The 60,948-nt window shown below is 40.7% G+C and overlaps 2 protein-coding genes across 2 annotated transcripts; one reads left to right on the top strand and one right to left on the bottom strand.

Annotated features, from left to right (window-relative positions):
- Nucleotides 1–11,332: 11,332 nt before the first annotated feature.
- psmd11a (proteasome 26S subunit, non-ATPase 11a) lies at nucleotides 11,333–20,614 on the bottom strand. Its single transcript, XM_017722613.2, has 13 exons — nucleotides 20,474–20,614; nucleotides 19,546–19,647; nucleotides 18,730–18,926; nucleotides 15,123–15,180; nucleotides 14,798–14,992; nucleotides 14,562–14,706; nucleotides 14,173–14,233; nucleotides 13,955–14,017; nucleotides 13,639–13,764; nucleotides 13,335–13,370; nucleotides 13,105–13,156; nucleotides 12,365–12,510; nucleotides 11,333–12,015 (listed from the first exon to the last, which is right to left on the bottom strand). The coding sequence occupies exons 1-12, from the start codon at nucleotides 20,559–20,561 to the stop codon at nucleotides 12,368–12,370; spliced, it is 1,266 nt and encodes a 421-aa protein (XP_017578102.1). The 5' UTR covers nucleotides 20,562–20,614; the 3' UTR covers nucleotides 11,333–12,015; nucleotides 12,365–12,367.
- A 2,938-nt stretch (nucleotides 20,615–23,552) lies between these two features.
- Nucleotides 23,553–30,040, top strand: cdk5r1a (cyclin-dependent kinase 5, regulatory subunit 1a (p35)). Its single transcript, XM_017722614.2, has 2 exons — nucleotides 23,553–24,042; nucleotides 27,826–30,040. Exon 2 carries the CDS (start codon nucleotides 27,892–27,894, stop codon nucleotides 28,816–28,818), a length of 927 nt encoding a protein of 308 aa, XP_017578103.1. The 5' UTR covers nucleotides 23,553–24,042; nucleotides 27,826–27,891; the 3' UTR covers nucleotides 28,819–30,040.
- The last annotated feature ends 30,908 nt before the right edge of the window (nucleotides 30,041–60,948 follow it).

Below are 60,948 nucleotides of genomic sequence, written 5' to 3'. Positions count from 1 at the left end.
TGTAATCTCATTTTGTTTCATTTTGTGAATGTGCCTTCTGCAGGCAGCAGATGAAGCCCTCATCCAAGGATCCATTGAGGAGACCACACTGGGAATATATGTCTTTAAACAAAGAGATGCCAGTCAGGAATTGGATATCGGCATCGTCCTTGAGGGTCAGGTGGTGTTGCAGGAGTTGGATAATGTTGCATTAGCTACTGCCATGTTGTTTGGCCTAATGTATGCCCTGAACCTAAGCTATCCTCCTGAACTCAAGTACACCACATTCGAAGTACTTCAGAAGGTGGTCATGGAGCTGGAAGGCACAACACTTTCCAAGAAAGCCCAGGCCCTTAAAAACAGACTTTATCAGTGAACTGTCATGGTTTGGGGAGAATTACTGAATAGAGGGTAGTTTGGCCACAGCACTACCCCTTCTACCTTTTCCGCTTCTTTCAGTTTTATATTTTTGTGACATTCATATTCCCTTTTTTCACTTAAAGATGTCTTTTTTGTACATACTATACTGGTAGAAGGCAAACTGTTGTAATTGTTTCAGAGCAGTTGCACACAAAACTCCATGTTTTTTGTTAGAATAATTGTCTTGATGGTATTGTTTTCCTGGACTACACATCGTTCTAAATGGAGATTTTCCACTGGAAAAAAAAATGTAGTCCAGGACTAGGATTAATCCCTATCTGGGAAACCAGACGATGGTGTTCTTTTCAGTTCTTTTCAGAGTTTTACTTCTTTGCTTGATCACATTTGATCAATTGCACTTCTTGCTTCTTTGTAACAGCCATTTCTAGAAGACATTTGCTGTCCAGTGATATGATAAGCACATAAGAACTGTTTGCACTACATAACTTTTAAGTATTGTGTAAAATGCTCTGTTGAGGGTAGGCTTGTGTCATAAGGCATTTGCTTTACAGACCTACAATATTGCTTTAGTTTTCAGTTGTTATGCATAGCAGTTTACTATGCACATTCCTCATAATTTTCTTGCCATTATCAAGTGCTTCTCCATGCTTCATGTGTTTATGCACACCAAGGATTTTTTGGCTGATGTTTTTTCTCCTTGGAAATGTTTGAGGAACTCAAAGCCAAAATGTTTTCAAGTCCTTGCAGGAGTGCAGTTTAGAGTATATTATCAAAATACAGATATTGATACCAAATACAGGCAGCATTGTTACCAAATACAGATATTTTGAGATGGGTGAAGTGTGTGTGTGTGTGTGTTTATTGCCACATTGGATTTATAAAAAAAACAGTAAATGTTGCAGGTAAAAGGTTAAGCAGGATCAAGTAGAGGGATGTGCAAAAATTGCTTAAGTAACAGAAGTTGACTTACAAAAATAATTTGTAAATTTAATAAACGTTTAAAATGGATAAACAATGTATGCCAAATTTTTAAAACTCAATAGTGTCAGCTTTACCTGAGATTATTTTGATATAACACCTTGTGTGTACTTCACAAGTCATGTTGCTTTAAATAAGTTTTAAAAAGTCATGTTGGTCTAACAAGTGATAACTGAATATACTTTACATTAAGGAAAAGCTTTAAATAAGCATAAAAAAGGCATGTTGGTTTAACAGGTAATAATTGATTATTCTTTACATAGATTTAAAAAAAGCTTAAAATAGATATAAAAGTCATGTTCATATAACATAATTGAATGTTCTTTACATGAAAGAAAAGCTTTAACTGAACATAAAAAGGTCATGTTTAACAAATACAAATTTAGTGTGTAGAACAAGATTATATAACTTTAATATGTGCAACTGATGTACATATTTTTTTCATGTAAATCCAACAGACTTTTTTTTCAGTGTGGAGTACCTCAAACTGCATGGTTGTTTTTTGGGACTTGATTTAAGGTGCATCAAAAATGTAAGTGTTCTTTTTTTCAACGCTCATGATCAGAGGGAATCGGCCGAATTTAGCTCTGCATGCGTTCGCTGGTGTTTTTCTTTGGGCATTTTAAATCATTGTGCAAAATTCTGCATGCAGGACTTTAGTGGGATACTTGTCCATTCTAGTGTAGTCACAATGACTGAGTGGACCCCAGACTTCACTACCATATAGCGCAATGGGTAGGACTATCAAAGATTTTTGTCCAGATTCTACAGTGCATCACAAAAGTGAGTACACCCCTCACATTTCTGCAGATATTTAAGTATATCTTTTCTTGGGACAACACTGACAAAATGATACTTTGACACAATGAAAAGTAGTCTGTGTGCAGCTTATGTAACAATGTAAATTTATTCTTCTGTGTACTCACTTTTGTTGCCGGTGGTTTAGACATTAATGGCTGTTTATTGAGTTATTTTGAGGGAAGAATAAATTTACACTGTTATATAAGCTGCACACAAACTACTTTTCTTTGTTACTCCCTACACCGTTTTGGAGAATTTTGTAATATAAAACATCTTGCCAAATAGAATCAAATGCTTTTTTAAAAATCTATAAAACATGCAAAAACGTTTCTCTTATTCTGTTGGTGAATATGTTGGTTGATTAGGGTGTGTAGGGTGTAAATGTGGTCAGTAGTGTGATGACTTGGTAGAAAGCCAATTTGTCCTTTACTCAAGACATTGTGTTTAGTAAGGAATGCCTGTATTCGGAGAATTAATAATACAGCAGAAAACCTTCCCCGGGTTACTGCTCACACAGATGCCTCGGTAGTTATTAGGGTCCAGTTTGTTTCCACTCTTGTAGATTGGGGAAATAAGCCCCCAGCACCAAATCTCAGGAAAACAGCCAGACTGGAGAACAATGTTGAACAACCAGAGCAGGGCCTGCAGCATCTCTGTCCTGATACTGTCAGGTCTGCAGTCTTTTCTAGGTTTAAGCTTTTTGATTTGGTGATTTCATTCTTCTAGTGACATCTGGTAATGAAGTGGGTCTTGAGTGTTTTTAATTTGTCTTTAATGTTCTGTTGTTGTGCAGCACGGTGGTGCGGTGGGTAGCACTGTTACCTCACAGCAAGAAGGGTCTGGGTTTGATTCCCTGGCCAGGGGACCAGGGTCCTTTCTGTGTGGAGTTAGCATGTTCTCCCCATGCCTGCATGGGTTTCCTGTGGGTTCTCCGGTTTTCTCCCACAGTCCAAAGATGTGCAGTCAGGCAAAATGGACATGCTAAATTGCCCCTAGGTGTGAGTGTGTGTGTAAATGTGTATGTCTGTCTGTCTATCCTGCCTTCCACCCAATGACCGCTGGGATAGGCTCCCTTCCCCCATTGAGTGTGTTGTTTAATTGGAATGTGTTACAGGACTCATCATTCACTGTTTTGTGCTGACTGATTCCTTTTAGATAAATATTGATCTGACAATATTTGCTCTGTGGTCTGAAAGTGAATGCACTAATAGTGGAGGGGTTCCTGCCAGTGAGTGCATAGTTGACTACACTAGCTCCAAGAGTTGAGCAATATGTGAATCTACCTAAAGTGTCCCCTCTGTTCCTACCGTTAAGAATATACGGACCTGAGGATCGACAGAGGTGCACTAGTTCCCTGCTGTTTCTGTTCAGGACGTGATCAGGACTATTTCTTTGAGTAGTGGTGGTGTTTTTTTGAATGGGGGTTTGTTTGAATTTGTATTTATTGCTGATAGAATAACGTCACTCTCTGCTCCTGTTCTCGCATTTAGATCTCCGATGAGCATGACACTGCCCTGGGCCTGGAAATGTCTCATGATGAAGATCCTCAAAGAAATTGTCCTCATAGTATGGAGATTCCATAAGGGGGTATACGCCCTCGTACAACTCGTTTTCACAGTCAATAATGTGTTTATTTCATTTTAGCCATTTTAGGATCATAATAACAATAATAATCATTAGAAAAGTAATAACATTTAGAGTTAGTTTATCCAATGATTCTGCAGATAAGTTGGAGTAATTGTCTCACCTCTTCAAAGGCTGGACGATCTGTTTGTTTCCAATTGGATACCATCTGAGCATATGAGGGCTGTTGGCAGGGTTGTTGGGAAGCCTGTGTCGCTCAGTGTGTGGCATCACTTGGCAGGGGTTTGCTGTAAGGGTTGATCAGGGTTCTGCTGAGTGCAGTGTTGCTGGGCGTGGTTCTGCTGGGTGCAGTGATGCTGGCCGTGGTTCTGCTGGTTGCAGTGTTGCTGTGCTGGGCTCTACTATTTGTTGAGTTGTTCTGTGAGGTTCTGCTGGGTGTTGCAGTGTTTGGTGGAGTTCTCCTCCATCTGTCTCTCTTAAGTTGCACTTTGTTCTTTGGATGGTAGTCTGTGTGACTGTTTACATGCAAGTGCTGCTGGTATTCTGGTTGTCCCCTGACTGGATTAGGTGCTAGGAACCAAGGGTTAAGCATAGCTGCTCCCAGGTCATATGCTAACATCCAAGCATTGTTATTATCTACATAAACATGGTCATATAGGTGCTCAGTTGTTAGTGTTGGATGATGGCCAATTTTAATGTCAGTCATCTTGGCACATTCTGTAGTGATATCATTCATTTCCTTGATCATTTCATAGGGAGCATCTCTTCGTGGAGATGGTGGAGGTGGTGATGTTAGGATTTGGAAACTCCTGTTGAGCTTTCAGAGCTGTCTGTATTACTGCTGTTGTGAGACTTTTCCCACGTGAATACAGGTAATTTGTTCCTGTGTGTATAATGATGTTATTTATTTATTGTACCCAACTGTGTAGGATGGAGCAGTTCATGTGCTGCTTGTGTTGTGGGGAACCAGAATTTTCCTACTCTGTGTGTTGGAAACATCTGTCGATGTTTTCTAAATTTTCCATTGGAGTCAATGAGTAAAGCTGTTTTGGGAGGCTATACAGGTCAACCTGGCATGTGACATGTACGGTGCACAACAGGAGGACATAGAGGGGCTGAAAAGGAATGATCCTGTTCTTGTATGTAGAGGGCTCATTATGTGGAGCGCTGGAGGGGTGGAGCTCTGGCTCACTCCGTAGAGTGCGGTGGGTCGAAGCTCTGGTTCACTCCGTAGAGTGCTTGAGGGGCAGAGTTCTGGCTCATCTCATCAAATCGTCTTTAAGAGTCTTGTTTTCTCTTTGAAGTGAATTCATATCTCTTTCAATTTGTCTGACTTTATCCTGAGTCTCTTTCTTGTGCTGAGTTAGTATTTAATTGTTTAATAATGTCGTTTTCAGCAAGTTTGTTTTCTTTCATTTCCATTATCTTGACCTCTAGTAGGGACAGGCAATCCTAAATACGTTTGACTGTTGCAGGTGTTCTGGGTGAGACTGTGCTGGTACCGGTTGGGTCTGTTACATTCTGTTGTAGTGGGTGGACTGGGTTTATTCTTTACCACAAGTGACTTTAGTCTTTGAAAGTCCTGTTCAAATTTTTCAAGATTTGTTTCTGATCCTTGAATCAGGATTGTTCCAGTTTTGTAAATATTTATGTCAAATTTACAAAGAGCTGCTTCATCATTATATTACTTCACATTTTAAAGTGCTTATTGTCAGCATGGAGAGTTGAATGCCAAACATCTGGATGTTCAGTGTAAAACAGTATGTCAGCTTTAATTTCTCTCCCATTTATTATGGTGAAATCTGCTTTCGGTGTCTCTGGGTGGTCTCTTAATATTATTGCCTTGTATTTCTTCTTTTTGCTCTCACTGTTGGCATCTTCCGGGTATCTGATAGCTAAGGCTCTGTCTACTGAGCTGCCCCAGCAGTGTGTCCGGTGTGTCCATTTCTAACTGACAAAGATTCTCTGCGGCTCACAAAGGTTCTATCTGAGCTAAGTGGCGACTAGCAGTGCTGAAAATGTTTAAAAAGCTTCTGTAAAGGAGTTACAAAGGAAACATACCCCTTTATCAGTCAGTATGGTTTGATGTTTTCCTCTGTTTGTGCTCTGTCTCCTAGATTTGGCCCAGGTCTTTTCCTATTTTTCCCCTGTTGAGCAGTTTTCTGTTGTTTTGTTTAAATGTGCTGTCTGAGAGGCAGGCCCAGGCCCAGGTTGATAGCTGGATCTTGTAAGATCAGTTTCTTACTTTTCTGCTGGTCTGTAGGTCCTCAAAATTAGTCTAAATATTTCTTGTATGTTTAGGCAGAGTTTAGACTATTGTCAGCCGTTGTACATATCCAATCAACAAAAACTTTTAAAGTTTTAGGAGCTCATAATCCTTGCTGCTGACAATTTATAACTCACTTTAATCACACTCACTCACCGACACAGCGGCAGCACACTGTAATTACACCCACTCACTGACACAGCGCCCTCAGCGGCAATACACTGTAATCACACCCTCTCACTCACACAGCACCCTGTATTACACCCACTCACTCACACAGCGCCCTCAGCGGCAGAGTACTGTAATCACACCCCTTTGTTCTGATTCAACTGACCTTATTCTGATTGTACATAGGACAAAACTCTCATTCCTGCGCATCTTTTGATTGTGTTCTACTGAAAATAATTTCAGGCATATTATGTTTTATTTCGTTAAATGGTAGGGGGGGCTAAAAACAATGTGAAGCAAAAAGCTGTTTTTCTTTTTTATAAGGAGCAAAAAGCCACTTGTGTTTTTCTACAAGAAGCTCATTCTGTTGAAGATGATGTGAATTTTTGGAAATTATAGTGGGGCGATTCCATTTTTGTCAGCCATGGAATGTCACACTCAGGTGGTATGATTCTGTTTAACGGATTTCCTCGTAAAATTATAAGTCATACTACTGACCCAAATGGGCATTGGTTGATTTTGATAACACAAATAAATGATGAAAACTTTATCCTAGTGTGTGTGCATATAGTGGCTATAATGAAAGGGGCAAAAACAGGACATTGATTTCTGACTTGTAAACGTATTACAGACAGTAAGCATGCTTATTCAACTGATAAAATTATAGGAGGTGATTTTAATTTGGTGCCCGATTTTTGGTTAGACAGAAATCCACCTAGGGTCCAATATCATAAATAAGATGACCTGATTGTTCGGTTGATGAATAGTGCAAATTTGATTGAAAACTGGAGGGTTAAAAATCCTTGGACTTCACAATTTTCCTGGTTTAGTTCCTCTGGGAATGGTCTAAGTTCTAGAATTGACTACTGGCTCATTTCTAATTCCTTGATAAATTTTATTAGTAAGTGTGATATCTCTGCTTCACGTTTAACCGATCATTGTGTTATTTCTATATCCCTTCTGTTTTCAAGGCCAGATCCTGGTCTTACTCATATTTGGAAATTCAACAATACTCTTTTGGAGAATTCTGCTTTCTGTAATGATTTTAGACAACTGGTAGTGGAAATCAATGCCTTAGAAATGTCATCTGTAAGCAAATCGGAATGGTTTCAATTTAAGATAAGAGAACTGACAATTCATACGAGTGAAAAATTGTCTAAATTTAGAAAACAAAAACAACTTAATATTATTAATAATATTAATGTTCTTTGTGAAAAGACTGATTTGTCACCTGAGGAACTCGTTGAATTAAATAAATTACAGAGTGAGTTAGATGACTTATATTTAGAAAAAGCCAGGGGTGCTTTTGTACATTCTCAAGCTCGCTGGATTGAAGAAGGCGAGAAAAATACTTCTTATTTTTTTAATCTTGAAAAACATAGGCAATTAAAGAAGAAGATTACTAAACTGACTATAAATGGATCGGTTTGTGACGACGAAAGTCAAATTGATAGAGCAATACATGACTTTTATTGCAACTTGTACAAATCTAATTATTCTGAAACAAATTGCTTTCTTTTTTTAAAAGATACAAAGGAATTTAAAGTCATTGATGATTTTAAATAATTTCTGGAAAAACAATTTAAGATTGAGGAGTTAGATAAGGCTATTTTGAAAATGTCTTCAGGGAAGTCGCCTGGCTTGGATGGGCTAACAACCGAATTTTATAGGTTTTGGAAAGATATTAGATGCTGTACAAAGCTTTCTTAGAATGTATCTCCACAGATAATCTCTCTAACACAATGAAACAAGGGATAATTACTTTAATTCCAAAACCTAATAAAGATATAAATTTTTTTGGATAACTCGAGAAGCATCACTTTGCTATGCACTGATTATAAAATTTTAGCTCATGTCTTTGCTGACCGACTGTATAGAGGACTGAAAGATATAATTGATGAAAGTCAATCAGCCTTTTGTTATGGGGAGAAACATTCATAATCATATTAGATTGGTATTTGATATGTTAGATTATTGTGACTATATTGAAAATGATAGCCTGATTTTGTTCCTTGATATTTTACAAGAACATGCTTGAACATGCCTTTTTGTTAGATGTTTTAAAGTTTTTGGGTTTTGGGGATCATTTTTGTGGATTATTTAAGATGTTTTATAGTGATATCTATAGCTCGATTTCTTTAAATCTGGGACTTCTAGATTTAAGATCCAGCGAGGCATTCGTCAGGCATTTCCCCAAAATTGTTTATCTTGACTACTCAATTATTAGTCCTTCAAATCAATAGTAGTCCCGAGTTGCAAAGAATTAACATTTTTGATCGAGAATACAAGATTCGCCAGTTTGCTGATGATTTGCTGATGCATTGTTTTTGAAAAATTATTTAATGGACTTTCGTTATTCTCCAAGGCCTCGGGTTTAGGACTTAACATTAAAAAATGTGAGGTTCTTCCCATTCATAATTGTACACATAAAAACATTTTATCAATCAGGGTTCAAAATGAGGTTAAATATTTAGGAATATTAGGATGAAGAATGGAAAGGCAGTTGGTCCAGATGACATAGCTGTGGAGGTATGGAGACGTTTAGGATAGAAGGCAGTGGACTTTTTAAATAGGTTGTTTAACAAAATCCTGGAGAGTGAGAGGATGCCTGATGAGTGGAGAAGCAGTGTACTGTCCCCATTTTTAAGAACAAGGGTGATGTGCAGAGCTGCAGTAACTACAGAGGTATAAAGTTGATGAGCCACACCATGAAGGTATGGGAAAGAGTTGTTGAAGCAAGGCTAAGGTGAGAGGTTCAGATCAGTCAGCAGCAGTTTGGTTTCATGCCCAGAAAGAGTACCACAGATGCAATTTTTGCATTGAGAGTGTTGGTAGAGAAGTACAGAGAAGGTCAGAAGGAGCTAGATTGTGTCTTTGTGGATCTAGAGAAGGCATATGATCGGGTGCCAAGAGAGGAACTGTGGTACTGTATGAGGAAGTCAGGTGTAGCTGAAAAGTATGTTAGGGTGGTGCAGGACATGTATGAGGATAATGAAACAGTGGTGAGGTGTGCAGTTGGAGTGACAAATGGTTTCAAGGTGAAGGTAGGGTTACATTAGGGATCAGCTTTGAGCCCCTTCTTGTTTGCAATGGTGATGGAGAGGTTGACAGATGAGGTCAGGCAGGAGGCTCCATGGACCATGATGTTTGCAGATGACATTGTAATCTGTGGTGAGAGTAGAGAGCAGGTGGAAGAGAATCTGGAGAGGTGGAGGTTTGCACTGGAGAGGAGAGGAATGAAGATCAGTAGAGACAAGACGGAATACATGTGTGTGAATGAGAGGGAGGCAGGTGGAAAGGTGAAGATGCAAGGAGTATAGGTTGTAAAGGTGGATGACTTCAAATATCTTGGGTCAACCATCCAGAGCAATGGACAGTGTAGAAAAGAGGTGAAGAAGAGGGTGCAGGCAGGATGGAGTGGGTGGAGACAGAGTCAGGGCTGATGTGTGACAGAAGGATAGCAGCAACAGTGAAAGGGAAGGTTTACAAGGCAGTAGTGTGTCCTGCTATGAGGTATGGTTTGTAGAGTGTGGCTCTGTCTAAAAGACAGGAGGCTGAGCTGGAGGTGGCGGAGATGAAGATGCTGAGATTTTCATTGGGAGTGACAAGGATGGACAAGATTAGAAATGAGCAGATCAGAGGGACAGTGAAGGTGGAGCAGTTTGGAGATAAAGCCAGAGAGGCCAGGTTGAGATGTGTTGAGGAGGAATAGTGGATATATTGGGCAAAGAATGTTGGAGATGGAGCTGCTGGGTAGAAGAAGAGGTAGACCTCAGAGGTTTATGGATGTAGTGAAGGTGGACATGGAGATGGTTGGTGTGAAAGTAGAGGAAGAAGAAGAAGAAGCCCAGCATCTAATGAGCGTAGAGTCTGAACCTCGAGAACCGAAACTGGGAATACCTGATCTACAACAGCGGTCCTGTATCCTATACAGTACTACAGTGGTCTGTTCTCTTCACTGGGGGTCCACAACCTGTACAGTTTAATGACTGATCTAATCAAAAGTCAGTTTATTTTAGTCCATCACATGTCACTTTCTGTGAATTGCACAGATTTTATAAAATACACACTCACAGTCACAGGGTTCAGTTGACTTTGGAAAGCACAGAATCTCTTGGCATCATTCTCCAGTATCTTCCTAAGTTTGTTCTTAAGTGTGTTGCTGAGAAAGATCCTGAGAAAAAGTCTACATCAAATTCATGACATGTTGTTAAAGCACAGAAGTTGTTCTCACCTTTGTATTCTTGAGTGTTTGAAGATTCTGTTCTTACCCAAGAACAAACCCCACATAAGAACACTTTGGTGAGTCAGTCTTTATCAAAACTGTGCAAGTGAGCTTAAGAAGAAATTTCAGGTGGTCAGGTGTGCTGGTCAGAGCAGGTGAATTGAGCCGACAGTTGCCAGCAGAATTACAGCCAAACTTCAAACAGCTCAACACAAAACAAACGCTGTGGAACATCCTCTTTGACTATGCGACATCAGCTCTTCTACAGGCTCCACACAGCGATGACCAACCATGTGACACTATCATAGTGAGGGGGAGGACTTGCTCTGTAGTTAAGACCAATCATAGTGAGGAGGAGGACTCAGGCTGTGGTTAGGACAATGATGGTAAGGGGACAGGCCAAACGACAACAACGACCAACACATTAAGCCAGCAGATACTTAAAATTAAAATGATGTTCTGAAGAATAGAAGCCTGACTGTGATGCATCTCAACCACAGCCTGGGACCACCACCCTCACTGTGATGGCTCCTAACCAGACTGGGTCCCCCCTCGCTGTGATGGGTCCTCATGGTGAAACTGAACCTGAACAAAGCCTCTAGCAGAGCCGAGATGAACAAGTATTTATGACGGCACATTCAACAAAAGTCTGATGTTATTTACTTCTCTGATTGTTTAAAGCATCAGCTTTAGGAGTTGTGATTAGTGAGCAGTACAAACAACACTGTACACTCAAACCATCACGCCGTTTTGGCCAAAACATTGTTTGAAGTTTACTGCCGGCTTAATAAACACAGCTGCAGAGAACACTAAATACACACAATGAACACTTACAGTGCAACACACTCACGCCTGTTTTTACCATCGAGACCAAAAAGATTCAATTAACAAGTCTAAACTAGTATATAAGCCTTAAATAATCATGTTTATCAACAGGCACACACTCCGTGCAGTGTTCTCTTCGTGACTTTATTTTGTTCTTAGCGTTATAAAAAAGGCATGACAGCATGGCAGGCGCTTGGCAACGTTATTTACAAGTTGGGGTGTTGGGGGTTGGGGGGGGGGTAGGAAATCAGACTCTTGGGGCAGTTCAGGTGTTTCCCTACACTCTTCTGCCCCGCCAAAACAGAACGTCCAGAATGCCGCCTTTCAGAAAGGGGCCGATGGGCTCAAATGGGTCCTGCAAACATGTGGTTGGGCAATTGTGGTAGGGAGTCGGGGGGTGGGGTGGCAGGGGACTGTGGTCCACGGCCAAAAAGATCGGCCCTAAGGTTGGCAATAGTGTTGATCGTCCATGTGTCAGCGAGAGATCTATGAATATATACATTTCATTTAGAATCATAATGCATGTGAATGTTTTATTGTTGCAATATTCCCTGATGGCCCATTGGGGGCAGTCAAGATACAAACAATTGTGAGCAGAAAAATAAAAGGGGAAAAGAGGAGAATTGATCCTGTAGGAGCTGAAATTTGTCCGCCAGAGGGAACGTTCAAAATGTCCGGGTGAAAAGCAGCCGCTCCAGCAGGTCTCCGCGGGGTTTGGGTCCGCTTAGTCCGTCTCAGCCTCGTCCCCCCCCCCCCCCGAGGGACCCCACGCTGGCCCTGCCACCAGCAGCTGGAACCAACCTTCAACCTGAGAAGCACGTCAGAGAAGAAATCAGGTCAGTCTGTGACCAACACACAGGCTCTTCAGTGTGTCATTTCTCTCAACCACTAGAGGCAGTGTGGGTGACTAAACAACCCCCTCTGCTTCAGACAATGATGCTCAAAATGGTCCTCACACCCCCCAAGAGGGTGCAGCGTGGGCCGTCTCAAGGCCCTGAGGTCCAGTTTGAGAACTGCTGAGTGAAGCAGAGATGATGGCGGTGATTTACTGAGGAGATCAGTTTTGTTTACAGTGCAGATTTAATGAATAATAAACAGTCAGGTTTGTTTTCCACTCTCACACTACTGACAGTCTCAGCAAACGGAGCTGCTCATACCTCTTATGTGAGTTTTTTGGCTTTGTTGTAGAGCGAGTCCACGACTCTGCTCATGTTCTGAATGGTCTCCAGAGCCGCTTCATAAGTTTTATCTACAGGTGGCTCATCGAATACGATAAGAACTCCTTCCCCCTGGTCAAGAATCCCTGAAGGATGAGAATGAATCATATAATGAAGATTATTCGCCTGATTCTGATCAGTGCCGTTAGTTTTTCTTGTGTTATTTAATGCAAATGTACAACTACTGCTACTGCAAACAGCCATTTCAGTGATTAACAGCACCGGTCACAACACCACCACCTGTTTTTGTTTTGTTCTGTTTTTAAATCACTTTAGTCTGGATGTGAAGTCTGTATATAGTTCATTTTTAAATGTCCAATATCTGACTGTAAAACTCCAGTTAACACTCAAACTGAGACGCTATTCGGGCTCATTACTAAGAAACTGACAATTAACTTAATCAGGTTCTCATTTCAGTCCAATATGAAAATTAAACTTAAACCAGTGACAATAACTCACACTAATCTGGACAAACTACAGGCAGATACTGACCTCAAAACTCATTTAAATCTCATTTTAAAAGGTGCTTTGTTAAATAAACATCACACTGACTATTTATAAACTCATTCGTGTCATTTAAATCTAAATGTGTGAATATGAACTTTATATGAGTTTTTGAAGTGATTAATCCTTACATGTTCTATAAAGACTCAGAATCAGACACATCAAAATAAATTTACCATGGAATTTTTTATCTAGAATCATCTGTGACAGTTTCCTCTCAACATCTCCCTGAAAAAGAGGAGACACCAATATTAAACGACAGCACAAACAATCAAGACTCCACCAATCACAGCTAGAGTGACTCAACGATCAAGCTGAACTGAATCCAGGAAGAAATGACTTTTTACTAGAACTTCTTTGTTATGAAAACATCCTGATTAGCCTTCATTAGATTCCTGCTGCTCACCTTTGAGAGTTTTATGAGGCCGGAAATGTGTTCGATCTGTGGGGGCGGGGAAAAAACGTGAGGAATTTCACAGTATTTACAGTATTGGACAGTATTTAACACAACAGACCAAAAATGAACAGTCAGAAACAGAACAGTCAAGAATAAACAAACACTCAGAAATGTCCAGTCAAGAATGAACAGTCGGGATCATGTGTTCAGGGAACGAGCAGTCGGTATCGTCTGTTCGGGGAAGCAGCAGTCAAGCATGCCCAGTTTGGGGAAGAAGCAGCTGGAACATCCAGTTTGACGTTGGAAAGCTGACCTGCACTCTGGAGAAGGGCTCAATGACCCGGATGAGGTTCTGCTCCAGCAGGTTGTCATACAGTTTGGTCAAATGCGTGCTGATGATGGGGTCGTCCCTCAGCTCTGCCCTGTAATCCGTCAGGGCCTGAAAAACATGGACAGTTTCACTGGAGTTCATTTACTGAACAAAAACTGGGAAGAACAAGAGCTTAAAACCAAATGAACACTCAGAATCCCTCTCACCTCTCTGTGATTAAAGGCATTAATAGTAATTAAACTCAAATCTCACAATGAAAAGGCAATCTGATGATGACAGAATCTGTGTGACTGCTCACCTTCTCAAAGTCTGCGAGTGACCGGTTCTTACTGGCCTGGGCTACACATTTCAGCGCATCTGTCTGAAACAGAATCAAACAAGAACAGAGAACTTCACTGATTGCAGACACTTCACTGAGCACAGCAGCAGCAAAGTAAACAGACTGTGGCTGGACGGACCCGGACTAACTGACCCAGGTTCACCTGGAACGACTCAGTTTAGTTCGAGTTAACTCACCTGTCTGCCTGCGTATCTGAGGGCGAGTTTCCCGCTGATCAGAGCCTGTACATCCTCTGGCCTACAGAGCCGACAAGAGTTCAACACATTACATCTTTCATTACTTCAGTTCATCACTGCTGTTCTGTTTCTGCCAGTTCTGAGCTGTTGTGGAAGACTTCGTTTAGCAATCAGGGAAATCGGTCACTAATTTTACAGACAGCAACAGTGACTGTGTAAAAGTGATGACTGTGTAAAACTACAATTCTTTAATGCTGAGATTAGATGACATGGGTTCTATGATCATCTAATCTAACAGAAATATCATGTACTCTGAATCCTGTGTTCCAATCTTCAGAGATTGAAACATCAGGCCTGTCAGTCAAATGCTGAGCATAGGTTAAACTTACGCGTTCAGCATAATTTTACACAGCAGCATGTACTTCAGGGCCGTGATTGCGCGTGGGCTGTCGATGGAGTCGTTTCCTTCAAATGCTTCGTAAAAGTACGAATACGCCGTCTTCCAGTCCTTCTCCTCTGCAGCGTGTATGATCCCTGAGAGCAGTTACAGACAGGACAGTGTTACAGAATGACCATCACCACCGCTACGTCACTGACTGACCTCAGCATAGCGCAACTGACTAACCAGACTGCATGTCCAGCGCTGCCTGTAATTTGGGGGGGCAGTAGATGGCGTTGGCAGTGGTCCGGGCGGAGGTGAGCGCGGCGCGAGCTTTAGGCAGATTACTGAGAGCGTGATACGTCTTACTTTCCAACAGCTGAACCTCCACCAGCAGAGCTTTATCATCCAACTTCTTTAGCTCCTGAAGCAGCTGAGACCCTAGAGAGAGAGAGAGAGAGAGAGAAAAAGAAAGAAAGAGCGCTTCAGCTTTTATGTTGATGTTTGTTATTTTTATAATTTCTGTATATAATGTTTTTATTTTTATTGTGGTTTGTGGTGCTGCTCTCACCGAGCTGAAGGGCCTCCTGATAGCGCTTAGTGTCAAAATACAGTGAAACCAGACGAGCCTGAAATACACACACACACACACACACACACACACACACACTTATAGTTTACCATAAGTGATAAGTGATATGTTGTAAAACATTACTATTATTATTAAGTAATAATAATAATAATAATAATAATAATAATAATAATTATTATTATTATTATATCAGAATCACTATTTTGCCAAGTGTGTTACATATAGAAGGAATCAGTTTTGGTGAGTCACATGTATGAAGTTAACACACTGACCTAACATAAAAAAAGCATTTAACTAAGAGACGAATTACATAAAATAAATAATAATTATAACAATAAAAACACTGTGAAAGGACCTCAGGAGATGAGCAGATGGGATGTGTACATATCTTTAAATGTCCAGGTCAGGTTCTATAAGACATACTATAAAAACTATTATATACAGAATACTAAAGACTGACAAGAACATTCATAAAAATCTCTTGTAAAGTGGTGCAAATTATCCTAATAAGCCTGACGAGTCCAGTACCGAATCCAGTACTTTACCAAAGTAAAGAGAGCTGGTTTAAATCTGCTGCTGATTTCTGCTGTATCGCCTTTAGATCAGTAACATTTGCCGAGTCCGAGTTTGGAGAGCCAGAGTCCTGAGAGCTGCTGAGTTTATCACTGAATCAGAAACGAGTGGAATGCTTCACTGCTGGACATGCCGTGTTTCCCTGAGAGCTCATAGTGCAGCTCAGATCAATATGAGCTTATTACTCATCTGCTTAATCAGAGTAACGACAGAGGATGACTGGTGTGCGACTTATTTCCCTACTTGTGCACTTTCTTATTCAAAAGTGTAGTTTGTGACAATCTGAACTTTAAATATGTATTTGTCTGGGTTACAATACCATCACTAACTTGTTTCAGTGCTGTTCACTGGCGATGTATCCAAACCGGTTTTCATTACATTTTTTTAATACTCGCCAGATCGGCTAACATAATGAACTGAAGTTACATCATTAAACTGATTCTAATAAAGTGCATTAGCTCTGCTTCATTAGTGATCTCTGATTGAGCAGCACTGCAGTGGAGGTTTAGTTCCCAGTCAGAAAAGCTCTGTACAGCTGTCTCTCCAGCAACAGCAGAAATTACATCTGAGGAGCTCACGCTTCCAGTTTTCCATCTTGTTGAAGTCTTTTGATTGGCTGGTTGACCTGAGATCTTGTTCTTCGGTGACTCTCACTGTACGTTTGAATAGACCATCATGTTCAGACAAAGCTACGATTTATATAAACTCACACTGTACAAAACGCTCCATCTGACTGACCTGCTACAGGAAACGCAGCCTAGATGCTCTGTCTACAGACCATTATCAAAGCTGATTCACTCAGAATAACCGAGTACTGAGCAACACGCTGAGACACTGAGCAATGAAGCTAAAGCAGGCGCTGATGTTCATGGCAGGACAGTTCAGTCTCTCTACAGCCTGACCTACAGAAAAATTACCATATTAACCTTTATACCTCAATATTCTATTCAAACAGAGTAAAGTCTAATATACAGACTCTGGTAGGACATGTCAACTTTTCTCCTCTGTTTTGTTAGCCTGTGTGTCTCCACCCATTTTGGGGAAGCGGTTGTGATTGTGTGTTTATAAACAGTCTATAATCTCTCAGTGTATCCTGGTGGGAATCCGCCGAGTCGGGATGTTTACAGTGATCGATGGCTTTGTGTCCAACTGTGATGGAGTCAGTAACTCTTCCCTGTGAGGGCAGCAGAGTTCTGTGCAGGCCTGATTATTAATGCCTGCACCTGCCCGGTTTAGGCTGCTTTTGCAGTCCTTGTCAATCCCACTAGTGTTTGCTGTAATTCACTCCACATGTCTGTGCAAACCTCAGGACCCAGTGGAGCCTCTAGTCCCATCACACCTCCACACACCCAGCAGCACAAATAAACGCTTCAGTATTGCAAAATAAAAGGAATTCGACAAGTTAGCTCCTGCCGCTCAAGCATTCTAACTGTGCTGTTCTTTCGCCATAACATCATATTTTTTTCATAAACACCATCACTCCACTGAGACGCCATTGCTAAGTAATGACTTTGACAACTGTAGGAGACGCTCAAGCCATTTGAATGTTTTTACTTCTTACTTTGCCACAAACAGAAAATGGACACTTTTAAGTTCACATTTGACCATTTGATTTGGTCAGACTCTGAAGATGAGACTACATTAAATTTCCAAACTGTCAACGCCACTGAGAAGCTTTTCAGTCGGCAGCTGTCACAGAAAAACAGCTAAGCAACCTGGAATCAGCCAGAAATTAACCCAATACCATTCGCCAAACTAAACAGGCTGTAAGATGCTTTACAGACTGGCTGGAACAAAACAACATTAATACTGATCTGGCAAAAAAAATAACAAAACTGAGCTAAACTTGATATTGCAGCAATTTTATGGCTCAGTTTGTATTCAAATGGTGAGGCTTGCAGCATGTTGTGCAGGGAGTGGACGGAAATCCTTACTCTGACGTAGCAACAAGCTGCTTGTTTAGGAACTATAATTTGGAGGAAGGAACTGCAAACATTAAAACATATTCAACGCCGTGTTCACAGCCCAGTTTATTACTTTATTTATTTAACTGTTGTATTAAAGCAATAGAACACTCGAGGAGTGTGTTATCGCCAATAACATCACGGCTGTGATGATCTACAGCGACCAAATCACAGCAGTTATGTTATTATATCACGGTTACACACTACTCGTCTTCTATTCCTTAAATATTTCGCGTATTTTAGGCTAATGAAAGCCACATGATCTCAAACACGACACCACACAATGACCATTGCATGCCGAGACATCACTGTCTGCATCACCACAGAAAAAAAAAAAATCAGTTTGATTTTGTGCAGAGATCTTTAATATGTTCTGCTCGTGATTACTAATGTGTTTTTCTCTGCAGCTCTTTTGTCGCCTGATCGAGTCTACAAGCAGCCACTAACTGTACAAGCCCGCCAGCTCAGCCAGCCATAACAGCCCCCCCACCTGCCGCATGAGCCGCAGTCTGCTGGCTGTTTACCTGCAAAGACCTGTGTGGATGTCTCAAAATGATCCCACCCTCAAATTATTCAGATCATGTAGGACCTGCGGGTCAACCTGCCATGTTCAGCCCTCTAGTGAGCAGATCCGCCTTCACTGAATTTGTTCATTATCGCAGCAGCTACGCTAGGCTTACGGCACACGGTATCTACTGGTATTGGAGTATCTGTGCTTATGAGTAAATGAGTGCGATATCAGTCCAACACTCACACCAGCATTAGTATCGGTGTACCCGTTATTGATTATCCTATGATGACACACACCGCTCATAATGTCAGAAACGCCAGTTGTTCACGCAAGCTATTAATACATTCCAATGATGCTCGTATTGTCCACTCACACAGTTGTAACACCTGCACAGATTTATAATCAGATCTTTCTTTAGAGTCAATTCTGAATCCATAAGACAGACTGTCTTATGTAACACTGACAGGTATTTGCATCCCTCAACAGCTCTGATGTATCCAGGACTGAGGGGTCAGAGTTCTGCAATTCGCGTGTGTACCTCCAGGGCCTGTCGGAGGAACGTCCTCTTCTCGGATTTTGCCCACTCAATGCACTCGAGGCAGAGCTCCACCTCCTGACCCGTCGCCGCCTCCATGTCCAGGAACAGGTCCAGCAGGGAGCGCACCAGCCGTGCCGCCTTCGCCTTACTAATGGAGTTCAGGAATGGACGCACATATTTCAGCAGCCCCCCTAACTCTACACACACACACACACACACACACACACACACACACACACAGTTACATCTGCACAAACCTTCTACACGCACTGAAATAGTCCATTTTAATTTTCCGTTTCACCTTAACTGGTGCAGCTGCTGCATTCAAACGGTAACTGCTGCATCATTTAAGATGGTATTAAAAAACCCAACAAGAAATTTCTGGACGGCTTCAGAGAAACTGACTTTGCATTTTTCCAACTGAACTTTTTGGTTCCAGCCTTAGAACCTCAGAGCAGCCAAGTCTGTAGAGACAGTCCATAACTGAGGCCTGTCCACTCTGTAGCAGCCATCAGTAACTAAGGTCTGTCCAGTCTGTAGCAACTGGTCAGTAACTGAAGCCTGTGCGGTCTGCAGTGACAATTACTTGGAGGCCTGTTCAGTCTGTAGAGACGGTCAGTAATTAAGGCCTGTCCGACCTGTAATGACTGTCCATTATTGAGGCCTGTCCAGTCTGCAGCAACTGTCAGTAACTGAGGCCTGTCCAGTCTGCAGCGACCGTCAGCAGTAACTGAGGCCTGTCCAGTCTGCAGCGACCATCAGTAACTCAGGCCTGTCCAGTCTGTAGTGACAGTTAGTTTTATGTAAAGCTATTACCAGCAGCCTGTCCGGTTTTGGCCAGCAGTCCTCCAAGCTCCAGGATGCTCTGCTCCTTAACCCGCACAGCCTCCTCATCACTGTCCTGGACATCACGCTTCACTGTAGAAAAGAGAGAGAGAGGAGCTCAGCTACTCTATCCAGCTACTCAGCTGATCATCAAGAAAACGTTACTAATCTGTACTCTATTATTCTCAACACAGATACTTTATCATATGAGAATAAAAACTTACTCATTTATTAAACTGGTACCAAAAATCAGGTTCAGATTTTATATAAGTTTAATCCAAAGGAAATCCAGGAACCCACCTGACCACTGACAATAAACAGCAAAACCCACAAAAATCTAACAGAAATACAGATACAATGCAGTTCTGACATTCACTGCCTTCATAACAAACCGCCATTCATCACAACAGAGTGAAATCCAGTATACATACTACTAAAATCTGACTTTATTTACATTCCTACACAACACATTCATCGTATAAACTTAAAGTCTGGTTTAACTTCATTCGCTAGCTCCTTATTGGAATGACCCGTTCCACCTTAAATGGAGCCCGAGCCGCCAGAATGTAACTGCTCGTCTATTTAAGGTGGAACGGATAATTCCAAACAGAAGCTAGTTAAGCAGCAGTTTTAACTTAAACCTCGTCGTATATAGGTACATATACTAGAGCAAATCATTTGCTAACCAAAAACTACAATTATGCAGAACTTATAACGCTGCTGAGGTCGAAAATAAAGCTTTGTTGTTAGCGCGTTAGCAGTTAGCTGATGTAGCCGGTGAGTCAGCAGCAATGGCCGGGTTAGCCTCAGCATGCTAACCTAGCTTTTTAGCTTCCTTTATGAAGACGCAAACGGTGGTTGTGAGAACACACCGTGTTTATAAAGTGGATTAAATGGTTTATAAGTTACTCGGACGCACCGATAGCGTGTAAAATGTCGATGCTGGCATTTCTGTCCGTGCTGAGGAGAGACTGAGCTCTCTGGAACTCCACCGCCGCGGCCGCCATCTCATACAACACTCCGCCTGCAGCGCCAACGTAGCGCTCAGCACACCCGCTTTCAGGCAAAAGCGCACCTGCTTTCGGACCAAACGGCACCTGCCTACAGAGGAAAACACACCGCTTTCACACAGGCCCCGCCCCTCTTGCTCTGGGATTGGCTGGGAGTTGAAAGCGGAATTATCCTGAAAGCCGGCCGCAATTGGCTACTTTTTTCTCACGTCACACTTGAATATGCTTGTGATGTATGAACTAACTAGCCAATCACAGTGGCGGTGGGGCGTGGCTTGCCAGAAAACAAGTGTGAAATAAACAAACGCTGCTCACCCTTAAGCCGGAACTAGGGACTGCAGTGACATACTGGGAGTTGTAGTTAATGAAGTCTAATGTAAGTTCAATTCAGTACAACTCAGTTCAGAAACGTAACAGTTTTTTTCTCTACTTATGTGACAAAGTATGGAACATTATTTATTATGCAAAAATGCAACAAAAAAGTACAAGAAATTCTAATAATAACTGCAAGATACATATAATTGTATGGATAAAAAAAGATTAATTTTGTAATCTGATTTTGCAGTGTAAGTAATCCAAATCAGTGATAATGAGAGGAGTAGCTGAAGCTCTTTAGATCATCTGAACTTAGAGGTGAAAAATTGCTGATGAAGTGAACTGATGATTGTGGAATGAGGGGATGATGGTAGTTATGATGATGGTGATGATGATGTTGATGATGATGATGATGATGATAGTTATGATGATGATAATGATGGTAATGACTATGATGGTAATGAATGTGATGGTGAAAAAGCATTGCTGATGACAATGATGGTAATGGTGATTATGGTGGTGATGATGCTGATGTTAGTGTTGGAGATGGTGATGATGCTGATGCTAATGGTGACTTTACAATGTTGGTGATGGTGATAATGATGATGTTACAGTGTTGGTCATGGTGAAGATGATGATACTGATGTTACAATGTTGATGATTCTGATGCTGATGTTATAGTGTCGGTGATGGTGATGATGCTGGTGTCACAGTGATGATGCTGGTGTTTATGTTACAGTGTTGGTGATGATGCTGATGCTTATGTTACAGTGTTGGTTCTGATGATGTTATAGTGTCGATGATAGTGATGATGCTGGTGTCACAGTGATTATGCTGGTGTTGATGTTATAGTGTTGGTGGTGGTGATAATGATGCTGATCTTGCACTGTTGGTGATGATGCTGATGCTAATATTAGAGTGTTAGTGACAGGTGATGCTGCTGCTGCTGATGTTACAGTGTTGGCGATGATACTGATGTTATAATGATGACGGTTATGATGCTGATGTTGATATATTGTTTGTGATGATGATAATGCTGATATTACAATGTTGGTGATGGTGATGATGCTGATGCTACAGAGTTGGTGATGATGCTGGTGTCACAGTGATGATACTGATGTTACAGTGTTGGTGATGGTGGTAATGGTGAAGCAGATGTTACAGTGTTGGTGATGGTGATTATGCTGATGCTGTTACAGTGTTGGTGATTATGCTAATTCTGATGTTGCAGTGTTGGTGATGATGCTGATACTGATGTTATAGTGTTGGTGATGATGCTGAAGTTACAGTGTTGGTAATGTTGATGATGCTGATGTTACACTGTTGGTAATGATGCTGATGTTACAGTGTTAATGATGTTGGTGTTATAGTGTTGGTGATGTTGCTGATGTCACAGCGTTGATGATGGTGGTGATGTTCATGTTAAAGTGTTGGTGATGTTGCTGATGTCACAGTGTTAATGATGTTGGTGATGCTGAGGTTGCAATGTTGGTGATGATATTGATGCTGATGTTATAGTGTTGGTGATGTTGCTGATGTCACAGTGTTGATGATGATGGTGATGTTCATGTTAAAGTGTTGGTGATGTTGCTGATGTCACAGTGTTAATGATGCTGACGCTGATACAGTGTTGGTGAAGGTGGTGATGCTGATGTTACAGTGTTGGTGATTATACTGATGTTACAGAGTTGGTGATGATGCTGATCCTACAGCGTGGGTGATGGTGATGATGCTGACACTGATACAGTGTTGGTGATGATGCTGATGTTAATACAATGTTGTTGATAGTTGTTATGCTGATGTTACAGTGTTGGTGGTGATGCTGATGTTACAGTGTTGGTGATGATACCAATTCTGATGTTACAGTGTTAGTGGCTGTGATGGTGCTGAAGCTGATATTACAATGTTGGTGATGGTGGTGATGCTGATGTTACAGTGTTGGTGATGGTGGTGATACTGATGTTACAGTGTTGACGATGATACTGATGTTACAGTGTTGGTGATTATGCTGATATTACAGTGTTGGTGATGGTGATGATGCTGATGTTACAGTGTTGGTGATGATGTTAGTGTTTGTAATGGTGATGATGCTGATGCTAAGGTATTGGTGATGATGATGATGATGATGATGATGATACAGTGTTGGTAATGGTGGTGATGCTGATGTTACAGAGTTGGTGATGGTAGTGATGTTGTGGTGTTGGTGATGATGCTGATGATAATGTTTCAGTGTTAGTGACTGTGATGATGCTGATATTACAGTGTTGATGCTCATGCTGCTGTTAAAGTGATGGTGATGATTCTGATGCTGATGCAATGTTGGTGATGGTGGTGATGCTGATGTTACAGTGTTTTTGATGGTAGTGATGCTGATGTTACAATGTTGGTGATTATGCTGATGTTACAGTGTTGGTGATGATGCTGATGTTACAGTGTTGGTGATGGTAGTGATGCTGATGTTACAATGTTGGTGATGATGCTGATGCTGATGTTACAGTGTTGGTGATGATGCTGATGCAGATGTTACAGTGTTGGTGATGAGGCAGATGGTGATGTTAGAGTGTTGGTGATGGTGATGATTTCATGATGATCGTGTTTGTGTCTGTGCTGCAGTGAGCTATGACCCCCCAACCCCCCCCCCCCCCCCACCCCCACCCCCGTTCGGCTGCAGTGTGTGCCCCTATCTCAGCAGTGTGTGTGTGAGAGTATGTGAGTGTGTGAGGGCTCCATCACTCTGGGCTGAATCGTTGTTGTTTTTTTTTTGTTTTTTTGTTGTTGTGGTTTGGTTTACGGCTTGTGTAGTTTCTTTTTAATCAAGCGCTCTTTGATCTCTCCGCCGGACGCGCGCGCAGCTCCTGAACAAAACAGACACGCGGAACGGAGAGACGGACGGACACGGAAAGAGCTCGAATGAATGAAATGACGGAACGAGTGTGAAAGGATGTGAGACGGATGAAAAGAGGAGCACGCGCTGCCGAACGAAAGCCGTGATAATCCGCGTGCGGGAAGCGGAGCGCGAGCTTTTTTATCTTCAGTGACAAAAACTGAATCAGAGCTTCAGCACCGCGAACAGCGACCAACGCAGACACACACACACACACACACACACACACAGACCATGATGATCGATCACAGCCTCTCTCAACACTAATCGATCTGACCGGTGAGTAAATCAGCTGTTTATCTTCTACTGAACATCTGCAGCTAATCAATCAGACCTGATCATATATATTTAAAGCATGTTTATGAGCGTGTGTGTGTATGTGTGTGTGTGTGTGTGTGTGTGTGTGTGTGTGCATGCGCGCGCGCGCTGTCCGGGCTCCATGTTGTTTTTCTGAAATAGCTGAACATGAAAAATCATCACAATCTTTAAACACGTTAATGTAATTTAAACTCCGACAGTGTCGCTCAGTGACGCTTTAACCCTCTTCAGTGCCCGGATATAAACCGCAATAACGACCACAAACACAATAAAAAATCTGCTAATTCTGCTTTTCCTGATCATCTAAGATGGATGCTGCGCACGCTCTGCTTTTCCAGTCCAGCTGAGCTCGCACGCGCCTCTGCATTATTATTATTATTATTATTATTACTACTACTACTAACTACAACTCACTCATTAGAATATTACTCATTAAATTCATGAAGCCAAGAACCCAAACTGTTATATGTTCTATATGTATAATTGTATTGAGTGTATATATATATATATATATATATATATATATATATATATATATATATATAAATGTGTGTGTGTATACATGTTTGTTACATATACATGCATATATATACATCACATACATATGTTCACAAAATGTATATGTACATATGTCTGTGATAAATACACACACACACACACACACACACACACACACACACACACACACACATACATATATATACACTGCTCAAAAAAATAAAGGGAACACTTAAACAACACAATATAACTCCAAGTAAGTTAAACTTCTGTGAAATCAACTGTCCACTTAGGAAGCAACACTGACAATCAATTTCACAGCTGTTGTGCAAATGGAATAGACAACAGGTGGAAATTATTGGCAATTAGCAAGACACACTCAATAAAGGAGTGCCCAACGTCCACAGATGGGGGTTGTGCTCACAGCCCAACACCGTGCAGGACGCTTGGCATTTGCCAGAGAATACCAGGATTGGCAAATTCGCCACTGGCGCCCTGTGCTCTTCACAGATGAAAGCAGGTTCACACTGAACACATGTGACAGATGTGACAGAGTCTGGAGACGCCGTGGAGAGCGATCTGCTGCCTGCAACATCCTTCAGCATGACCGGTTTGGCAGTGGGTGATTAATGGTGTGGGGTGGCATTTCTTTGGAGGGCCGCACAGCCCTCCATGTGCTCGCCAGAGGTAGCCTGACTGCCATTAGGTACCAAGATGAGATCCTCAGACCCCTTGTGAGACCATATGCTGGTGTGGTTGGCCCTGGGTTCCTCCTAATGCAGGACAATGCTAGACCTCATGTGGCTGGAGTGTGTCAGCAGTTCCTGCAAGATGAAGGCATTGAAGCTATGGACTGGCTGCCCGTTCCCCAGACCTGAATCCGATTGAGCACATCTGGGACATCATGTCTCGCTCCATCCACCAACGCCACGTTGCACCACAGACTGTCCAGGAGTTGGCGGATGCTTTAGTCCAGGTCTGGGAGGAGATCCCTCAGGAGACCATCCGCCACCTCATCAGGAGCGTGCCCAGGCGGTCATACAGGCACGTGGAGGCCACACACAATACTGAGCCTCATTTTGACTTGTTTTAAGGACATCACATCAAAGTTGGATCAGCCTGTAGTGTGTTTTTCCACTTTAATTTTGTGTGTGACTCCAAATCCAGGCCTCCATTGGTTAAGAAATTTGATTTCCATTGATGATTTTTGTGTCATTTTGTTGTCAGCACATTCAACTATGTACAGAACAAAGTATTCAATGAGAATGTTGAGTGTTCCCTTTATTTTTTTGAGTAGTATATATATATATATATATATATATATATACACACACACATGTTTATGTATTCCTGTATACGTATGTATGTATTTTATTGTTAGTAGTATTTTTAGTAGTATTACATATTAGATTTCAGTATCAGTGAATTTACAATCATAACTCCTGTCACAGTCAGTCATGGGGATGTTTGTTGCTGCACCATTTAATAGAATAAAACAATAAACAGAAATGGTGTGAGATTTTTTGTTAAAATACATACAAACAGAAACATTGACTGGCACCAAATATCATTTCATATTTTATTTATTTTGTTAGTGACTCAGTCAGAAAAATAAACTTCAGTCACTTCAACAATTTGACACGTTCCATTTCGTTCTTTAATGAAGCCTTTATTAAAACATCACAGCTCATGCTAAACAATTACAGTTCTGTACAGTTCATTATTTAGATACTATTTACTTTATTATGAAATGTTTATGTATTTATATGGGTATGGGTATGATTAGTATATATACAGACATCTTGCATCAATACACTTATCTTTAACATTAAATAAATGTTCTGTAAATTTTTCATGTAAAATACATATATTCTGCAATAATATGCTTATCTTTAATATAAATTATGTATATTATGCAAAAATAGGCTCATCTTATTGACATATTTCTCTATTTAAAACATTCTTTGATGAATTACAGTTTAAGAGACTGTAATGTTCAGTGTCAGGGATTTTAATGTAATATTTCAGTGAGAGCACCCCCTACTGACCTACAGACCCAGCCCTGCTCTCCTCACTCAGAGCTGTTTGTATTCAGAACAAAAACCAGAACCGCACGGTTTCAGCTGGACTGACCTCACTGACCACAGACAAATATGAAGGGCAGTAATGACTGTTTATTACCACAGATGATGATGTTTAATGATGTTAAGTAAAGTCTCCAGGCACCGAGTAAGACTCACACTGGAGTTATGTGTGGACTCATGACTCAACTCAGAATCAAGTCTTAAAAAATGACTCCACTCAGGCTCAGACCCCAGTTACTCGAGATTTGACTCAGACTTAGACTCACACTCCAGAGACTTGACTCAGACTTACACTCTAGAGACTCGAGACTACACTCAGACTCAGACCTCAGAGGATCAAGACTAAACTCAGACTCAGACCCCAGAGACTCGAGACTTGACTCAGACTCACACTCCAGAGACTCAAGACTCCACACAGACTCAGACCCTAGAGAACCAATAACTGACTCAGACTCACAGCCCAGAGACTCCACTCAGACTCAGACCCCAAAGAATCAAGACTCGACTCAGATTCATGCTCCAGAGACTCGAGACTCAACTCAGACTCAGACCCTAGGGAATCAAGAACTGACCCAGACTCACAGCCCAGAGACTCCACTCAGACTCAGAACCAGACCCCAGAGAATCAAGACTCGACTCAGACTCACACTCTAGAGATTCCAATCAGACTAAGACCCTAGAGAATCAAGAATCAACTCAGACTCATAACTCAAAGACTTATAACTTGACTCAGACTTGCTTCTCAGAGACTTAAGACTTGACTCAGACTCACAGCCCAGAATAAAGATTTCTTCTCACTCCCACAGAAAATTAGTTATTTGTCCAATCCTGCCTGCAGTTGAAACATGTTGTCCTGCATCCAGCTGTGCAGTACCATCAAAGCAATTTACATCAAATATTTGACACAATTTATTCACAAATACATTAACACAACTCAGACTCGTGCCACAGAAACTCAATACTTGACTCAGACTCTCAGCTTTGAGACTTGAGACTCAACTCAGGCCTCAGACACAGCTGAGAGACTAAAGACTCAACTCAAACCTCAGAGACGCAAGACTCCAACAAGACTTGACAACATTGTTGATTGAAATTTATTGATGTTGTTGATTGAAATTTAATGATATTGTTGAGTTTGATGACATTGATGTTTCTATTTCAGGTGCAGATCAATTTGACGTGCGCGTCTTATTTTAACCTGGCCTAAAGCCCCCTCCCCAGAGGCATTATGGGTACTGTCCTGTCTGTCTCCCCAAGTTACCGTAAAGCCGGATTGTTTGATGAAATCCCGCCAATGGTGGGACACTACACGGCAGTCCAGAACAGCAAAAATGCCAAAGACAAGAACCTGAAGCGGCAGTCTCTGATCAGTGTGTTGCCGTGGAAGCGGATTGTGGCTGTTTCAGCAAAGAGAAAAGGTTCTAAGAAACTATCATCAGGCGACAGTCAGGATGAGGCCGGCGTGGGGACTTTGAACACAGAAAATCTGAAAAAGTCCCAGTCCTGCGCCAACCTGTCCAGTTTCACCCAGGAAACGGCAGCAAGCTCCATTCCAGCATCAAAAACCACCACCAGCGTGGTCACCGCTGCCAAGAGGACGTCCATTAGCAGCTGCACAGGGCAGGCTAACGCTAACGCAGGCACACCAAAGCGTGTGATTGTGCAGGCATCCACCAGCGAGCTGCTGCGGAGCCTGGGCGAGTTCCTGTGCCGCCGCTGTTTCCGGCTAAAAAGGCTGACACCTGCTGACCCGGTGCTGTGGCTGCGGAGCGTGGACCGGTCACTCCTACTGCAGGGCTGGCAGGATCAGGGCTTCATCACCCCAGCCAACGTTGTCTTCCTCTACATGCTGTGTCGGGATGTGATCTCAGCAGAAGTCTCAAGCGAGCGCGAGTTGCAGGCCGTCCTGCTCACCTGCCTTTACCTGAGCTACTCCTACATGGGCAATGAGATCTCATACCCACTGAAGCCGTTCCTGGTGGAGGCAGAGAAGGAGGCGTTCTGGGACCGCTGCCTCGACATCATCGAGCGTATGAGTGCTAAAATGCTGCAGCTCAACTCCGACCCACACTACTTCACTCAGGTGTTTGCCGACCTGAAGAACGAGAGTCAGAAGGAGGAGCAGAGTCCGCTGTTGATAGGCCTTGACCGGTGAAGGACACAGCAGTTTATTTACTTTGCTAAAAAAAAAATCAACCCCCCCCACCACCACCACCAACCCGGCCCCGCCCCCGCCATCCCAAATGTAGTCACCTTGGTGACTGAAGTTTGCTTCTTTAGCTTTAGCTCTGAGGTTATTACAGCTCACAAAGAATAGAAGCTTACACCCCACCAATTAGCATGATGCTTAATGCATATCTAAATCATCACACACTCACCACATATGTGTTAGTGAAATTCACGTCATGTTCACCAGCTTCTTATTAAAATTTAATATTATTATTTAGAATGAGAAGCTGTTGAACAGGAAATGGTGCTGATCAGTGTTTAAGAGGAGCTGAGTAGCTTGGAAATGATCATTTTATCCCAGTTATGCTGGTCTACACTGTTTGTTTTTTCTAGCAGAGAGCTCACATTTTAAATGCTTAACACACCACAGAATACATATGAAGGTTTATTAGACAGAATTGGATGTGAAGTCAGATCAACTACAAATACTGGCACACATGTTTTTAAATGATAAGGATTATTAATTAATATCACAATATGGTTAGCATTTAGCATAATTCTGTTGGAAGTCTTGACTGCAATTCAGGAAGTAATAAGATGGAGAAAGACTAGCATTAGCATAGATAACAACAGTAGCAGTGACTCTGAAGCCTGCATTTTATTATTAGTGCATTGAATTAAACCCAGGCAATGAAGCTTAAATGATTTTTGCTGAAAATGTACACAAACAAAAGCAGCACATCTAAAGCCTTTAAGATGAAAGCTGAAATAAGTCTGTACTGCGTCTGTTAGCCTTAAAGAAGCAAACTGCAGACACCTGTTTTGACTGACAGAGTATATTTGGGGAAAACTGGGGGTATATTTCTTTGGCTGAACTATCGCTTTAAAAGCGTGAACTTTCAAAAGTGGAACCGAACTCTGAGCCTAGGAACAAGAACTCAAGACAGCATGTCGTACACCTTCTTTTCGGTGTGAAATAGTCACTTCGACTGAGCTCCTGACCACAGTAACGTCCACTCTGAGTTCAGTTCAATGTTACCACAGAAACAAACACATTTTCAATGTTTTGGCGATGCAGACCCCCAAAAAGAGCCCTGTTAAAGTATAAACGCTGCTAAAAAAAAGAGAGAGAGAGAGAAAGAGAAAAAATGACTGAAATAAGTTTAAATTTCCCAGAGTGCGTTTCATAAACTGAAGGACTTTTATTCTGAAATCTGAACAAAAACACGCATCGTTCCTCTGAATAGTTTCAGTTCTTATTGTCTGATCTCCTGTTTATCACATTTGGAGGTTGTAGAGGTTTTATTTCCTGTTTATTTCCTCCTGATGATGTACTGTATGTGTTATTATACGGGTTTTATCGATGCATGCTTTCAGTTTTTAAGTCGTTTCTGAAACTCACAGAGTTTAAATTTCCCTCCATTTTACTAGATCTGGACTTTAGTCCAAATTACTGTGCCATATTGACCTTTTAGTCAGGAGTTAACTGACCCGTCTATACTTCCACAGCTCAGTCTGTTAGAAAAGCTCCATATTTTTATATTCCACCGGCATAAAGAATCTGACACTATGGATTATGGGTTATTAAGCCTGAACTATATTTTACATATTGCTGTACATTATGAGTGTGACATCACTAAAAGTCTTATTTTCACCATCCTTTAAAACGTAAATATGAAAATGACACAAAGAGTGAAATTATAAATACATATCAGCAAATTTCAGAAAAAAATCTGAAACATCGACAGTAATAAACACAGGTCGGAGTTTTAGATGTAAAACTCTAATATTACTATGAAACAGTGTTACATTATTGTAAAACACTAAATGCTGCTGTACTGTAAAAACATATTACTGCAATACAGTGTCAAACAGTGTCATATTACTGACTTTACCCTAAACCGTTACTGTAATATTACTGTTTTACTGTAAGTGTTAAATATTGCAATATTACTGTTTTCACTGTAAAACAGTGTTAAACATTGTAATATTACTGTTTCTACTGTAAAGCAGTGTAGAACAGTGTAATGTTACTGTTTTTGCAGTAAAACAACACTAAACATTGTAATATTACTGTTTCTACTGTAAAGCAGTGTTGAACGGTGTAATATTACTGTTTCTACTGTAAAGCAGTGTAGAACGGTGTGTGTTGGTGAAATTTGCTGAAGCTGAATGAAACCGTTTATGACATGAGATTTATATTTTTGCATTTTTTTTCCTGTTGACTGGATGCTGAGTGTGTGAAACTCTTTGATGTGATCATATATAAACTGTGAATTAAACAATGTTGTTTATAGAGTTTGTGTTTCTACAAATATCAGAAAAACGCTCAAACAACATTTATTTCCCAGCAAACATTCTGCAGATAAACAACACTCAATGTAAATGAATACAGTGTTTAGAAAAATTAATAAAACTAATAAAAACTTACTAACGGTTACTGTAACTAATCCCAATTCAGTTACATGAATAAAATCACTACAATGTAGTTTTGAGGTTGAAATAGCCTACTGCTTAATTTATTAAATTAATTATTGTTCAAATAAGCCAGCTAATGTTGTTATGGCAGTACAACTCAATCCAGAACAGCTGGGACACTCTGCAGAATGTAAATAAAAATAGAATATAATGAGAAGGAAATCATTTGAACCCTATAGTTTAATTTTAAATAGTAGAAAGACAACATATCAAACTTAAAAATCAAATGTTGAAACTGAGATATTTGATTGTTTTTTGAAAATATATGCCCATTTTGAATTTGAGGGAACACATCCTAAAAAAGTTGGGACGGGGGCCTGTATACTACTGTGTTTCATCACCTCTTCTTTTAACAACACTCTGTAAATGTTGGGGAACTGAGGAGACACTGCTGTAGATTAGAAAGGGAAATGCTGCTGTAATACGTGCAGAATGTGATTTGACTTCGTCTTGCTGAAATAATCAAGGCTTCTCTGAAAAAGACGTCGTCTGGATGCAGAATATGTTAGCAAAACATGTATATATCATTCACCTTCTCAGATGTGCACATCACCCATGCCATCTACACTAAAGCACCCCTATGCCATCATGAACACTGGCTTTTGAGCTGTGCACTGATAACAAGCTGAGTGGTCTTTAGTCCAGAGGACACAGTGTCCATGATTTCCAAAAAGGATTTCTAATGTTGATTCGTCGGACCACAGGACACTTTTTCACTTCCCCTCAGTCCATTTTAAATGAGCTTGGGCCCAGAAAAGGTGGCATCATTTCTGGATCCTGTTTATATTTGGTTTCTTTTTTTGTGTTTTAGAGTTTTAACTTGCATTTGTGGATGCAGTGATAAACTGTTTTCACAGACAGTGGTTTTCAGAAGTGTTTCTGAGCCCATGCAGTGATTTCCACTACAGGTTCATGTCTGTTTTAAATGCATTGCTGCCTGACGGCCCAAAGATCACAGCCAGCAAATACTTTTTTGGCCTTGTCCCTTATATAGAGATTTCTCTGCATTTTTTGAATGTTTTAATGATAGTATGTAACAAAGATGAAGAAATATTCAATTTCTTTGCTATTTTACTTTGAAAAATGCTATTCTTGAATTGTTGCATTACTTTGAGATTTTTCCAGATTCTCTGAATCTTTTAATGTAATATAAATGATGAAAAGTAGAAGTTCTTTGCTATTTTGTGTTAAGAAACATTATTCTTGAATTGTTGCTTTATTTGATGGTGCAGTCTTTCACAGAGTGGTGAACCCCTCCTCTTCTTTACTTCTGAAAGACTCTTTCAGAAGTTACTCTGCAAAAGTCTTTAAATATTACATCAGTCAGTTACTCAGACAGTCAGTTATGTTTCCAAATAAAATCCTATAAAATCTCTAAACACCAAACAGTTTCTAAGGTGTCTGACAGAAATGTGTGAAGTTAGTGTGTTAAATACTGTGAGCTGTTCACTCTGTGTAGAAACTGTTAGCACACACGTTAAATTCTGGGAGAGAAACTACCAGCAGTTTAAACTCATTAAAATCTGTTATTAGAGGAGAATATTGTACAGATTATGAGATTATTAGAGTCAGAATCAGAACATGTGTCTTGTTTAATCATTAATGTGATTAAATCTCTGTTTGCTGAACCTGCTAGACTCCAACTGAGCGATCCACACTACTGTGCCTTGGTGCATTGTGGGTAATGTAGTTTTTTACCCCTAAAATGTGATCCAGAGTGATGAGTCATTGTTCTGCTATTGGCTGACTGTTTTGAAAGAAATATTGGTTAATATTTATAAATATTTTGTTCCATTCTCAGATTTTGCAGTTAAATGTCTTGGTGGAGTTCTTCCTTGGGTTCCACTGTGGACAGTCTGGATGAAGATAATGGACTGATAGAAGCTGCCATGAAGAAGCGTAATGGGGAGCAAGGAGGCGGACGCATATGCGGAGATAAGCGACTTTTACTGTGGGCAAATCCAGGATCATAGATCCAACACAGATAGATTGGGGGACAGACATGACAAATCAGAATAAAACAGAACCAACAACTGTACATAGACCAGTACAAACAACACAGAAGACAACACCAACAAAGAGGCAAACACAGGGCTTAAATACACAGGGAAAACAAGGGACAGGTGGAAAACAGGTGGAGACAATCAGAGGCAGAGTCATGAAAGGAGGGGGGCTAAACCAAAACATGAACACATGGACAGGACTGTGAGGGGCCAATTGTGACAAGAAGGAAATATTTATTTAACATACATTTAAAATAATCTAAAATGAATTCATAATTAAAATACAAATATCGCTTAATTGCATTATATAACTAAACATTGATGAGACATTGTCAATGAAATTGTAGAAGAATTACAGTCGCTTTAGAATTACGTCGTCACTGTTGCTATGACACTTTTGTTGATGATCATAATTGAATATACTGAATAAATAATTACCGTGCAGGTGAAATGTACTTACGTTTTCTACTTCAGAAACATCTACTTAGTTTTAGAGAGATGTGCGTGAGATGTTACTGTGAATCAGAAATGTGTGTTTTATCCCATGTTACTCTTATTGTTTGAATTACTCTGATGGACAGCAGGGGCCGCCAAGTTCTTTATATTTACACTCAGCCTTCAGAGCAGAGCAGATACAGTTTATTTACATTACAATATAAGCACCCTTAACCATTTCACACCAAACCAGGAATGATTCTGTTTACATCACAAACCCACATAGAGTTCCTCCTTAAATGTGAGGCAGGGTGTAAGCTCGGGAGAAGAGTTGAGATTTAAGATTAGAGAAGAGAGCTCCAGAAATAAGAAGCAAATCTAGAAAAAGCTTGGTGGCTAAGGCTGTGGAGGTTGGATGGTGAGCAGTTCAGCTGAAGATGATCTGAGTGGACAGATCGTTCTGTAGAGCAGAGGAAGATCAGACTGAGAAGAAGGGCTGAGGCTGTTAGAGCTTATTCGTAAGCAGAAGATTGTTAAAGTGAAGGAGTCCAGTGAAGATCAGAGTGATGTGGTAATGATGTGCAGCAGGTCTGTGGACCATGTGAAAATGTTCAGCCTGGCTCAGTGACCCTCACAGCTCAGTCCATATTAACCCTCTCTGGTCGTCAACATGGTATGTGACATGAAAGGACGCTGTACATAAAACAATAAACATCTTGGGAATCCTGCATAATACCAGCTAACTTTAATTTTTTCCTGGGGTTGTGCCATTTCACTTTCATTTCTTGTGTGATCGCACCCCTTTCATATACTTTATAATCCAGCCTTGAACTGCAATGTCTTTGTGGAGACTAAAATAAACCCGTAATGACAAATACAACACAGCATGTCTTCTGTGATTATTTACCAATTTCTCCATGTTGAAAAGGGTTATCATTGTTGATAGTATGGCTGTTAGCCATCCACTGATGCCTGTTCCTGACTTAACCAATCAGTGGCTGTGTTCCTCACTTGTTGACCAATCAGAGGCTTTGTTCCTGATTTGTCAATCAATCTGAGGCTGTATTCCTGACATGTTGACCAATCAGTGTCTGTGTTCTTAACTTGGTGACCAGTCAGAGGCTGTGTTCCTGATTCTGAAAGCTCTGTATCTGTTCAAGATTACTGAACATCTTCACTCTGCCTCACACGAACGATGGGGCGTCTACCTGAACTTATTATTCTACCTTCAAATCTGACTTAAAAACCTTTTTAGCGTTAAGCATTTTTCTTCCTCCTTCACTGCTTAGTCTTGATGCTATGTGAAGCAACAATGGGTCTGTGAAAGGTGCTATATAAATATAACTTATCATTACTATTATTATCAGTATTATTATTATTATTATTATTATTAGAAACAGAACCAGAGATTCTAATAAGAAGCCAACTAACACAGTTTTAACACTTTATTCATTTAATAGAGAGAGAGATACACAGAGAGATAGAAAGAGAGAGAGAGAGAGAGAGAGAGAGAAAGAGTGAGAGATAGAGAGATAACAGTGGGAGGGTTACTGTTTAAAAGCATAGCAGGGGAGCGTCTGGGAGTCTGAACAGAAAACAGTGTCTGACAGTAATGAACTCTACTGAGAGAGAGAGGGAGAGAGCGAGAGAGAGAGAGAGAGAGAGAGAATACTGTGATTATTGGTGGTCTGGCTGGGAGATGGCCTGAGAGCAGGTATTAATAATCAATCAGAGATCACAGAGAGAGCTGAGAGCTCTTATTTGTATGTTATTTTTAGGTCCATTTATAATATCTGTCTGTGTTTATAAATCAAAAACATCCCTTTAAGCTATGTAAATGAGCTGTGTTCTAATTGGCTGCTCTGGTCTGAGTTAGGGTCCTCTGTGTGTTGATGTGTTTTGCTATTTGTACATTTTGATGCTGAACATCACTGCATCCTCTAATTATGGGCCCATTAAGGAGCCAATGTGCTAATGTTTACTAGCTATCATTGCTCACCTCATCACACTGGCCTCACCAGAATACCTCACACACACACACACCAGCAGGATCTGACCAGTGTGGGAGTTTAAGTCCCTTTACCAGTGCGTGGTACCGACTCGCCTTTTTTGGTTTTCGTCTGGACAAATCTGGTACCGGGCATTATTCTTGGTATCACTTCTATCAAGGTTCCAAGCAAGCTGAGTGGGATACCACAACCATTAAACAGTATTTTGACTGTTTTCATACATTTTCAAATGGATTTGATAAACACATTCACACCTATTTCTGTTCATATCTATGTGTAATATTTCCCTTACATTCTAAACTAAATATATTTAGAAATATATTTGGTTAATATAGCAAAAATATTATGAAACACATTTTAGTGTTTGGAATGTATTTCACCATTGTCTGCATTATATGTATTTCAAATGTATTTCAAATGTGTAAAAATACATGTCCATATATTTTTTTCCATATAGGTTAGACACTCCAGGTACTTCAGGGAGAGTTAGCATCCCTCGACTCCGGCAGCAGAGCCGTCACAGCTGTGCCAATGGATGCCGTTTCACCGGCATGGTTGGAAAACTAATGCTAAAGCTACCCTACGTGAGCACCACTCCTCTCCCATCCAACAGGTTTGCCCCACTCAGTGAGATTCTCTGAGATGCCTGTTAAGGATCTCTGGTTGCAGGTGATTCTGTTTTACAACACGTAGAAAAGCTTCTTTTGTAGAGGCCTCAGTAGCCGTTATCTGTGTACCAGGAGATGCTCTCAGAACACGGTGTTAGCATGTAGTATTATTCTTATTTCAGCTCTTAAATGATCTTGTAATTTAGAGGATCCATTACAGATTTTTTTCATTGTGTATCAGAGAGAGACAGCACTCATTTTTGAGACAAACAGTTCAGACCTGGAATTCCTATAAACAGTGACTTCACGACTTCACAACTTCAAATAGAGCAGAAGCTAAAGGTATGTGAGTACATTTTCTGTGTTAAGGTCATTGAGATGGTGACCTGTTTTAGGCTGCCTGGTTAACTGCTGAGGTTTCCACCAGAACACTAAAGGTTTCAGTTCCCACACTCTGAGTGTCTGTGTCAGTGTGTGTTGTTTTAGAGCATATTTTAAACTCTATTTGGAGTCGTATGAAGAAGTCAGTGCACCCTGTGAAACGTTTAGACCTCTTCAGCATGTTTTGGAGATGCAGATCTCACTGTTTTCATTGTGCAGATCAATGTTTTGACCTTCATTTAAACAGTGCTGATAGATAAAGGTGATGTAAAGTGACACTGCTTTCACTCCCACCTTGTTTTGGTCCAGACCTTTTCTGTTTTGTCTGAAACAAAATAGCAGGTATGAAAGATGCCTCAGGTCAAAGGACCAAAATCAGGTCCAACCAAAAGAGGTGATCTTTGTCTGGATCAAAGTGAGCCATGTTTCGGTTCAGTTTATCTGCTGTGTGAGAACACTTTTTTGGACAGTTTGCACTTTTGGAACGAATACATGTTTACTGATAATGGTGCCCAGTGGTAGCATATATAATTTGAATAATATCAGTCCTAAAATAGAGCCTTGTGTAACATACTTACTTTACTTTTGTAAGAACAGATGATTCACCATTTACATTAACAAACTGATAGCGATCAGTGAGGTAAGATCTGAATCAGGAAAGAGGTGTTCCTTTTACCCCTACAAGGTTTTCTAGTCTATCTAGGTACATAGAGTGGTCTATTGTGTCAAATGCTGCTCAAAAAGTTCAAGCAAAACTGGTAAAAATATGTTTCCTTGGTCACGAGGAAAACACGAGGTTTGTAGTGTTTAGCTATGTGTTCTGAATTTTTTGCCTGATTTTTTAAATGTTATTACTGAAGAAATTCATAAAATCAATGTGGGTAATGGCATCTGGGGTTCACTAACTGTTTGGTTCATCGTTATTTTAGAGATTGTGCTAAATAATAATCTAGGATTATTCTTATTGTTGTCTATGAGAGAGGAGAGATAGGTTGTTTTAAAGCTTGAGTATGATAATTATACCATGGGGCAGCTTTTTCTGCCTTATTATTTTACTGTTTAATGGAGTCACACTATCTAGAGTACATTGAAAAGTATCCTCCGAGCACTCAGTCATAGTATCTGTCTTTAGGTTCAGACAGACAGCTGGTAGAAGCTGATACATCTAGGAGGTTCCTGATAAAGCTACTAGCTAATAGCTTTCATATAAGAGACATCCACCAGCTACTGAGTAATTGTTTTAGATCCTCTGTTATTCACATTATACATGTTGCCATTAGGCTTAGTTATAAATAGACATGGAATTAGTTTCCACTGCTATGCTGATGATACACAGCTGTACATATCAGCCAAACCAGATGATAAATCCAGATTAAATAAAATAGAAGATTGTGTAAAAGATATAAGATATTGGATCCTGCAGAATTTCCTTCTTTTAAACCCAGATAAAAACAAAAGTTCTCCTTCTTGGTCCAAAGGCTGCTCGGAATAAATGCTCAGATTTAATGTTAAATCTTGCTGACTTCTCTGTAGTACCTGGTTCAGTAGCTAAAAATCTTGGTGTGACAATTGATTCAGATCTGATGTTTAATCAACACATGTAATATTGGTAATATTACAAGGACAGCATTTCTTCACCTCCGAAACATTTCAATGTTAAGAAATGCGTTATCCCTACATGACGCTGAAAAATTGGTACATGCCCTTATAACTTCAAGGCTTGACTACTGTAAGGCATTGTTGTCAGGATGCTCCAGCAGGAACCTAAATAAACTTCAATTAGTTCAGAATGCTGCAGCTAGAGTACAGAGTAAAATTTGATCACATCAGCCCAGTTTTATCAGCGTTACACTGGCTTCCTGTCAAATTCCGTATCAACTATAAAATTCTTTTATTGACGTATAAAGCCCTGCACGGTCTCGCACTGGAGTATCTGCAAGATCTTATTTCCCATTATGAACTGCTTTATTTACTCAGATCACAGGATGCTGGTTTTCTACTGGTTCCTAAAATTCAGAAGACTTCAATGGGGCAAGAGCTTTTTCTTACGAAGCCCCCAAATTGTGAAATAAATTCTCATTTAATGTCCGGGACTCTGACACAGTCTCAACCTTTAAGTCTAGACTGAAAACATATTTGTTTAGTTTAGCTTTTGATAATTAGCCTTCCCCTTTAGATAAAGGCAGGAGATCTGAGGTTCATGGACACCTGGTGCTGTTGACCCACCACTTCACGCGATCACACAGGTTTGTTGACGGTGGAGTGGGGGGATCCCAGAGTCTCAGGGTACCCTCATATCTAAGTTAACTTCTGGCTCTATCCTTTTAGTTTATGCTGTTATAGTTAGATCTGCCACACTCTGAAAATGTTTTTTTTTTCATATTTCCTGCAGTCATACTTCTGAGCAGAATTAATTTTGTCTCTTTACTCTTCCTAAATAATAATGGCTGCCCTCCCATCCTGCTGAACACTGTTGGAAGACTGACCATCAGGGCCTCCTCCTCACCTATCAACAACCCACTCTCCTGTTCATTTGTGCCAGCTGCAGCACCCTCAATTACATCACTGTGCCATCCAGATGTACCAGCATTGAGGATATGATTGTTTCAGCTAAAGCTTTATCATCCAGACTTCAAACAGAGATCCTCTTAGCTTTTATTTGGTATTTAGCTTATTATATTGTAAATACTGTTTGACCAGAGGAAGATGGGCCTCCCCTTGGTTCCTCACAAGGTTTCTTCCTCCAGTCTGAGGGAGTTTTTCCTTGCCACAGTCGCCTCTGGCTTGCTCACTGGGGGATATATGTTGTAACTGTATGTTTTCAAACTGCTGTAAAGCTGCTTTGTGACAACATGTAACGAGTGGGAGCGATGATGAGGTGGACGCATATGCGTAGAAAAGCAAGATTTATTAGGGGCAAATCCATTCTCCCGGTCAAAACAGTCCAGGCTCACAGAGCCAACACGGATTGAACGAGGAACAGACATGACAAAAGAAACACAGGATAAAGAAACAACGGAGGCTGGAAGAAACAAATATCAAACATAGGACAAACAGCATGAGAATACAATACAGACAATACACTTCAAACAATACAAACACCGGCGAGAGACTAGAGAAAACACAAGGATTAAATACAGGGACAAGTAAAGAGACACAGGTGGTTAACAAGAGGGTAACAGGTGAAAACAATCAAGGGCAGGTTCTGGAAACAAGGTGGCAGGACTGGGAAGGAAGCAAAACAAAAGCACATGGACCAGACCAGACCCAAAACAAAAGCACATGGACAGGATTGGAAGGAGCCAGTTATGACACAACATCGTTGTACAAAGCACTATACAAATAAACTTGAATTGAATTGAGTCATTACAGAAGTAATCATATGCTATCAAAATGACAACAGTGCTGGACACCTTGTGCAAATGTCCATTAAACGATCAAGGACTCTGCAGACACCTTTGAGGAAAACTAGGAAAACAGAAGATGGCAGATCTTCCAAGAGTTCTTCCACCATTTACATGATGTACCACCATTTAGCCACATGGGTATTGATTACTTTGGACCCATTGAGGTTGAAAGGGGTTGTACAATGGTAAAGTGACATAATATTATTTTTTTTACCTGTCTTGTACTGCAATCCATCTTGAAGTAGTGAGCTCCTTAGACACGGAGTGTTGCAAAGATTCATCTGCAGACAGAGCTCAGCAGCAACTATAATAGATTAACTGCGCAGTCCGGCCCTGAGAATCATTCAGCTCTATGGTGGAAAAGGAGCCAGATTTCTGCAGTTATTACACCTTTTTATTGTTGTTCTCGATTGCTTACACATATTTCAGGACACAATGTCTTTGTGTGTGTATTTAATAGTTAATTAATTCCTTGCAGTCCATCCAGACATGACAAACTGAGTTCACAGAATCATTTGTCAAACATTAAGGATCGGAATTAATAATGCAGCACTGACTGCAGGCACACACACACACTCACAGTGAGGCAACTGATTGTAGAGGCTGTAGAGATACCTAAACACAATATATTCAGCGGAGCTCAGTCAGTCTTCAAGAAACACACTGTTCTGTTCTGAGCAGGTGAAAGGAGGCATATGATGTCAGACATGTGTTCTCTCAGAGGGATCTGGGAAATGGAGTCCACCAAAGAGTGAGGGCTGGAGGGATGTGTGACAGTGCCCTAACTAAACAGTCCAGGAGGCCACAGAATGAAGTCAATCACAACAACCACCACTCACATGACCAGAGGCATTAACAGGAGCACTCCAAGAGCTGCTCTGTTGTGCTGGGCAGACAGGGTGCTTTTGCGACCACCACTGAGGCAGTCTGGGAGTGAGCTGGGAGGAACTTTCTTAGGATGACCCCTAGGGAAAGAAGCAGGTCTCTTTGGGTTTTGACTGTGGAAGTCAGCAAATAATTATGGTTCCCGAGCAGGCACCCTATACTGTTCCTCTGAGCCATATCCCTCCCAGTAAGCTAGATACTGGAGATACCCTCCCCTATCTAGGAATCCAGCAACTGATGGGCAGCATACACTGGGACTTTGTTGACCTCCTCCGGAAGGGGTGGTGTGATGTCATGTGTGGCCTCATCCAATGGTCCTTGAGGAAAGAGACATGGAAGGAACAAGAAATCTGGTAACGAGGGTGCAAGAAGGGTTTATAGGTGATGTAAAAGGCTTCAATGGAGCTCAAACTGTCAAGGAAGGCTCAGACTTCCATGGGAGCTCAGACAGTCAGTGGGGCTCAGACTGTCAGGGGCTTCAGAGCTGACTGTCAGGGGGACTCAGACTGAGGGGGTTACAGGGGCTCAAATTTTTGGGGGTCTCAGACTGTCAGAGGGAATCACATTGTCAGAGAGTCCTCAAATTGTCATGGAGGCTTAGAATATCAGAGGGCTTAGACTGTAAGAGGGGCTCAGACTATCAGGGGGGCTCAAACTGTTAGGGACTCAGAATGTCAGGGGGCCTTAGAATGTCAGGAGCATTTGGGCTCAGAATGTCAGGGGCTCGGACTGTGGGGGGGCTCAAACTGTTGGGTGGCTCACACTGTCAGAGGGAGCTCAGACTGTTAGGGGGGCTCAGACTGTCAAGAAAGGCTCAGACTGTCATAGGGTCTCAGAGCGTCATGGGGGCTCAGAATGTCGGGGGCTTCATTGGCTCAGACTTTCAGGGAAGGATCAGCCTGTAAGCAGGGCTACGAATGCCACGAGGGCTCAGACTGTCAGGGACTTCTGGGGCTCAGACTGTTGGGGGCTCAGACTCTCAAGGGGCTCAGACTGTCAGGGGCTTAATTAATTAAATTAAATTAAGTGACCCTTATTAGTCCCAAAATGGGGAAATTTCACCTCCGCATTTAACCCATCCGTGAAGTGAAACACCACATACACACTAGTGAGCACACAAACACTAGGGGGCAGTGAGCACACTTGCCCGGAGCGGTAGGCAGCCCAATCCGCAGCGCCCGGGGAGCAGTTGGGGGTTAGGTGTCTTGCACAAGGATACCTCAGTCATGTGCTGTCGGATCTGGGGATCGAACCGGCGACCTTCCAGTCACAAGGCTGGATCCCTAACCTCCAGCCCATGACTGCCCCAAAAGCCCATGACTGCACCTTCAGGGGCTCAGACTGCCAGGAAAGGCTTAGGCCAGGGGTGGCTAACCTTTCAGACTCCAAGAGGCAGAAAAAAATGTTCATTACTACTAGGAGCCACAGGCTATATTTACACAAACATTTAAAGTTTTTAAACCCATTTTCCTACCTGTCATGTAGATGAGATTAGTGGGACTTCTGGCATTTTTTGTTTTCCACAATCTGTTTCAAATCTGGCTTGTATTCAGTTGTTGCTACTCAAAGCAATTCTTGTGATCACTCTTTCAGAGTGATGCTTTGATTTCACATGTTTCAGGGTGGAAAATACTGATTCACAAACATAGGTTGAGCCAAACATTGACAGGAGCTTCAGTGCAGCTTGTTTTACATTGGGATACTTCTCCATAAGCATGATTATCCAAAATTCCAGCGTTCCTTCACTCAGAACAGACCTAAGTCTGTCATCTTCAAAAAGTTAAATCATCTCCATTTGAGATGTAGCTTCATCTGTCACCAGTGATGGTTTCAAACAGTCCGAATCAGCAGCAAAAGGGTTAACAACGAATGTAATTTGTGGCATTTTCAGCTGTATATCATGGAATCTGTCCTCAAAGTTCTGTTGCAGACTGCAAGAAGTGTTGCATAGTGTGCAGTTCTCCCTTTTAGGACCTAAGCTGCTTGGGCACTTGCATTTGACACAGACTGGAAATGTGTTAGTTCTCCCTTTTTAACATGAGTTTTAAACTGCAAATTTGCAAATACTGACTGCACTAGATCAGGTAGCATCTTTAATTTCCCCTGGAGATCAATGTTCAGTCTGTCCAAGTGATGCAGCGTGTCCACCAGAAAAGCCAGATCTAAAATCCACTGGGGATCAGAAAGGTCAGGATAGTCTTTGTGTTTTACTTCCAGGAACAACTTCACATGGTTCAAGAGTTCAAAAAAATGAGATATCACCTTACCTCTTGAAAGACACCTTACGTTGCAGTGAAGTGGAAAATCACTGGGAAGGTTTTCATCAAGGTCTGCAATGAAATTTCTGAACTGTCTGTAATGAAGGGTCTGATATTCTGTGTTCGACTGTATGTCGGGACAACTGGAGCTCTGATACCATTCATTTCAAATGTTCATTTTCTGGAGATAAGATTGAAATGGCGTCGCTGAGACAACTTTTCAAAAATTCCCCCTCACTGTATGGCTTTTTAGCACGAGCGATATTCCATGTTAGTTGATAGGGTGCAAGCGTGACAATTTCTGACTGAACTTCTGAAACAACTGAGTCTGTTTGTCTGACTGGCGTTTCAAAGTGTTCAGTTTGTGCTTTCGCAGTTTGGTACCTTTGGGAAACTCCTGGTTTGGCGCTGAAGATTGGAAGCTTTAAAATTGGATAATGACGTTTGGCATATCAAACAAAATGGCTTCCCTTTCTGCTCAATAAAAAAATACAAATCCTCTCACTCTGGTAAGAAGGTTCTGTGTTCATCTTCATATTTTCGTTTGGCTTTACATTTCCCCAACGCTGCCATGTTTCGGCGGTTGGACAGCTAGTATCCTGGCTCGGCGCGTGGTTCTGCTGCGACATTCTCCTTGCAGGGGGAGGGGCAGGGGGTATAGCATCACCGTGGCAACAGACTTTGGTTTCTTCCAGCGCTGAAAATATTTAAGCAGTGACTCAAATACACAACGTATGCTTTGTGTGCTAAGTGTGCAATAAAAAAAAAAACAATATATATATATATATATATATATATATAGACTCAGACTGTTGGGGTGCTCAGACTGTCAGTGTGGCTCAGACTGTCAGGGGAGCTCAGACTGTTGGGGGCTCAGAATGTAAGGGGGCATTATTGGTATTTGTTTACTCCTTGGTATGTGCAGGACTATTGATTATTGGCATTTGTTTACTCCTCAGTGTGTGCAGGACTATTGATTATTGGTATTTGTTTTACTCCTCAGTGTGTGCAAGACTATTAATTATTGGTATTCGATTACCCCTCAGTGCATGGAGGATTACTGATTACTGATTATTGGTATTTGTTTACTCTGCAGTCCATTAATTACAGAGACACACACACACACACACAGCGGCACTGTAGTTTAACACAGTGATGTACAGCCTGACTTTTCAACCCTGACAGTTATTATTAAACACATGCAGAAGAACAGAAATGGAATTATTATTATTGTTGTTGTTGTTGTTGTCATTATTGTTGTTGTTGTTTATGTTGTTGTTGCTGTTGTAATATGGGTCATACAAGTGAGTAATGTGAGGCTGGACTCACTGAACATGTTTAAGGGGTTAAAATGTTTCTCTGCCCAGTAAGTCCGCAGTGGTTCCGCACTGGGACTTTAAACTGGCACACATATCAGATGTGAGGAAACTGTCACACAGACTATGAGAGCTCTGAGAGTGGAAAAACTCTGCATTCCCAAACTCGGATAAATCCTCCTGGGAACTGGTGAAGCCTTCAGAGAGCTTCATTACCTTGTTTAGCCTTAAGCTACTCACTTTAGATTCAACTTGAGAACTTTAATTAGCTTTAAAAAACTGTGTTTAGTTTAAGAGTTTAATTATTAACTTTAGATTTAAAGTTTAACTATTAGCTTTAGAGTTTACCTATTAGCTTTAGAGTTTAAATATGAATTTTAGCTTTAGAGTTTAATTATTCATTTTAGTTTTAGAGTTGAATTATTGTGTTTATAACTAAATTTCCTAAAAGGTTGGGACACTGTACGTTGATGTGCATACACACACACACACACACATTTTCTAAGGTGCTTATCCATCTGGGTCATGGGGGGAGCTGGAGCCTATCCTAGCAGTCATTGGGTGGAAGGCAAGATACACCCTGGATGGGTCACCAGTTAATCACAGGGCCACTGATGTGCAATGATATGCACATTAATGTATGTAATGAGGTGCAAACCATGTTAACCCCTCTATTTCATTGAATATTGCAAAGACAATACATCCTATTTTGAAACTGAGACATTTTATTGATTCTGAAAAATATATGCCCATTTTTAATTTGATGCTAGCAATACAATCCAAAAAAGTTGGGACAGGGGCCTGTTTACCTCTGTGTTTCATCACCTCTTCAGCACTCTGTAAGCGTTTGGAAGGTGAAGAGATACTGCTAGTTTTGAAAGTGAAATTTTCTTGTTCTCACTTGATACAAGACTTGAGCTGCTCACTAGTTTGAGGTCTTTGCATTTTTTGTTTCATAATGAGCCAAATGTTGTGAGTGGGTGGCAGGTTTGCACTGCATGTAGGCCAGTTTTGAACTTTGCCCTGATTACAAGTTTGATGATCTTTAGCCCAGAGGATGCAGTGTCCATGGTTTTTTAATTGGTTGGACCACAGAACACTTTTCCACTTCCCCTCTGTCCATTTTAAATGAGCTCTGGCCCAGAGAAAGTGGCAGCGTTTCTGGATCCTATTTATATATGATTTCTTCTCTGCATTTTAGAGTTTTAACTTGCATTTGTGGATGCAGTGTTGAACTGTTTTCACAGACAGTGGTTTTCAGAAGTGTTTCTGAGCCCATGCAGTGATTTCCACTACAGAATCATGTCTGTTTTTAATGCAGTGCCGCCTGAAAGCCCAAAGATCACGGCCAACAAATACTGATTTTTGGCCTTGTCCCTTACATACAGAGATTTCTCTGCATTCTTTGAATGTTTTAATGATAGTATGTACCACAAATGATGAAATATTCAATTTCTTTGCTATTTTACATTGAAAAATGCTATTCTTGAATTGTTGCATTACTTTGATGCTGCTAGCATCAAATTTAAACGTATATATTTTTCAAAAAAAGAAACAATTTTTCAGTTTCAACACTGTATATGTTGTCTTTCTACTAAGTTAAATATAGATTGTAAATTATTTGGACATCATTTCATTCGTTTGTTATATTTTGTGCAGCATCCTAGCATTAAAGATGTTGAATATAAGTGATTCCACATTCATTACAGAAATGTTTATCCTAAAGAAACTGCTTTTCTTCTCATTCAGGTTTTAAAGACTCAGGTTTTACTTTGCACATCCAGTGAGAACTGTACCTGTGTAATATATCGTACTTAGTTTTTGCGAAACACATTCTTAGAGCAGCGATGAAAGAACAGATCTAATGACCTCATAGGTACAGCACCAGAGAGACATCATTACATTACTGATGCAACATATTGCAGCCTGTTTCTTGCACTGGGACTGAACCTGCTCTCTCATATAGGAGATGAGGAACTTAACCATTCACTAAACTACAAGTACAGAACACAGAAATGTCCCCAAAACCCAGCTTTAATGGAAATTCAGCTACACAACACATATTGAGACTGTACAATGTCCCTATAACTCATCTTTAATGGAAATTGAACTATAAAATGCACTATGAGAAATTAAAATGTCCCTGTAACTCAGCTTTAATGGAAATTCAATTGCAAAACATACATTGAGACCGTAAGATCTCACCATAAATCAGCTTTAATGGAAATTCAACTACAAAACAAACACTGAGATCTTAAGATCTCACCATAACTCAGCTTTAATGGAAATTCAATTACACATATCGAGGCCATCAGATGTCACCATAACTCAGCGTTAATGGAAATTCATCTACAAAACACACAAAACCTTAAAATGTCCTCATGACTCAGCTTTAATGGAAATTCAACTACAAAGCACAAAATGAGACTTTAAAACATCACCATAACTGAGCTATAATGGAAATCAGCTACAAAATACATACAGAGACCTTAAAATGTCCCCATAACTCAGGATTAGGCTGAGGTTGTTCTGTCTTGGACCGCAGTTCACCGAAGCGGGCCTCTTTGTCTAAATCAGCACGCGCGATCCAGTTATTTTTGGAGTCTTATGGAGTGGCAGACACGTGGCGGTTTCGTAATCCCGGCTCTAGAGGGTATTCCTTTTTCTCTCCAGTCCATGGGACCTATTCTCATATTGATTATTTCTTTGTGGATAAAAGACTTCTGCCTTTCGTCATCAAGTGTGATTATGAAGCTATAGTTATTTCCGACCATGGTCCCTTACTTATGAATATACATATTCCTAACCAACAGCTCAATTACCGTCCCTGGAGGTTCAATCCATTATTTCTGTCAGATGAAGTTTTTATTAATTTTATTACCTCAGAGATTAAACAATTTCTTGAAATCAATCAGACCCCTGGAATGTCCCACTTAACTGTGTGGGAAGCATTGAAGGCATATTTACGGGGCCAGGTCATTTTGTACGGTGCACATATAAAAAAAAAAAATGAAACTGCACGCCTTAGGGTACTGACGGACGAGATGTTGGAGATAGATAAATTAAATAGTCTCTCACCATCTGCAGAAACTGTGAAAAAACGCATGTCGTTACAAACTGAATTTGATCTCCTACCGACGCGACAGGCTAAATATTTGATTTATAAAACACGCCACAGGAGTTATGAACATGGGGAGAAAGCTGGTCGGTTACTCGCTCATCAGCTGCGACAAAGAGCCAATAATCAAACCATACCAGCAATTAACAATGACATAGGACATATTCAGAATGAGAGTCTTAAAATTAACTCCTGCTTCAAATGTTTTTACCAGTCACTATATACATCTGACTCAAGTCCACCGAACTGGAGAATTTTTACAAAACCTTGCATATTCCTTCTTTAGATTCAGAGATGGCTGGTAAGTTGGAGGAAAAACTCTCAGTAGAAGAAATAACATCTGCGATCAAATCTATGCAGAGTGGTAAATCCCCAGGGCCTGATGGCTACCCTACAGAGTTTTTAAAAAAATTCTCAGATTTGCTCTCTCCATTATTACTATCAGTTTTTAATGAATCACTTTCAGTACAATCCCTACCTTTAACCATGCGTCAAGCGATTATCTCTTTGATTCTGAAGAAGGATAAAAATCCTCTGGACTGTGGTTCGTATTACCCCATCTCTCTACTAAATACAGATACCAAAATTCTTGCCAAGGTCCTAGCTCGTCATGTAGAGGGGGTCCTTCCTGCTATTATATCGCAGGACCAAACCGGTTTTATTAAAAATCGCTTTTCTTTTTTTAACATTAGACGCCTGCTGAATATCCTTTATACTCCTCCCCTGCCTGGGGTGTCTGAGGTGGTGTTATCACTTGATGCAGAGAAGGCCTTCGACCGGGTGGAGTGGAACTACCTCTTTGATGTGCTGGGACGGTTTGGGTTGGGCCCTAAATTCATATCATGGATAAAGACTTTGTATAAGCTTCCATTGGCTGCCGTGCGTACTAATAATAATTTGTCCTCGTATTTTGAACTTCACCACGGTATGAGACAGGGGTGCCCGTTGTCCCCATTAATTTTTACGCTTGCAATGAAACCACTCGCAATAGCTATAAGACAAACTGAAGGCATTAGGGGAGTTGGGCGTGCTGGGTTGGAACAGAAGGTCTCGCTTTACGCTGACGATATGCTATTATACATTTCGGATCCCCACTCAAGCATACCAAAGTTGATGGTCCTACTTACAGAATTTGGAAAGATCTCTGGATATAAAATAAATTTTCAGAAAGGTGAGTTGATGCCTGTTGGAACTGGGAAAGGTTTGGCTTTCTTGGCCTCTTTTCCATTTAAACATTGCTTTAAAAAGTTCAGATACCTTGGAATTTGGATTACACATGATTATAATGATCTATACATTACTAATTATCAACCTTTATTATCCCAGTTGAAACAAGATATTGAGCGGTGGGCCCCTCTACCACTCTCTTTGATTGGCCATATTAATATAGTAAAAATGAGCATTTTGCCAAAATTCCTACATATATTTCAGTCTCTTCCGGTATTTTTAACTAAATCTAGTTAGTAATCTAGTTTTTTATTAAACTAAATCAATTTAATATTGTCCTTTATTTGGAACAATAAAACACCCAGAATAAAAAGAAAAACACTGCAGAGATGTCAGAATTTAGGGGGTCTGGCACTTCCGAATTTTCTGTTTTATTACTGGGCAGCGAATATAAGGGCACTGTTGTATTGGATGAAGGATGAAGTTAGCACCCCTGTTTGGACGACCCTGGAGGAGTCGTCTGTTTTGTCCACTTCTACAGCCATATTGTGTTCTGACCTGCCATTGAAACAACCTGTTACTAACTTCTGCTCAAATCCTGTTGTCATAGGCGCATTCAAAATCTGGAATCAGTTTAGGAGGTCCTTTACCCTAAGGGGATTGTCACAGGCAGCTCCAATTGTAAATAATCATATGTTTTCCCCATCAATGTTGGATGACGCTTTTGCTATTTGGGCCAAAAGGGGTGTGATCTCTTTCTCTGACCTTTATATTGATGGTAAATTTGCCTCTTTTGAACAGCTAATACAGCGATATAATATTCCTAGAATACAGTTTTACAGATATTTACAGCTTCAGAACTTTGTATCCTCAAATCTGGACAGCTTTCCATTATCTCCTTCAATCTCTTTGTTAGAATCAATCTTTAAACATAAAGCAATTAAAACGCAGGCAATTAGTATAATTTATGGACTACTTAATTCACATAACTATACCTAATTAGAGCTTCTTAAAAGTAAATGGGAGATGGATCTGGGCGGAACAATATTAGAAGAAACATGGCGCAAAATAATACAAGGAATCTTCTCATCCTCTATCTGTGCAAAGCATGCTGTCATTCAGTTTAAGATTGTACACCGCCTACATTGGTCTAAAGTTAGGCTTTCGAAGATCAAGGCTGGTTTAGACCCTACATGTGACCGATGTGGGCTAGCTCCTGCTTCACTTTTACACATGTTTTGGTCATGCTCAAAACTGTATACCTTTTGGAACTCTATCTTCGAGAGTTTTTCAAAGGTCTCTGGGAAAGCAGTGGAGCCATCACCATTCATAGCATTGTTCGGTGTAGTCCCGATGGATAGCGCTCCTAACAGACGAGATATAAATATGTTTGCTTTCTGTTCTGTCCTTGCCAGGAGATTAATTTTGATTAAATGGAAAGACACTAATCCTCCAACTTACAATCCCTGGGTCAGAGAGGTCTTTTACCATCTTAAATTGGAAAAGATTAGATATATTTTGAGAGGATCCACTGGGAAGTTTTGTGATAATTGGCAACCTTTTTATCTTTTGTTGAAGATTTCAATGCAGATAGTGTGTCAATGTAACTTTTTGAATGATTATTTAATTAATGTATTAATTAATTTATCTATTGCATTTATTCATTTATTCTATTTAATTTACCCTCTGTAACTACTATTATTTTTTTTTCTTTTCTACAATTTATTTTATTTATTTTTATTTTATTTATTTTATGTTTATTTATTTATTTATTTATTTTCTCTTTCGCCCCTCTACGTATACGTGTTCTTTTGTGTATGTATGTATTATGTTAGTATGTCTGGTATTGTGAGGATTGGGGGGTGGGAATACAGTGTGTTTTTCTTTTTTCTGTGATATAATATGAAAACAAAATAAATAAACCCTGATTAAAAAAAAAACTTAAACAGAGACCTTAAAATGTCCCCATAACTCAGCTTTGATAGAAACACAACTACAGAGCATACACTGAGACCTTAAAATGTCCCCATAATTTAGCTTTAATAGAAATTCAACTTCAAAACATACAACCCCAATTCCAATGAAGTTGGGACGTTGTGTAAAACAGAAATAAAAACAGAATACGATGATTTGCTAATCCTTTTCAACCTATATTCAATTGAATACACTACAAAGACAAGCTATTTAATGTTCAAAGAGATAAACTTCATTGTTTTTTGCAAATATTCACTCATTTTGAATTTGATGCCTGCAACACTTTCCAAAGAAGTTGGGAGAGGGGCAAAAAAAGACTGGGAAAGTTGATGAATGCTCAATAAACACCTGTTTGGAACATTCCACAGGTGAACAGATTAATTGGAAACAGGTGAGTGTCATGATTGGGTATAAAAGAAGCATCCCTGACAGGCTCAGTCATTCACAAGCAAGGATGGGGCAAGGTTCACCACTTTGTGAACAATTGCATGAGCAAATAGTCCAACAGTTTAAGAACAACGTTTCTCAACGTGCAATTGCAAGGAATTTAGGGATTTCATCATCTACAGTCCATAATATCATCAAAAAATTCAGAGAATCTGGGGAAATCTCTGCAAGTAAGCGGCAAGGCAGAAAACCAACATTGAATGTCTGTGACCTTCCATCCCTCAGGCAACACTGCATTAAAACCTGACATCATTCTGTAACGGATATTACCACATGGGCTCAGGAACACTTCAGAAAACCACTGTCAGTGAACACGCCGCTCCATCTACAAGTGCAAGTTAAAACTCTGCCATGCAAAGCGAAAGCCATATATCAGCCGCTGGCTTCTCTGGGCCCGAGCTCATCTGAGATGGACAGACACAAAGTGGAAAAGTGTCCTGTGGTTTGACGAGTCCACATTTCAAATTGTTTTTGGAAATCATGTCCTCCGGGCCAAAGAGGAGAAGGACTGTCTGGATTGTTATCAGCGCAAAGTTCAAAAGCCAGCATCTCTGATGGTATGGGGGTGTGTTAGTGCCCATGGCATGGGTAACTTGCACATCTGTGAAGGCACCATTAATGCTGAAAGGTACATACAGGTTTTGGAGCAACATATGCTGCCATCCAAGCAACGTCTTTTTCAGGGACGTCCCTGTTTATTTCAGCAAGACAATGCCAAGCCACATTCTGCATGTGTTACAACAGCGTGGCTTCGTAGTAAAAGAGTGCAGGTACTAGACTGACCTGTCTGCAGTCCAGACCTGTCTCCCATTGAAAATGTGAGGCACATTATGAAGTGCAAAATACAACAACTGAGACCCCGGACTGTTGAGCAACTGAAGTTGTACATCAAACAAGAATGGGAAAGAATTCCACCTACAAAGCTTCAACAATTAGTGTCCTCAGTTCCTAAATGCTTATTGAGTGTTGTTAAAAGGAAAGGTGATGTAACACAGTGGTAAACATGCCCCTGTCCCAACTTCTTTGGAACATGTTGCAGGCATCAAATTCAAAATGAGCAAATATTTGCAAAAAACAATAAAGTTGATCTGTTTGAACATTAAATATCTTGTCTTTGTAGTGTCTTCAATGACAAGGATTTGCAAATCATCGTATTCTGTTTTTATTTATGTTTTACACGTCGTCCCAACGTCATTGGAATTGGGGTTGTACACTGAGACCTGAAATTGTCCTCATTGCTTAGCTTTAATGGAAATTCAACTACAAAACGTACACTGTGACCTTAAAATGTCCCTTTACTCACCTTTACTGGAAGCGGAAACATGCAGTACACAGGTTTCTCTTTTTTTTTGCCTATTCATAATAAACCCTCACCAAAAATATGCTACAGTTCTGATTTCAACTGCTATGACTTGCTGTTAGTGTTTCATTTGTTTTTATTTTTCAGAATAGTAAATGGTGCTTTTCTAATTTTGTATTGTGCTGTGTGTTTACAGAGAAGTTTAAGGAGAATTTTTTCTGAACTTGCGCTACATCCAGCCAGACACATTATTTTATTAGTAATTTATAACCTCTTTTATCATCATTGTGCTATCAGACAGCTTTATCTAACATTGTATCTCCTGTCATTTTTGTGCAGCCCTGGTTATACTAGCAAGGCTCCCGAAATTTTCTGTTCATTATAAGAACACTGTGCATTTCATGAGCAAGTTTTTTTTCTGTCTGTACTGACTGCCGACTTTTGTGTATGTCTTTCTGTGTTTCTTAACATGCACATGTATCTGTGTGAGATGTCTCACACGTCATAAGCACATATGAGAAAGCTGCATTGTACGTTATAAGTATAGATGACTTCATTGTGCTGATTGATGTCCTCACTGAGGGTCACTGGCGTTCCTCTCGTGAAAAACCCTGCAGCTGGTCTCCAGAAGAAAAGCCCATTTTCTGTAGCAGTAATAAAATAGACTCAGGAGCTTCAAGTAAACCATAAATCCAAATAACATGCACCAGTAAAGCGAATTCTGGATAAATTCAGGTAATCTATGAGACTCTAATTCAATTGTGCACTGACAGATTACAGAAAACAGCTAGTGTTCAGATTTTATTCAGAAAGTCTTGCATGAGACCATCTGAGAGCAGCTCAGACAGAACTGCTGAAAAACACCCAGCATTTACCAGAGTATGAAAATGTGATTATTGTTTATTTTCACAGTGTGAGGTGCTCATTGTTTTAGATTCATAAGGAAAGTATCAAATATTATACTTAACCGCACAGTACATATACACACAATACATACATGTGCATGGCTAAGTTGACTGATCACACTGCTGTGGGAGTTCCACTCCCAACTGTGACTCACATTAGCATAAATACATGTGAATGAGAGACATAGCAAAGTTTAGAATAGCTCAATGAGCTATTTCAGCAATTTTATTGTGTGAGTTACCTGAAGCTATGCTAACTCTAGCTTCTTTCATTTAGACAGAAAAGCCAACCAAATTACGAATGAAACTGTTTAATGGCTCTCGCATTATTCAGAGCAAAGAAATGAACTCACTATCAAACACGAGTCTCTGTCCACATCTCAGTGACATGGGATGACCATCACCAAAGGCTACATACACACAGTATAAACAGATAAACAGACATATATACACAGAATGTATATTCATATGCATATTACAAATATACAAGAGGCAATATAAATATATTGCCAAAAGTATTCACTCACACATCCAAATCATTGCATTCAAAACCAAGCACCTAGGCCTGCAGACTGCTTCTACAAACATTAGTGAAAGAATGGGCCACTCTCAGGAGCTCAGTGCATTACAGCGTGGTACCGTGATATGAAGTCACCTGTGCAAGAAGTCCAGTCGTGGAATGTCCTCACTACTAAATATTCCATTGTCAACTGTCAGTGGTATTATAACAAAGCGGAAGCGATTGGGAACAACAGCAACTCAGCCACTAAGTGGTCGGCCACATAAAATGACAGAGCGGGGTCAGCAGATGCTGAGGTGCATAGTGTGCAGAGGTCACCAACTTTCTGCAGAGTCAATCACTACAGACCTCCAGACTTCATGTGGCCTTCAGATTAGATCAAGAACAGCACAGAGAGCTTCATGGAATGGGCTTCCATGGCCAAGCAGCTGCCTCCAAGCCTTACATCACCAAGCGCAATGCAAAGCATGAAATGCAGTGGTGTAAAGCGCTGCCACTGGACTCTAGAGCAGTGGAGACGTGTTCTCTGGAGTGACAAATCTTGCTTCTCCATCTGGCAAACTGATGGACGAGTCTGGGTTTGGCGGTTCCCGGGAGAACGGTACTTGTCTGACTGCATTGTGCCAAGTGTAAAGTTTAGTGGAGAGGGGATTATGGTGTTGGTTTTTTTTTTTTCAGGAGTTGGGCTTGGCCGCTTTGTTCCAGTGAAAGGAACTCTTAATGCTTCAGCACCAAGAGATTTTGGACAATTTCATGCTAACAAACTTGGTGGGAACAGTTTTGGGACAGCCCCTTTCTGCTCCAACATGACTGCGTACCAGTGTACAAAGCAAGGTCCATAAAGACCTTTGACATGGAAGAACTTGACTGACCTGTAGAGAGTCCTGACCTCAATCCAATAGAACACCTTTGGGATGAATTAAAGCGTAGACTGCGAGCCAGGCCTTCTCGTCCAACCTCAGTGCCTGACCTCACAAATGCGCTTCTGGAAGAAGGGTCAAAAAGTCCTATAAACGCACTCCTAAACCTATATATATATATATATATATATATATATATATATATGGGGGGGCGGGTGTGATCGTCATGATGCTTTAAACTGAGCACAGCACTGACAGATCTGAATGACACACCTGTTGGAAACAAGTTCTTCACTGTGATTCAGCAGAACCTGATTCTAATCAGCACAGCTGTGTCTGTCTGTGTCTGTGTCTGTGTGTGAGCACAAGGAACATGTGTGTGTGTGAGTTGTGAGTTGTGTGTGTGTGTGTGTGTGTGTGTATACAAAGATGGTGATGGTGGTACTTAGTGCAAAGGATTGTGGGTGATAAGCGAACTGTAAAGATGAAAGTTCTTTCAGAGATGAGAAGAGATACAATGCAGTCTAAGCGGGCTATTAAGAGTGAAATACATTCAAAATCTATTTGAATTAGAGCTTTTACCAAATGAAGAAATGAGAATATAAACATCTGACTGAACATTACATACTGCAGGATTTACACACGTTATAGAACTAAACTAAACACTGCAGTGTACTTCTGCAGTGTGTCTGCAGTAAAACAGCAGAACCACATCACACACACACACACACTTCCTGTTTCTGCATTTCCTCCTTCAGCTCCATTAGAATTTGTGTGTGTATGTGTGTGTGTGTGTGTGTGTGTGTGTGTGTGTGTGTGTGTGTGTGTGTGTGTGTGTGTGTGTGTGTGTGTGTGTGTGTGTGTATGTGTGTGCTGAAGGCTGATAACAGAGCGGATGCAGTAGGAACAATCAGCAGCCTCAGGAACTCTTACAGCTCCTGCAGCACAGAGGGAGTGACCCTCATTACATCACTCATTACATCACTCACTGATAACTCACTGACCGCTCTCAGGCTCGCAGGGCTGTTTGGGTTGGTTTTGTTTTTGAATCTGTATCTGATGTTGACTCTGACTGATGAGTTTTACCCTGAAGTCTCTCAGCGCTGAAATTAATATGGCTTTGATTCTCAAAGATTGTTTTTATTATCTTAGATACCAGGAGAACACACACACACACACTACAAACACACTACACATATTATACTTTAGTGTTTTATGATGTACTGTGTTGTGCTGTACTGTGATTCAATGTATTTTTACATTGGATTGTGCTATGCTTTTCTGTCTACTGCTGTAGTTTTGCACTGTACTCTTTTACGATGTACTATTATGCTGTACTGTGCCAAACTATACCGTGTTAAACTGTTTTTTTTGTTATGCTGTCTTGCGCTGAACTGTATTGTGCTGTACTGTGTTGTGCTGTACTGCATTATTTTGTATTGTGTTATACTGTAATGTGTTGTGCTGTACTGTACTGTGTTACACTGTACTGGATTATGTTAGTGTGTGTTGTAGTGTAACTGAGTGTCACAGACTTGGTGTGTTAGTCTGTTGAAGTATTTCAGTCTGTGTTGTGTTTTACTATGTGGTGCTATACTGCATTGTGCTGCACTGTGTTGTGCTGAACTGTGCTGTGCTTTATAGTATTGTGTTGCGCTGTACTGTGTTCTGCTGTATTACATTATGATGTACTGTGTTGTGCTGTACTGCATTGAGCTGCACTGAATTGTGCTGTATTGTGTTATGCTGTACTGTACTATATTTTATTGTACTGTTCTGTGTTGCACTGTACTGTGTTGTGCTGTATTGTATTTTGCTGTACTGTGTTTTGGTTTACTGTGTTGTGCTGTACTGTGTGCAATGTACTGGGTTATGTTAGTATGTTAGTATGTCACAGCGTTGGTGTGTTAGTCTTGTGTTTTAGTCTGTGTTGTGTTTTACTGTGTTGTGCTATGCTGCATTGAGCTGCACTGCATTGTGCTTTACTGTGTTGTGCTGTACTGTGCTGTATTTTATTGTGCTGTATTTTATTGTGCTGTTCTGTGTTGCACTGTACTGTGTTGTGCTGTATTGTATTGTGGTGTACTTGTTGTGTTGTACTGTGTTGTGTTGTGCTGTAATTTGTTGTGCAGTACTGGGTTGTGCTGTACTGCACTGTGCTGTACTGTATTATGCTGGATTATGTTGGGCTGTACTGTGTTGTACTGGATTATATTAGTGTGTGTTGTAGTGTAACCGAGTGTCACAGAGTTGGTGTGTTAGTCTGTTGTAGTATTTCAGTCTGTGTTGTGTTTTACTATGAGGTGCTGTACTGCATTGTGCTGTACTGTGTTATACTATACTGTACTGCATTGTGCAGTACTGTGTTGTGCTGAACTTCTTCTGTGCTTTACAGTATTGTGTTGGGCTGTACTGTGTTCTGTTGCATTATATTATGCTGTACTGTGTTGTGCTGAATTGTATTGTGTTGTACTGTATCATGTTGTACTGTGTTATGCTGTATTTTATTATGCTGTACTGTGTTGTGCTGAAATGTATTGTGCTGTACTGTATCTTGTTGTACTGTGTTGTGTTGTGCTGTATTGTTTTGTACTGTACTGTGTTGTTGTTTACTCTGTTGTGCTGTACTGTGTTGTGTTGTGCTGTGTTGTATTGTGCTGTACTGTGTTGTATTGTGCTTTCCTGTGCTACACTATACTGGATTATGTTTGTGTGTGTAGTAGTGTTACTGAGTGTCACAGTGTTGGTGTGTTTGTGCCTTATTGTGTTTTTGTTATGCTGTGCTAAACAGTGTCAATCCCAGCAAGACTGAGCTGATATTCATCCCTGCAACTACAGGTCCTCATCATGATCTTGCCATCTCATTTGAGAACTCTCTGTTTGTTCCGTCTGTAGAGGCAAGAAGTCTTGGTGTGACCATGGATGGCCAGTGTCTAAACTCTGCCATACTGTACTGGTACATTGTACTGCAGTATTGTGCTTTACTGTGTTGTGCTGTACTGTATCATGTTGTACTGTGTTGTGCTGTACTGCATTCTGCTGTATTGTATTATGCTGTACTGTGTTGTGCTGTAATGTATTGTGCTGTACTGTACTGTATTGTGTTGTACTGTGTTGTGCTGTACTGTGTTGTGCTGTACTGTGTTGTGATTTACTGTGTTATAATGTACTGGATGATGTTTGTGTGTGTTGTAGTGTTACTGCGTGTCACAGTGTTGGTGTGTTAGTTTGTCTTGTTTTAGTCTGTGTTGTGTTTTACTGTGTTGTGCTGTACTGTGTTGTGCTGCACTGTGCTACACTGCACTGTATTGTGCTCAACTGTGTTGTGCTGTACTATACTCTTCTTTACTATAGTGTTGTGTTTTACTGTGTTGTGCTGTACTGTGTTCTGCTGTATTGCTGTATTGCGTTGTGCTGTACTGCATTGTGTTGTGCTGTACTGTACTGTATTGTGCTGTATTGTGTTGTGTTGTACTTTGTTGTGCCTTATTTTTTTTTGTTATGCTGTGCTAAACAGTATTCTCTGCCATACTGTACTGGTACATTGTACTGCAGTATTGTGCTTTACTGTGTTGTGCTGTAATGTATTGTGCTGTACTGTATCATGTTGTACTGTGCTGTGCTGTACTGTGTTGTGCTGTATTGTATTATGCTGTACTGTGTTGTGCTGTACTGTGTTGTGTTGTATTGTATTATGTTGTACTGTGTTGTGCTGTATTGTTTTGTACTGTACTGTTTTGTTGTTTACTCTGTTGTGCTGTACTGTGTTGTTGTAGTGTGTTGTGCTGTACTGTGTTGTGGTTTACTGTGTTGTGCTGTACTGTGCTACACTGTACTGGGTTATGTTAGTGTGTTAGAATGTTAGTATGTCACAGCGTTGGTGTGTCAGTCTGTTGTGTTTTAGTCTGTGTTGTGTTTTACTGTTGTGCTGTACTGCATTGTGCTGCACTGCTTTGTGCTTTACTGTGTTGTGCTGTATTGTATTGTGCTGTACTATGCAACACTGTACTGGATTATGTTCGTGTGTTAGTATGTTTGTATGTTGCAGTGTTGTACAGCATTGTGCTGTACTGCAACTAACTTTCTGTGTCCTCTCTACTCCAGGCCAGCAAGATTTGCCTCTCCTGACCCCTGGCTGACGGGTGTCCTGCGCAGCAACCGACAAGAACTAAGGAAGGAGGAAATCCCAGCTCGACTCGGATCTTCACTCATACCAATCTCTCCTTTCCAAGTTCTCACTCGAAGTTACTGCTGCAAAGTTATCTTTCTACAGAGGGAAACTGGAAGCATCAGCATCTGATCTACGCAAGCTCTTCAACATTTTCTCCTCTCTTCTCAACCCTCCTCCTCCCCCTCCAACCTGTTCTCTCATCCCTGAGGATTTTGTCATCTTCTTTGAGGAGAAGGTTGATAGAATCCGTCAGTCTTTTCCCTCTGTCCCCACTCCTTCCACTAGACCGCCTCATCTCGTTCTCAATCCCTTAAACTGTTTTTCTTCTCTTTCCACAGATGCTGTCCTTCAACTAATCAAATCCAGTAACCCAACCACCTGCCCACTGGATCCCATCCCATCTGCATTGTTTCAGTCAATCTCCAAGGACCTACTGCCCTTCATCACTTTTCTCATCAAGTCCTTGGCATCAGGCGAAGTTCCATCAACTTTCAAGACTGCAAGAGTACTTCCCATCTTGAAGAAACCCATGCTTGACAGCTCTGATGTCAACTACAGAGCAGTATCACTTCTTTCTTTCCTTTCAAAAATTCTTGAACGTGCAGTCTGTAATCAACTTTCTCTCTTTCTCACACAGAACCAGCTCCAGGAACCCAACCAGTCTGGCTTCAAACCAGCGCACTCTACAGAAACTGCCCTCATCGCAGTGACTGAGAAGCTCCGATCTGCAAGATCAGCCAAATTGTCATCTGTCCTGATCCTTCTTGATCTCTCAGCAGCTTTTGACACAGTCAACCATACGATCCTCCTGGACATCCTCAACAACCTTAGAATCACTGGGTATGCGTGGAAGTGGATCAAGTCCTATCTGGAGGATCGCTCTTACCAGGTAACATGGAGAGGGTTTACATCATCTCCATACAGGCTCTCCACTGGTGTCCCACAAGGCTCGGTCCTGGGTCCTCTTCACTTTTCTCTTTACAGTAGCTCTCTTGGTGATGTTATATCTTCTCATGGCTTCTCTTATCACTATTATGCTCATGATACTCAACTAATGTTTTCTTTCTCACCCTCTGACACACAGGTTTCCAGTCGCATCTCGGCATGTCTGTCTGACATCTCTACATGGATGTCAGTTCACCACCTGAAATTCAATCCCAGCAAGACTGAGCTGATATTCATCCCTGCAACTACAGGTCCTCATCATGATCTTGCCATCATTTGAGAACTCTCTGTTTGTTCCGTCTGTAGAGGCTTCTTCAAACGCAGACTGAAGACACATCTCTTTACACAGCACTTAAATGAGCATTGAATTATAAGCTGCACTTATATATTATATTTTATTGTATTGCACTGTGTATTGTAGTTTACTGTATTGTATTGCATTGCTATGAATTGAATGGCACAGAGTTCTGTGTTCAACTCTGTTCCTTTTTTTCTCGGTATCTACAGTGACTTTTTGTTTCTAGCAGTATCTGAGCTCAGGACTGTCTTTTTCTCTAAGCTATTGGTAACTAGCAAAGATACTTTCTCTAGATAGACAAAGCACTTCTTGTAAGTCGCTCTGGATAAGAGCGTCTGCTAAATGCTGTAAATGTAAAATGTATTGTTTTGTGTTGCATTGTGCTGTACTGTGTTGTGGTGTATTGTATTGTGCTGTACTGCACTGTGCTGTACTGTATTATGCTGTACTATGTTGTGCTGTACTTTTTTGTGTTGTATTCCATTGTGCTGTACTGCGATGTGCTTTACTGCATTGTGCTGGATTGTGTTGTGCTGTACTGTTTTGTGCTCTAATGTGTTGTGCTATACTGTGTTGTGTTCTACTGGATTATGTTAGTGTGTGTTGTAGTACTACTGAGTGTCTCAGTGTT

Source organism: Pygocentrus nattereri, chromosome 14, assembly GCF_015220715.1.
Source record: "Pygocentrus nattereri isolate fPygNat1 chromosome 14, fPygNat1.pri, whole genome shotgun sequence".
Lineage (NCBI taxonomy): Eukaryota > Metazoa > Chordata > Actinopteri > Characiformes > Serrasalmidae > Pygocentrus > Pygocentrus nattereri.
The sequence above is the reverse complement of the archived record's forward strand: the minus strand, read 5'-3'. Positions and strand labels throughout refer to the sequence as shown.

Bases quoted from the DNA above. Each gene is read 5' to 3' on its own strand.
- psmd11a (XM_017722613.2), bottom strand. From the start codon at position 20,561: ATGGCGGCCGCGGCGGTGGAGTTCCAGAGAGCTCAGTCTCTCCTCAGC. The intron at 14,707-14,797 runs GTTAGTCAGTTG...AACTGCTCTCAG, and splicing joins AGCGCTGGACATGCAGTCTG to GGATCATACACGCTGCAGAG. The intron at 14,234-14,561 runs GTAAGTTTAACC...TCGGCTCTGTAG, and splicing joins TGTAAAATTATGCTGAACGC to GCCAGAGGATGTACAGGCTC.
- cdk5r1a (XM_017722614.2), top strand. From the start codon at position 27,892: ATGGGTACTGTCCTGTCTGTCTCCCCAAGTTACCGTAAAGCCGGATTG.